At 35.8% G+C, this 72,089-nt stretch overlaps 2 protein-coding genes and 1 non-coding gene across 3 annotated transcripts; 1 reads left to right on the forward strand and 2 right to left on the reverse strand.

The window, feature by feature from the left end:
• Positions 1-11,973: 11,973 nt before the first annotated feature.
• Positions 11,974-12,405, reverse strand: LOC141718521 (putative mitochondrial protein AtMg00860). The gene has a single exon (XM_074520902.1). It carries the CDS (start codon positions 12,403-12,405, stop codon positions 11,974-11,976), a length of 432 nt encoding a protein of 143 aa, XP_074377003.1.
• Positions 12,406-14,847: 2,442 nt separating this feature from the next.
• Positions 14,848-14,954, forward strand: LOC141722055 (small nucleolar RNA R71). Its single transcript, XR_012575089.1, has one exon. It is a non-coding gene; the product is annotated as a small nucleolar RNA R71 (small nucleolar RNA).
• A 7,576-nt stretch (positions 14,955-22,530) lies between these two features.
• LOC141717955 (DExH-box ATP-dependent RNA helicase DExH3-like) lies at positions 22,531-47,505 on the reverse strand. The gene is made up of 19 exons (XM_074520258.1): positions 47,042-47,505; positions 45,939-46,093; positions 45,767-45,854; positions 35,049-35,294; positions 33,541-33,636; positions 31,990-32,178; positions 31,719-31,878; positions 31,513-31,643; positions 30,748-30,915; positions 30,399-30,671; positions 29,760-29,954; positions 29,352-29,555; positions 28,477-28,546; positions 28,192-28,340; positions 24,767-25,072; positions 24,233-24,292; positions 23,958-24,110; positions 23,756-23,866; positions 22,531-23,606 (listed from the first exon to the last, which is right to left on the reverse strand). The coding sequence occupies exons 1-19, from the start codon at positions 47,360-47,362 to the stop codon at positions 23,136-23,138; spliced, it is 3,546 nt and encodes a 1,181-aa protein (XP_074376359.1). The 5' UTR covers positions 47,363-47,505; the 3' UTR covers positions 22,531-23,135.
• Between the last annotated feature and the right edge of the window lie 24,584 nt (positions 47,506-72,089).

The raw sequence follows: 72,089 nt of genomic DNA on the forward strand, positions 1-72,089 counted from the left end.
TGCTAAACCAGCCTGATAAGGACGGGTTAAATAATTAAGAAGATCCCAATTCATTCAAGATTCTAATTATCACTGAGCAACAAATGCTGCAGCAACAATCTGAACTTCGAATTCATTTATAAACACTGTAATTTTCCCGAAACTGAGTGCTAAGAAATTAATTCATAATCATAATTTCTTTTCAAGAAGGAATGCCGTCAATGACGATCAACAATAAATTAGACTGGATACTAGAAACCAACATATGCACTATAATCTGCTGATCAGTCAGAATATAGTGCGGATCTATACCCAACTGCATAGACCCAACCAACATAAGGAGTACTCAGGCAACTATGGCCTAAAGGGTCCGGTTCATCTCCGGCCCATAGGATCCAGCTCATCACTGGTCCTTATATATATATATATATAGTAACCATCCAGTCCGTGGAGTATTTTGATGTCAAATTACTTTGGGTACTTGCTCAAGAGAGCAATCGATGATAAAGGAATAATAGTGAAAGGAACTTGCATAAATAAGAGTAATTGCAGCGAAATATAAAACAGTTTAACTATTCTGAACTTAGAATAGGAACGAATAAATATTTGCAGTATTTAAGGAGAAAGGTTAGGAATACTTGCCTTTGGGTTTTTAGCAGTTAGTCACACTCGCAAAAACACAAATATCTCATGATGCTTTCTCAAGACGTCACCATTTCTTATTCTTAATTCTTTGATATGCCGCTAATGCGGTTACTGCGGTCTGATACGAAATCTTATCAAACTTCAGTTTTGATCCCCAACGTCTGGTTCTATCCGTCTCGAACAATCCGTATCTACCGAAATACTATGCAACTCTCCCTTTCTCTTGCCTTTGTTTGGTCTCACTCCCTTAATGCCCGATCCTTTCATAAGTAAAAAGATACTACTTTAGTATTCTTCTGAAACGATTATCTTATTTCTACCCTTTCGCGATATATATGTATATATATATATATCATATAAAAAGTCGCACATATTATAGTTTAAAACTTTCTACCAACTCAGAATATTATTTAACACGAGAACGCGCAACTTATGATAATATTTCTACGAAAAATTCGGCATGACCTATTTGTAATATGGACAATACCCTGAATAACCACACCACAAATACAACCCACAAGTCATTTCAATGTTCTTACCCAAACATATCATATACGTGTTACGACTAACAATCATAACATGCTTTCAAATCATTGAAATCAAATAAGTCAAATAGATTTAGATACAGGGGAATTTTAGAAAATTTTGGCATGAAGTATTCGTAATTAGGACTATCCGCCTATTTTTCAATTCCACAATTTAATCTTATAAACAAATAAAATAAAGTTGCCTCAACTTGCAGCAACATAAAAGTAAACAAGTAAGAAAAGTACCCGCCCAGACTTGCGGCACCTAAACATTTAAGTATACTGAATAATTTATAATATTTGAACTTACAGTTATATAATTTAGTCATCACCAATTCAACTTGAGTAAACACTTAAATAAATCACCTTACACATATATCACATAGACTAGTAACTATACACATATTCTAATCACACTCTAATAATTAGCAACTAAACTCAATCTCAAATAGGCATATACTAACATGTATTTTCATAAGACACCTCGTTGCTATCACATATACAAATAACAAGTCAATGTACATGTGCACAAGTCAAGTATGTCATCAAGTATGCTAACTTAAATCTATAATTTAATAAACTAGAAAGCACATATCAAATCACTAACCAACACTTCTATATTATAGGTTCATATATTTAATCTATTAAACAATGACTATCAATCACATATATTAGCACGAAACCATATGTCGAGTTATAACATACAAAATAGCTACCGAACCTAAAATTTAAGTTAACCAGCCTCGGAAGAATGACATTTTACAATACCTAGATGAACTTAAACAGAAACGTTTAAAACATAAAAGTTGTAGGATATTTAGCGACCTTTCCAAAATGGTAAGGCTCGCTAAAAATGACCAAGTAACGAATTCAGAAACTTTAAAATACACAGCTGCATAAGCAGATTCAGCCATGTTTTCGCAAGTAACTTAGTATTTGAGACTCTTAAATCATAGAATTGATTAATAAACTATAAGTAACAATTGTAGATCCTGAATTAAGCTTTTAAAATTGGTATAGTTCAAAGTCATAGCTAAAATAATGAATTTACTACGAATTTTTGAAGTCAGGATGTATCAAACTGAAATAACAGGACAGATTTTACAAATGTCAGATTTTATCATAATTCCAGGCCGAATTTGGAAAAACACAAAGAATGAAAATTGTAGATAATTCCATTATCTTTCCAGAGAGTGCAAAATCATTATCATACGATGAACTAGTTAAAAGCTACGAATTTAACAAGAACTCAGCTTATTTCTAAACGGATTTGACAACACAATTCACAACATATCATGCATATAACTCACTAATAATCCTTCAAATAACTATGTATAAATCTGAAAATTTTGTAGAACAACTCAAAATACCAAGACTGAAATTTAAAACCACCATAAACTATTATAACTTAAACATATATTAACCGGGTCAAGCCATAATCACTTAACGAACCAAAACTCAAGTTATACACTACTACACCTTTGTTATAAATCTTAAAAACCCGGAAATCATCCGTACCAACTGAAATTTCAGATTTTATAAAATCAAGAATAGTAGTTGTCATTTAGACATTCAATCCGCCTAAGAATATATAAGCGAAATTCAACCAAGTATTGACTTACACAACTCAAAACTACACAAAATCAATTAGCAAGTTCATAACTATAATTAACAAGCAAAAATCAACCTAAACCAAATAATATTTTATTTCACGCATATTACTCAAAATATTCCTGCAGAGAAACAAATTAAAAAAAATTAAAAACAATTTCAATTCTGGAAAAACAATAACACGCGCGTAACAACAACGCGCCAACCACCGCAGCACAACCGGAATACAGGGGCCGGAAAAATACAGAACTGGAAAACAGGGGCAACAAAACACAGCAGTATACACACACAAACTGATACACACACACGCATAAGAACATATACATACAGCAAGTATATATGTATACATGCAGCGACCGGAAAATAAACAGGAGGGAGAGCGGCGATTTCGCCGGAAAAAGAAAGAGGGGTGACGGCGAACTCACCAGAAACCGAAAGCAGGGCGGAGGAAGGGAAGAAAAGAGGAGAAAAGAAGAAAATCGAGAGAGACAGAGAGGGAATCGACAGAGAGAGACATGAATCGATTGAGAGAGAAGGGTAGGGAGACAACGAACAAAGGAGAAGAGAAACGGGTTATACCCGATTGAATAATCTCCCCCCCCCTTTTTGTTTCTTTTTATTACTTATTGAACCAACAAATAACACGATACTTAAATTTTGGAATATCTGAAAGGTAATTACAAGTATCATAACTCCGAAATTTACCCAGAATAACTTTTAAATTTGTCGAAGTAATTAAAAATTAAATAAATAAAATCTTCAAAATTCTTTAAAGCATTTTTAATGATGCGAAACGTACCCGCATTTATCGATTAAACGAATAAATGTGTGGGTGAATAAAAGCCAGAAAATTGACGAAAAAAAATTTAAAATGCTCGAAATATTTAAAAGTTAATAAAATAAAATTTTCTTGATTTTTGAAGCATTTCTGAATTTAATACTGATTTTATAATTAGATGAAATCAGGCAATCATTTAAAGATAAATAATCAATAAAATATTGATTTCTAAATTTTATAAATTCCTAAAACGAATAAATAAAATTATAAAACAATACAAATAATTTTAGAAATAATTTTAGCATTTATGAGAATAAATAATCAATAAAATCATTTTAAGAACAAAATAATGTCGTTCAATAATTAATTATACAAATAAGGTTCGTATCCACAATTACCCAAAATTAACAATAAAGTAACACACAGCTAACAGACTCATCCCATATTTTATTTTGAGCACATAAAAATTGAAATACTCAAATAATATCACATATAAACACCCAAACATCAATTCCACTTGTCATATAATTCACTAAAATTCACATAAAATCACATAAATAATTCCAAATAATTATAATAATAATATCTAAAAATATGGGATATTACAATCTACCCACCTTATAAGGATTCCGTCCTCGGAATCAGCAGAAGAAAGCACTAAGGGTTTTCTAACCAACTTTCCATTCCCAAATAATCCTAGTTTTCCATAATCTCAAATAAATCTTGTATTCGTTGTATGATAAAACTTTTATAGGAGCTTCATCGTGCACCACTGTTCCATTCACCTCTTTTGACCAATTCTTCAATAGAATCGCTTTTACTGATTGCGAGAAAGAAGAATAGAGAGAAAGATAAAGAGAAAGAAAAAGAAAGAGAGAGGGAGAGATAAGTGGAGAGAGAGAAATAAGAAACAGACTGACTTCGTTGTACGCCACTGACATTTTAATCGCATTGCATTTCACTGTCGTCCTTGGTAATTCCATCACATCGCTTTACTTTGACTTGACCAAGATAACTCAGCTTAACTTGATTGGCATACCTTCGAATGTTTGAGAGGATAAAATCATGGAATTTCAAAAAGAAACGAATTTGATATCATAACAGATGTCTCACCATTGTGGGTACCAAAGTCTGAATTTATGAGAAGGTATTGTTGAAATGAAAGAATAACTGAAAGAATAACTGAGAGGTCAATATGATCAAACGAACTTGGTGTTGCGTGCCCAAATTAAGACACTACTAAAGGTTGTTAACCTTCTTATAGTCACAACACACACAAGTGATGGCGTCCCATCCAACTCCTATCACACAGACAGGTATACCTTGTGTCCCCTATAGTTAGGGTTGTTCATCTCAGTCAGAATAAAAGAATATGAAAGGAATTCAAAATCAAATGAATAAAATTGAAAATATTTCAAAGCTGATATTTCTGAAGGAAATGAAGTCCAGAGAACAAAATTATGTCACCAAATGAGCGAATGGTGTCACATCATCAAGAAACTATTCACCAAATAAGAAAAGTAGAAGTTAAATTATCATAACTTGACAGAGCTATCAAAACCTGAAAAATAGGCTTCATGACAGACTCCGGCACATTTAAAACACAATTATGATTGAAAATGAGTGTTAGGGAATATATCCTCTAACAATTACTTCTTTTTTTTAGAGATGTCAAAAGGAATTATAAAAGAGAAGGTATTACCAAGGTCTTAATATTTATCTTCTATTTGAATTCTTCTGTTGACTCGTCACCCATTTCTAGACACTTCTTCACGTTCCAAAGATATCGATAATCTTCATCGTCGTCGAATCGTAGTAGTCTCGAAAGATTCCACCATAGAAATTTGCAACTGCCAAGAGTTCTATCCAGCTCAACACAACCATTTCAAACGAATACGCCTATCTTAACTTACTCGTTGGTACTATATCCAATAGTCCAACAGGAACTCGATATGAGCTCAAACGTCCTCACATAGCTATACACACTCCTACACACTCTCGTTTCTAGTTTACTATAATCTCAGCTCTGATACCAACCTGTAACGCCCCCAAATCCGGGGTCAGAGGATTTGGTCGTCACTATAAAACCTCAATCCAAATTAACCTGTTAAATCAATAATTAAATACCAGCGGAAGATATTTATCATAAATGACCCCAAACTAATCCAAGATCTTTTAAGGTTACAGTTCTAGAAACAAGATATCCAAATTCCATAAATAAATTTTTCTCACTTTCTTTTACATTTCTTTTCAATAAATTCCAACTCAAAACTAAACCCACTAGTATAACTTCGAAATGAAGTGTACTAGGCCCAAATAGAATATACAACTATAATACAATATAATATAAACAACTTTATACAATAAAACTTACACTAGTCCGCAAACCCTGGACCAACCACCTTCGAAAAGCTTCTTCTTTGCTTCCTCGAACTATGCAGCTAAACAGCGCAAGCTAATACTCACTGGAGGTTAAATTTAAAAACAGGCAAGTATGAGCGGAAGAAATGCTCAGCAAGATCATTATAGTAAATATAGGGTTGTTTTGATATAAACTCACATCTGCAATAACGCAGAACATTTTAAAATCAAATCATAATTGCTGAATAATAAAACTTTAGTTGAGGAATCCCATAATTGATTCCTTACTTCTATTCAGACCATTTTGATATTTTTAAGCGAAAGGCTTCAGCAATTCTTTGAATCTTGACGAGCTTAAAAGCTCGTAAAACAGTGTTTACGGAAATATCGTAAACGACAATAACATGAAACAATGAATATATATTGAATCATAAACTTTATTCAAAACCGAACTCTGGAAATTAATACTTATCAATGTTCAAGAAATTCCTAACTATTCAGTATCCATCATTATCGACTAAGTTTCCATAGACTTAGCCTGCTAAACCAGCCTGATAAGGACGGGTTAAATAATTAAGAAGATCCCAATTCATTCAAGATTCTAATTATCACTGAGCAACAAATGCTGCAGCAACAATCTGAACTTCGAATTCATTTATAAACACTGTAATTTTCCCGAAACTGAGTGCTAAGAAATTAATTCATAATCATAATTTCTTTTCAAGAAGGAATGCCGTCAATGACGATCAACAATAAATTAGACTGGATACTAGAAACCAACATATGCACTATAATCTGCTGATCAGTCAGAATATAGTGCGGATCTATACCCAACTGCATAGACCCAACCAACATAAGGAGTACTCAGGCAACTATGGCCTAAAGGGTCCGGTTCATCTCCGGCCCATAGGATCCAGCTCATCACTGGTCCTTATATATATATATATAGTAACCATCCAGTCCGTGGAGTATTTTGATGTCAAATTACTTTGGGTACTTGCTCAAGAGAGCAATCGATGATAAAGGAATAATAGTGAAAGGAACTTGCATAAATAAGAGTAATTGCAGCGAAATATAAAACAGTTTAACTATTCTGAACTTAGAATAGGAACGAATAAATATTTGCAGTATTTAAAGAGAAAGGTTAGGAATACTTGCCTTTGGGTTTTTAGCAGTTAGTCACACTCGCAAAAACACAAATATCTCATGATGCTTTCTCAAGACGTCACCATTTCTTATTCTTAATTCTTTGATATGCCGCTAATGCGGTTACTGCGGTCTGATACGAAATCTTATCAAACTTCAGTTTTGATCCCCAACGTCTGGTTCTATCCGTCTCGAACAATCCGTATCTACCGAAATACTATGCAACTCTCCCTTTCTCTTGCCTTTGTTTGGTCTCACGCCCTTAATGCCCGATCCTTTCATAAGTAAAAAGATACTACTTTAGTATTCTTCTGAAACGATTATCTTATTTCTACCCTTTCGCGATATATATGTATATATATATATATCATATAAAAAGTCGCACATATTATAGTTTAAAACTTTCTACCAACTCAGAATATTATTTAACACGAGAACGCGCAACTTATGATAATATTTCTACGAATAATTCGGCATGACCTATTTGTAATATGGACAATACCCTGAATAACCACACCACAAATACAACCCACAAGTCATTTCAATGTTCTTACCCAAACATATCATATACGTGTTACGACTAACAATCATAACATGCTTTCAAATCATTGAAATCAAATAAGTCAAATAGATTTAGATACAGGGGAATTTTAGAAAATTTTGGCATGAAGTATTCGTAATTAGGACTATCCGCCTGTTTTTCAATTCCACAATTTAATCTTATAAACAAACAAAATAAAGTTGCCTCAACTTGCAGCAACATAAAAGTAAACAAGTAAGAAAAGTACCCGCCCAGACTTGCGGCACCTAAACATTTAAGTATACTGAATAATTTATAATATTTGAACTTACAGTTATATAATTTAGTCATCACCAATTCAACTTGAGTAAACACTTAAATAAATCACCTTACACATATATCACATAGACTAGTAACTATACACATATTCAAATCACACTCTAATAATTAGCAACTAAACTCAATCTCAAATAGGCATATACTAACATGTATTTTCATAAGACACCTCGTTGCTATCACATATACAAATAACAAGTCAATGTACATGTGCACAAGTCAAGTATGTCATCAAGTATGCTAACTTAAATCTATAATTTAATAAACTAGAAAGCACATATCAAATCACTAACCAACACTTCTATATTATAGGTTCATATATTTAATCTATTAAACAATGACTATCAATCACATATATTAGCACGAAACCATATGTCGAGTTATAACATACAAAATAGCTACCGAACCTAAAATTTAAGTTAACCAGCCTCGGAAGAATGACATTTTACAACACCTAGATGAACTTAAACAGAAAAGTTTAAAACATAAAAGTTGTAGGATATTTAGCGACCTTTCCAAAATGGTAAGGCTCGCTAAAAATGACCAAGTAACGAATTCAGAAACTTTAAAATACACAGCTGCATAAGCAGATTCAGCCCTGTTTTCGCAAGTAACTTAGTATTTGAGACTCTTAAATCATAGAATTGATTAATAAACTATAAGTAACAATTGTAGATCCTGAATTAAGCTTTTAAAATTGGTATAGTTCAAAGTCATAGCTAAAATAATGAATTTACTATGAATTTTTGAAGTCAGGATGTATCAAACTGAAATAACAGGACAGATTTTACAAATGGCAGATTTTATCATAATTGCAGGCCGAATTTGGAAAAACACAAAGAATGAAAATTGTAGATAATTCCATTATCTTTCCAGAGAGTGCAAAATCATTATCATACGATGAACTAGTTAAAAGCTACGAATTTAACAAGAACTCAGCTTATTTCTAAACGGATTTGACAACACAATTCACAACATATCATGCATATAACTCACTAATAATCCTTCAAATAACTATGTATAAATCTGAAAATTTTGTAGAACAACTCAAAATACCAAGACTGAAATTTAAAACCACCATAAACTATTATAACTTAAACATATATTAACCGGGTCAAGCCATAATCACTTAACGAACCAAAACTCAAGTTATACACTACTACACCTTTGTTATAAATCTTAAAAACCCGGAAATCATCCGTACCAACTGAAATTTCAGATTTTATAAAATCAAGAATAGTAGTTGTCATTTAGACATTCAATCCGCCTAAGAATATATAAACGAAATTCAACCAAGTATTGACTTACACAACTCGAAACTACACAAAATCAATTAGCAAGTTCATAACTATAGTTAACAAGCAAAAATCAACCTAAACCAAATAATATTTTATTTCACGCATATTACTCAAAATATTCCTGCAGAGAAACAAATTAAAAACAATTTCAATGCGGGAAAAACAATAACACGCGCGTAACAACAACGCGCCAACCACCGCAGCACAACCGGAATACAGGGGCCGGAAAAATACAGAACTGGAAAATAGGGGCAACAAAACACAGCAGTATACACACACACAAACTGATACACACACACGCACAAGAACATATACATACAGCAAGTATATATGTATACATGCAGCGACCGGAAAATAAACAGGAGGGAGAGCGGCGATTTCGCCGGAAAAAGAAAGAGGGGTGACGGCGAACTCACCAGAAACCGAAAGCAGGGCGGAGGAAGGGAAGAAAAGAGGAGAAAAGAAGATAATCGAGAGAGACAGAGAGGGAATCGACAAAGAGAGACATGAATCGATTGAGAGAGAAGGGTAGGGAGACAACGAACAAAGGAGAAGAGAAACGGGTTATACCCGATTGAATAATCTCCCCCCCCCCTTTTTGTTTCTTTTTATTACTTATTGAACCAACAAATAACACCATACTTAAATTTTGGAATATCTGAAAGGTAATTACAAGTATCATAACTCCGAAATTTACCCAAAATAACTTTTAAATTTGTCGAAGTAATTAAAAATTAAATAAATAAAATCTTCAAAATTCTTTAAAGCATTTTTAATGATGCGAAACGTACCCGCATTTATCGATTAAACGAATAAATGTGTGGGTGAATAAAAGCCAGAAAATTGACGAAAAAAAAATTTAAAATGCTCGAAATATTTAAAAGTTAATAAAATAAAATTTTCTTGATTTTTGAAGCATTTCTGAATTTAATACTGATTTTATAATTAGATGAAATCAGGCAATTATTTAAAGATAAATAATCAATAAAATATTGATTTCTAAATTTTATAAATTCCTAAAACGAATAAATAAAATTATAAAACAATACAAATAATTTTAGAAATAATTTTAGCATTTATGAGAATAAATAATCAATAAAATCATTTTAAGAACAAAATAATGTCGTTCAATAATTAATTATACAAATAAGGTTCGTATCCACAATTACCCAAAATTAACAATAAAGTAACACACAGCTAACAGACTCATCCCATATTTTATTTTGAGCACATAAAAATTGAAATACTCAAATAATATCACATATAAACACCCAAACATCAATTCCATTTGTCATATAATTCACTAAAATTCACATAAAATCACATAAATAATTCCAAATAATTATAATAATAATATCTAAAAATATGGGATATTACAATAGTCATACCGAAAGTCATGCCAGTACATTTAATTATCTTACTGGAAGTTCTACCAGCTGTTGGGATTGTCTTGCTAGTTCATTCGTTTGTCATACCGATAGTTCTATCAGCTGTTGGGATTGTCTTGCTAGCTCAACGGATTGTCTTGCCAATTCAGTGAATTTCTGTTGAATGAATATAAAAGAAAAAGTCAGACAGAAGCTCATTTATAACAGAACTACAACCTGAAGAAAAAAAAACAACAGAAGCATTTCATCTATCTCAACTACATTTCGAGCCTATTAATTTCTAGTCATTAATGTTAAATTCAAACCACTAGGAATCATTATCTTGTTGTTGTGTAACTATCTAGCGGATCAAAATCCCTAGAACTTAATCTCAAATTGCTTTTAGCATTTGATCTTTTTATTTCAAAAATAGAAAAAGTTCATATCGAATTTATTTTAGATTTGGAATAATTTATTTGAGATTAATCCCTTGTAAACGATACCGTTGTTGTAACACCTTTCAAGTTTAATAATAGTTTTATTTAACTTGAATTTTGTTTCACTTTTTTATTCCGTATTTTATTCGATTAAACGGTATAATTTGTATTCAACCCCCCCCCCTCTACAAACATATTGGGACCTAACACGAACTGATGAGCATCTTTAAATAAAATAGGCCAGAAAAATCCCGCTTGAAGGATACGGGCAGTTGTCTTCTCTCCGTCATAATGACCACCATACACAGTAGAATGACAGTCTTGCAAGATACCCTCTGTCTCACTATACGGAATGCACCTCCTCGTAATCTGATATACCCCATGTCTAAACAAGAACAGCTCATCCTATCGATACCACTTCACCTCATGTAGAAACTTTTTTCTTTGAGCATAAGAGAGTTCTGTGGGAATAACATTACTTACAAGATAGTTCACAATATCTGCAAACCATGGTTTTTCTTCTTGCACCCCAAAAAGTTGCTCATTTGGAAAAGATTCATTGACCAACGTCTTATGCTGTGAAGCTTTGCCTTGACTTCCAAACGTGAGAGATGATCCGCTACCTGATTTTCTGTACATTTCCTCTCTTTGATTTCCAGCTCGAATTCCTATAACAAGAGAATCCATCAAATCAATCGAGGTTTTGTATCTTTCTTCGAGACCAGATATCGAATAGCAGCATGATCAGTGTAAACCGTCACTTTTGTCCCAAGCAAATAAGATCGAATTTTTTTGAAACAGTTGACAATTGCCAAAAGCTCCTTCTCTGTAGTAGTGTAATTCAGCTGAGCACCATTAATGGTATTACTAGCATAGTAAACCATATGAAAAATATTCTTCTTTCTCTGGCCAAGAAAAGCTCCAACTGCAAAATCACTAGCATCACACATCATCTCGAAGGGCTCATTCTAATTAGGTGTAGTAATAACAGGTGTTGTAGTCAAACTCCTTTTCAAACTCTCAAAAGCGGTCAAACATTCTTCATCAAATTTGAAGAGAACATCCTTCTCTAACAGATTGCACAAGGGTTTAGAGATTTTGGAGAAGTCTTTGATGGATCGTCGATAAAAACCCTCATGACCAAGAAAACTGCGGATTTCTTTAATTGGGATTGGTGGAGGAAGATTTTCAATAACCCCCACCTTGGCCTTATCCTCTTCTAGCCCCTTGCTAGATACCTTATGCCCAAGAATGATACCCTGTTTCACCGTGAAGTAACATTTTTCCCAGTTAAGCACTAGATTGGTCTCAACACACATTTTCAGCACCAAGCTCAGATTATGCAAACACTCATCATAAGAAGACCCAAAAATAGAAAAGTCGTCCATGAACACCTCCATATTAATACCAATCATGTTAGAGAATATGGCCATCATGCATCTCTAAAAAGTAGCAGGTACTCCACAGAGCCCGAAAGAAACTCGACAGAAAGCGAAAGTGCCAAAAGAACAAGTAGAAGTGGTCTTCTCTTCATCTTTTAGGGTAATGAAAATCTAATTATAGCCCAAATACCCATCCAGAAGACAATAATACTCATGGCCAGCAAACCTGTCAAGCAATTGATCGATGAATGGAAGAGGAAAGTGATCCTTCCTGGTGGCTTTATTCAGCTTCCAATAATCCATACATACTCTCCATCATGTGACTGTCCGAGTAGGAATGAGCTCATTCTTTTCATTAGCAACAACTGTAATGCCTCCTTTCTTAGGCACACACTGCATTGGGCTCACCTATGAACTATAAGAAATAGGATAGATGATCCCTGCATCCAGCCATTTAAGAATTTCTTTCTTCACCACTTCCTTCATGATAGGATTGAGTCTCATCTGTTGTTCAACGGTTGGTTTACTTCCTTCCTAGAGTAGAATTTTATGCATGCAATAAGAAGGGTTGATTCTCTTGATATCTGTTATAGTCCATATGATTGTAGATTTAAACTCTCTCAGAATTCTCAAGAGCTTGTCTTCATCGCTACCTGAAAGTTCAGATGCGATAATAACAGGAAAACTAGATGCATCACCTAAAAATGCATACCTCTAGTCATCAGGCATCGGTTTTAGTTCACTACAGAGTCAACCAACTCTACTTTAAAGCACGCATCTTCATTAGTAGGGAATTTCATTGCATTAAAGACATTAAAGGTAACGTCCTGATCCTGAACCCTCATAGTAAGCTCACCCGTTTGCACATCGATCAGAGTTCAGCCAGTAGCTAAGAATGGTCTCCCCAAGATAATGGGAATCTTTTTATCTTCCTCAAAGTCCAGAATGACAAAATCAGCAGGGAAGATGAGTTTGTCCACCTTAACCAATACATCCTCCACTACACCTCGCGGATAAGTGATGGATCGATCAGCCAGTTGTAAGGACATGTTTACAGGTTTTGGATCAGGCAGACCAAGTTTCTTGAAGACAGACAATGGAATCAGATTGATGCTAGCTCCCAAGTCACACAAGCACTTGTCAAAAGATAAGTTTCCAATAGTGCATAGTATCGTGAAGATTCCTGGATCTTTAAGTTTAGGAGGTAGTTTCTATTGCAACACGGCACTACACTCTTCTGTTAGAGCAATGGTTTCCAACTCCTCGAGTTTAAGCTTCAAAGAAAGAATACCCTTCATGAACTTAGCATAGCTCGGCATTTATTTTAGAGCTTCCGCAAAAGGTATGTTAATATGCAATTTCTTGAAAACCTCCAGAAACTTGGCAAATTATTTATTGAACTTCTGCTTCTGAAGTATTTTAGGATATGGAAGAGGCGAGGGATAGACTTGTTTATCTCCTTTATTTTTCTCAGGAGTAGTGTTTTCAGTAGAAGTCTTTTTCATTTCCACTTCGACCCACTTCTGATCAGCTGTTTCCTCAAGAATTGCATTTTTTGAAGCTGGCAAGGGCGCGGGCGTTCTTGATATAGGCGCGGGTGCGCCCACCTTCTGGAGAAATTTTTCAGATTCTTCATTTTAATGATTTTTAGGGCTAGCGACCTTTCCAGACCTCAAGGTGATTGCCTTCAACTATTTCTTGACTTCCCTCTTGCCTGGATTAGCTTCTATATCACTAGGAATAGTTCCTTGTGGTCCGTTCAATAAAGCATTGGAAATTTGTCATATTTGATTCTCCAGAGTTTTGATTGAAACCGCTTGGCTTTTGTACATCAACCTCAACTCCTCCAATTCATATTTTTCATTCGAAGATGGACCTGCGCCTTCATGAGATTGTTGTTGCATTCCCTGTGGCTGGAATTATTTCCTTGGTGCAAACTATTCCTGAAAACCAGGAGGATTGAAAGGCTTGTTTCCAAACTGCTGGTAAGGTTGTTGTATACCACCCTGATTATTGCTCCAGCTGAAGTTAGGATGGTTGCGGTTTTTAGGATGATAAGTGGAAGGAACTGGTTGCTGCGACATCTGAAAGTTGCTCACAAAATGAGCTGATTCACTAGATATAGCACATTGCTCTGTTGCATGCGAACCTGCACAAATCTCACAAACACTAGTTATCTGATGAACACCATAGTTAGCCAGAGAATCCATTTTCATAGTTAACCCCTTTAGCTGAGCAGCTAGAGCCGTAGTTGTATCCACCTCCAGAATTCCTGCTACAATGCCTTGTGGTAGTCTTTGAGTTGGATTCTGATATTCACTAGCGGCCATCATCTCAATTACCTCATAAGCTTTATCATAGCTCTTAGCCCATAAAACTCCACTTGATGCTGCATCGAGCATAGGTCTTGACTATGTTCCCAAACCATTATAAAAGCAATTTATCACCATCCATTCAGGAATTCCATGATGAGGACACTTCCTAAGCATCTCCTTGTAGCGCTCACAGGCTTCACATGGAGATTCACCTTATTGTTGCACAAATTGAGTAAGAGCATTCCTGGTTGCAGCTATCTTTGCCATAGGTACGAATTTAGTAAGAAATTTTTTAGCAAGATCCTCCAATGTCACAATAGAACCTGGTGGTAGAGAGTGCAACCAGCTCTTAGCTTTATCCCTCAGAGAAAATGGGAAAAGTCTCAGTTTCACAGCATCTTCAGAAACAATGTTGAATTTGAAGGTGTCGCAGATCTTGATGAAATCCCTAATGTGCATATTGGGATCTTCCGTTGGATAACTCCCAAACTGGACTGAATTCTGTACCATTTGAATCATGTCAGGCTTGATTTCAAAGGTATTAGCTGCAATGGTTGGTCTGACAATGCTAAACTAAATGTCCTTGATTTTCGGTTGAGAATAATCCTTTAACACATTCGTTTCTGCTATTGGTTCTCTCATTGCAATAAAAACTTCTTCTTCAACTTTTTCAACTTCTTCAAAAATTTATTTTTCCTCTTCTTCAACTTCGTCTAGTGTTTCCTTACGAGATTGAGAACGTGTTCGCATACACGCTCTCTAGAGTACCCGAAACACATGAACAAAGTAAACACTGTAAGAAAATAATTCGAGTTAGTGAACTTTAACGACCACTGATGACAAGCACATAAACTAAATTTAATATTGATCCCCGACAGCGGCGCCAAAAACTTGTTCGCACAAAACCACGCAAGCGTACACGATCACAAGTAGTATAAGATTAAGTTACGTTCATTCCCACAAAGACTGGTTTAAACAGAATATGCACTTGTGCAACAATGTATGGTTATTGTTCACTGCTAAGAAAAGTATCAATTTTGAGTTGATTAACTAACTAAAGTGATTATACTAGCATGCATTAACTAAGAGAATAAAACTGATTTACTTATATGAGATAAAACATGGGATTCTAACTATATTAAATACTTCATTCAGAGTTTATGCCTTTAATCTTAGCATGTGATGGTGATGACAACTAATCAGATAACACGAAATTAGTATACGCTATCTTTCGATATACGTATACCCTACTACTAAACATTCACAAATAAGATAGAAGTTGAGCAGACACCAATTATGCTTAGACCCTATATGTCTATAAGATTTGAAAACATAACGGTTTAATGAGCAAGTTATCTATTGAGATTACATAGGGCAGCGTAAGATGGTTAAAATTACACTAAGAATCATGCATGACAACATACATAAACCTATGCTAGCATGGCAAGTTCTAAACCTTTATATCCATTTTCACTTCAATAATGATTAAAAACGACTTAGATGGTAGCTACGCATCTAAGAAAGATAAGTACAACCATACTAGGAAATCATAAATCACCACACACTAACGATTTAGAAAAATCAACTATTGAAATCCATAAATAAATCCGCTAGAACCCCATGACAACGATTAGTTCATGATCGAACACATCGTCATCAAGGATTCCAATGAAAACATGATAATAAATAAGTTCAGAATACTACGAGATAATATAAAAGTACTAGGGTTTAGAACAAATCAAAGAATACAAAAGTGAAAACTAAATCTTCTTCACCTTAGTCGTCTTGTGAGCTTTAGGTCTTCTCTATGTTCTCTCTGGCTTCCTTGTTCTTAAAAACGTCTTCTTTTCTTTATATATATAGCCCTGGTTGACCTGGACTCTCGCAATAACCTAATTATAATCAAATCAGGATTCTGTAGGATTTGGCTGGTGTGGGCATGCTCTATGTCTAAAAAATGGGGCGCGGGCACGCTCTTTTGGGCGCGGGCGCGCCGGCTTTTTGTAGAATTTTTGCAGCTTTCTTATTTTTTTCTCCGTCCTTCTTACAAACTTCCACGACTCCTTCCCTGATCTCTTATCAACATATAATCATTTAAAAGCTCATTTCCACCTCTGACTAGTGCCCTGCAATGACTCAACACAAAACACATCAAAAACACCAAATACTTGAGTCCAAAACACCAATTTAAGCCGATATGAAGCGTTCCAAGTAGATATAAAATCCACTTATCAACCACTAATTACTAACCAAACATCATCATACCAATATTTAACTACTTAATCCTCTAAAGAACAACAAGTTTTTGAGGTCACAACATCAACCTTAGCATCTAACTAACTAGTATTCAAGAAATCATAAAACAACCATCAAAACTAGGTTTACATCCAGGATCCTTACTTTTCTTGAAACTTAAAGCTTAAAAAAATTTGGATGAAGCTTTATACCTTTCTTGGTAGCGTAGGAAGTTCTCTTCTTGATGGATGATGCTTGGTGAGGCTTTGGTGTGCTTAAAAAACCTAGATTTTTCCATGAAAGTCAAGAAATCAAGAAAAGTCACTATTTGACACTATTCATCATCACTTTCATCATTTTATTTAACCATCAAAACCTTAAGAAAATGCTATGAAAGATTTATCTTACCTTAGTTTGATGATGATGAAGCTTTGGAATTAATTTTATCATTTATTCAAGGCTAGATCTTGAAATTTGAATTTGTGTTTTTCCTTTTTATGAAAAGGCCGAATGAAGCTTGGTGGAGGGAGAAGAGAGAAAATTTTTGTTGCTTGCTTGGGTGATCAAGTGTGTTTGATTTGTTTTGTGTACTTAGATATGCATATATCTTGTAGTACTCAAGAAGCATGGCCAATTTTCAAAGCCTATACATTAGCTAAGTACTACTATTACTATTCTTGCTACTATTCATCTCACTAGGTCACTATGTTCCTTGGTTGGTTACTATTTGATTACCAATACTTGGTTGCATTCATACTAATTATTTTGAATGGCTTGCATGGGAAGTTGCATGGGCTTTATACGTCTATTTATTCGCCTACATATTCGTTTGGTCACTTATTCATTTTTGTAATAAATCTTCGTAAGCGATTCGCGGGGTAAATCCTTTTCTTATAAGTCATTTATGCTTTGTAATATTGTACTTGGGTTTTAATTTGTAAAATTCTACATTCATGATTGTAAAGTGATTCTCGTATTTCTTGATGGTTCGTAAGATAAGGTCGTTTTACGAAGTTGGTTTTCTTCGAAAACTAATGGCTTTTACATACACTCATTTGGTACATATAATCACAATATTGACTCGGAAACTAAACTTTCCATGCATAACATAGTGTGGGCTAAAACGTTTTCCCCGATCGTCAGGGTTACTATTCATCAAATGTTTTAAAAAGTCCCAAAATTTGGGTTATTACATTCATAATGATCTTGGTAGCTTCAGTGAAGAAGACATCAACAAAAGTCCGTATGAAGTTCATTAATATGTTCAAGCAACGGAGGAATGAAGTCGAAGTCATTCGAAGCAGTTATTAGGATTAGAGTGAAGACGTGAAGGATTCTAAGTGAATCTGAATGCATATTATATAAGACTTAAGATGGATTGTATAGTTATGATAGGAAGGCCTGAGAGCAGAACTAGTCGTCTGGGAATCAGACCAATTGCACTAGGCGTCAGTGATCGATGAAAGAAAACTAAGTAATATTCTCAGAAATACTGTTAAGTGGTATTAATAATCAATATTAAGTATTAAATGATTAATTATGAAGACCGGAAGAGTGAAGATTTGAAGATACGGAATATTGCAGCTCAAGCATACAGGAATGGCTTAAAGGATTAAAAGTAAACTAAGTACAAAGCATAGCTTTGCATTATCGACTTGTAGAATGAAATACAAGCTCATATGGTCGATTTGCATTTTAAATGGAGTATCATGTCGATTTGTAGCTTCCCATAAGGCCACTTGGTCGATTTGTAGTTCCCTAGGCAAGGATAAGTCACCGTCAAGGTTTTCTCAAGTACTTTAGTCAATTTCTAAGAGTTTGAAAAGTCTATTGTCGATTTTCACACATTCTTGGTCGATTAATAAGCTTATCCTTGCATACATGGTCGATTTGTATCTTCAAACCAAGAAGGAAGTCGATTTGAAGCTCCTTGGTGGTCCCATGTGTTAATTTGTAGAAGAATCAAGTTGCATTATCAATTTTTAGCATGCGTAAGTATTACATTGTCGATTTATAGCTTGTGGGAGAACATATGGTCAATTTGTAGCCTCCATATCATTACTTGGTAGATTTGTAGCTTGTCTTGGTCGATTTTTAGGACTTCAAGCTCAAATGAACGGATTAAAATGAGCCACATGTCGCTATCTTTCAGTTAATCATGTATCTTTATATCCAGCAGATCTAAAATTTGAAGACAACAATTCTCAGCAATTTACAAGGTGAATCTCTACAGAATTAATTTCTCGGAGATAGTCCGATTTTATTTATTAAAATTATAAAGAGAAATGTTGCCCAAATTCTTTCACACCATTAAGTCTTACACAGCTACATTCACAATTTTTAGATCTATGTTTTGATAGCCTATTTTATAAGAACTATTACTTGTTAGAGTGATATAAAGAACCCTAGACTAATAGCCTATTGTATTGGTTTTTTTTATATTTATTGCTCCGAATTTTTAGTATTTGGAGTTGTATGCAAACCCTCCGGGTATTTATACTTTGAATAAAAGAATATTTACCTGAAAACTTTTGTGTGTTTTTCTGATTTACATTACACATCATTTAATCGATTAAAAATGAAAAAACATACATTCACCCCCTATGTATAGGGGTGAGCGCGGTGCGGGCGGTGCGGTTTTTTCCTCAAACCGCAAACCAAACCGTATATGCGGTTTGCTCAAATTTCCAAACCGCAATCGTACCGTGTACCCTCGAAAACTGCATAAACCACACCACGAAAATGCGGTGCGGTGTGGTGTGGTTCACTGCGGTTTGTACTTTACAAGTTCAAAAAAATTAAATAAATACAAAACTTAGATTTAATCAAATTTTCGAAAATAGTTTTAATCAATCAGAATGCAATATCGTAGTTCACTAGTATAAATACTTGGATTTTGGTTTTCCTAGTGAAGAAATACAAACAAGAGATTGTGTAGTCTCTTTTTTATTTGTCAGAAGATCGTGTGGTCAATTTGAATCTCTTAATTAATTTAACATATAACTCTAACTCAATAAGGATGCTATTGCCATCTGGTGAAATTCAGTTTAATTAATAACATAAAATGGTTCTTTATGTTACCCGATAGGAATATAAGAGTGTGTATATATGTATATATTTATAATATATTAAATATTGCAGTGCGGTGCGGTTTGAACCGCATTTCAGAAATTTGAAACCACAACCCGCACCGCACCGCGGGGTTTATTAGAAATTCAAACCGCAACTGCACCACGAAAATTAAACACCGCGTTTTGCGGTGTGGTTCGATGCGGTGCGAGCGGTTTTTGCGGTTTTCTGTTCACCCCTACCTATGTATGTACCTTTTGGACCTAACAAGTCCGAATTAGATCCGAACCGAATCACATCCGATCCAATCCAAATGATCTCAAAATATATCATAATCTGAAAGTGAATTTGATCCAAAATTGACCCGATCCCAAACCGATCCGATTATTCCAATTGTCAGGCCCAGTGTGCACCGGCTGCAGTGAGCCATGTCCACCCTTTATACATTTATTTTTCTTAATTTAATAATGAATAATAACAACTTAGATAAAAGGTCAAGATTTGCCTTTTTACGATTTATAGGTGCGAGTAAAGTAATATCCCGTGGCGGATTCAGGTTTGGACAAACGGGGGTCGAAATTCTTTCTTTTCTTAACTAAATCAATACATATAAACAAAATAACAAATAAGCATATATTTGAATAATTACAAGATCATCACCTTATAGAAGTTCGAGTCCGGCTCGGTTCGTTAAAAATTTAAGCTCGAACACAAAACGTGTTGGTTAAAAAATGAGCTATAATCGAGTTTTTGGCATGTTCGGCTCGAGTTCGGCTTGAAATCGGCTCAGTTTGACTAAGTCTGCTCGAAAAAAAATTAAAAAAATAAGATTTTATATACTTCCTCCGTCCAACCCAATTCTTTACACTGGGTTTGGACACAAAGGTTAATGAAAAATATAATTTAGTGAAGAATAATAAGAAAATTAGATAAAGTGGTGGGATCATCAATAACTTAATGTATAAAATGAGTTTAGGGGTGTAAAGTAGTGAGTATAGTTGAGATTGATACCCTAAGTACGTACTCACCTAAGTGAGGCCAGTACAAATGCTTGTCAATGTTAATACATAAGGGGTGTATTTGTAATTACACAGCTTGTTATGATAATATACAAAGGGGTGTATTTGTAATTACACAGCTTGTTATGATAATATACACTGCATACTCGTGTAACTCCCCCAAGGGGCATTTTTCTCATAGTTAATTATATATTATTAAAGTTTACTACTTTTTGAAAATTTTGGAAGGTAAATAATTGAGAGTAACATCCATAAAAGAAATTTTTATAAAGAAATGGATGGGACGGAGGGAGTATTAGATTATTGTGAATATTTTGATTAACAATTGTCTCTTAATTGTTGTAATTGCAACCGATAGAATTAGTGACATTTTCATCAATATTATAAACACAAGGATATCCGATGTCTTTACAAAAATATATTTCCTTTCTTAGTAAAACTATTTTTTCTATTATTAATTTGTTATATAAATAGCAAATTCAATTATTATTATAATTATGTTTTTCTCAAAATTATGGGTGTTATGGGTAAAAAGAAACAAGTCGATGCTTGCTGTTAAATATTCATTCAATGTACGATATTAAAGGAAACCTCTCAAACAAACTTACCGACATAGCCTTGGTCTCAAGAGTGGCCCCCAAGTGAAAGGGTACATTTGACATTTTACATTACCCCCTGAAAGCTCCCTATATATACTTGTTAGGGTTTTGTTAGTATTCGTTTAATAGCATAGGTAAACCCACTCTGGTGTATATGTGAATATTTTCTTGTTTTTAGTTTGATGCTATATATGAGTTATATGAAACTATCATGTTTTGTTAACATGAAACCTTGATAAATTCTTTTAAATTTGACTAGTGTTATTAATGTGGTATACTGGTATTGAAATATATTGGTGTTGGTGTGACTTAGAATTTGATGTTATGCATATGAATTATTTAACTCTTATTTGTTTGAAAAGGAAAAAACAAATAATGGTGTTTAGTCTCAACCGTAGTTGACAAAGTGAAAGGTTATTAACAAGTTCTCCTGTATCAGCAATAATGGGGTTTTTTTTTCTCGTAATAGAATGAAATCAATTTTATTGAATAAGCAGCTTTCGTATTTGTGTTTTATTTAAAGTTATTCAAGTCATTTAAATTTTAAGAGAATTTGGAATGATAAATCAAATCATACTTGAAATCCATCATTTTAAATGAAAGGGGTGTTTCCAAGCAATACATCATGTTATTTATCAAAAAATAAAAATAAGACCTCTTCTGTTCTGGAGTTGGGTTTGATAAGCTGTCATCTCTGACAACTAGTTATTACAGGGGAAGAAAACAAACAAGGGAGAAGGGAACACATTCCTTCCAAAATTAGAAATAAGAGCACAAGTTTCATTCAGTTCTCCACCCCCCCCCCCCCCCCACCCCATTCCATTCAAGTCAATACAACTACATTTCAAACAATATTTTCCCTTATATGGCCCCCTCATTGTACACCCCCTTTTTAAAGACTGAACATGAGGGTTTCAATCAAATATATTACATTTCTGATCAACACTTTCCTTTTTCTACATGGAATCAATTGCTACAATATCAAATCTAATAATCCCTAGGACTTGTGTCCATGCTGAATCTTTCTGACATGGTGTCACATTCAGCCCAATTAATAAATAGAATTATAGAAAGGCAACCAATATGTTACTCACCCAAAACTACGAACTAAGGTGTGCAATTTGAATTTGCAGCAGGTTGCTTCAAATATGTGCTACCTGCATCCCCTCACGTATTTCAGCAAGGCAGTAAGAAGATTACCTCAAACACTTATCTATAACTTTATAAAAATTGTGGTTTCTTCAACTAATTTGAGTTTCTATCTTGTTGAATCTCTTTTGGAAATACTTGGCATTTAAGAGACATGGTTCCACTTGGTAGAGATACCTTCTGCTCCACACTCATCAACCATGGGCTTCAAAACAATTGTTTGTATATCCTTTAACTAATTTCAGCCTTCATTCCATTCCCAGAATGGGCAACATTCTCAATGTGTGACTGTAACCCCTCTCTGATCAGGCCAAGATTATAATCTGAAAATGGGCAACATTCTCTGCTAGAAGCTGACAAGTCTACCTCCACTTTGCAGGATGAACTTCTTGTTTTCTTTTGCTCTTCTTCAATATAGTTGACATATGGTCGACAGTGTTCTGAGATGGTTGGTTTTCGCCAATCAGCCACTGAAGCGCCTCAGAGGCTGCATCCTTCTCTGCCGATTTTTTACTGTTGCATGGCTGACCAACAAAATCCAATCCATTAAACATCACAATGGAACGAAACTTGTTATTCTTCAACTGCTTAGTCTTGTAAGTAGGTGGCTCATGCCCTGCCCTGCTAAGTACCGTTTGGAGGTCATTTTTTGCATTGTCACCGCCACCCACTGATAGTGCACCTTTTGATTCTTTTTTCAGTTCCTTCTTGGAGGGAGATGGCAAATGGCGCCCATAGACAAATTTACCATCACATCTGTCATCTGCTACCACCAATCTTACGGCTGATAGGAGATCATTATGATCATTAATATCCAACTTTGGATTTAGTAGCTGCCATATATAGAGCACAACAATAAGAAATGATGGCGTTAGCAACAAAGAAGTGCCGGTAATCCTGATCTATTATTAGAAACTTGACTGAAAATACAGTTGAGACTTGATTTCACAGGAAGATATAGTCCAACAAACAGTATGCATACCTTAATTTGAATGAGTTCTTCAAGCTCTTTCCTTAGTCTTAGATATGTTTCAGCTAAACCAGGTTTCATGAAAAATTCCAAGTACCCTCCTAACATTTTCAAGTGTCCATCCTATCAAATAAAGAGAACTTTAAAATTAAGTAACATAAAATTAATAGAAAATATCAAGAAAGATGAAGACTGCAAGCAGCAAGAAACTTACTAGGCCCCCTCTGGAAATGCTTCCACCAAACAGAAGAACCATAGAGTCACATACAGCAGTCGAATCCCGCAGCATAACTGAATTGACTTTCACCTTTTCATTAAAAACTAGCCATGGATAAGGAATTCTAGCCTGCTGGGCATTCACAGAATTCTGGCAGAGAAAGACGGGAAGACTTCAAATAATACAGAATCGAACATACTAACTTGAGTACCACAATTCATGTCTGTTCTACATTGTGATAATCCTATTCAAGTGGATCCATAGTTACATACCGAGTGCAGAAGTACTGGACCATCCTCCATTGTTTTTAATGATATAGACTTGTCTTTATTCTGCAGTAAAAAAATAAAATTATCTCAGTCATATATTCTCATGTCACTGGAACCGAAAGAACTGTTTTTATATTTCCTAGTTCCATACAAAATCAACTATTTAAACTTGTGTTTACTAAAATCAACTCAATATCTCAAAGAATCGGGGAATACGCCTTTGCTTGGATTTGAGAAAAAGGTCACATGGATAATTAATGTTATTAGGGTTGTTCTTGTTCGTTATCTCAAAAATCTTATTCCAATCTGATCTGTAAGACAAATGAGAAAAAAATATGTTTTTTTTATTATATGACAATATTAACAAAATGGCAGAGAGAAGACATAAGGCTGCATATTCTCGTCTAATTTTAAAAAAACAGATAATTTGCAGCTAGCGATAAATCGAACATGAAACTATATATTCTCAAGAACCATTTCGAACCAAAAACACATTTAATAAGATATTAAAATCTTATAAACAAACTTTTGACTCACCACCACTGAGCATATTCCAGGAAATAAACCTGCACAGGTTATAGCTCGGATGAGATGCTCATCATGACTCCATAAATTGCATCTGTCTACATCATCAACCAGACCGGTGTCCTTGAGCAAGTAAAAGAACTGCTTTCGAAGAGAATCAATTGCTCTCAGAGTCTGTAAAGAAAGAAAGTTCTTCCAACAGTAATCATAACCAGCTTGGCGTTTCTCAGCATCCTTCCAACCTTCATATGCCCGAATAAGAGCAAGATGATCACTGAAATCTCGAGATGAGAACTGGGCCTTTGATGCCTCGGCAAGCTGCAAAAACAAACACGATATAACTTTACATCAGCCATGTCAAAGCCACACCTATCAATATATTTGTCAAGTAGAAAAACATTAGATGAATAAAATGTGAAGCGCGAAAGCTTAGGAAAATTGGTGGGGTAGGTTGGGCAGTGCTTCGATATATTTCCTTACCAAAGGCACCCTGAATCATACCCCACTCCTGCCTTTTGTCCCTTTTTCATATTAAAGTACATACATTAAAACATAACCTCTGCAACACAAATACAAACATGTAGGCCACATTTTAATCATCTATTTATTTAATCTATAATGGGATTATAATACCCAGTGAGAGAAAGTACTAAAATCCCAGAGTAATGAACAAAAAAAATTATTGGAATTTAGTTCTACGAGAATATAGTCCTTTTTAATTAGAATTAATAAGGGTGCGGTTGGGATCATGAGATTTGAACTTGGTTAATAAAAATCAAAATGAGATTTAATACAAAAATAAATAATTATTGGAATCACAATCTTGTTTCCATAACAAGGTTCAAATCCAATAAGTGTGTGTGTATATATATATGGTAAGGTTCTAGAGAGAACCCACTTAAAATGGGAACAAGAGAACCTCAGATTTAAAATATTTTTTAGCTTATTTTAACATCGTAATGTTTTAAAATATTCATTAACATTATAATAGTCATTACATAATATTTAAAATCAAAAATTTGAATCAACATGAGATTCAAAAAATATTCTAAACGGTTTTGCATGATTTTGAAATTTTCAAACAAATTAATATTTGTAATTAACTTTATCGAAGCACTATTAAAAATAAAATATATTTTCCTTTTTTCAGTTTTAAAAATCAATTCTTAAAAAAGGGTTCTCTCGTTCACTTTTTAAAAGGGTTCTCTCTTGAGCACTTGCCTCTCTCCCTCTCTCTCTATATATAGGTTCCTACTCTAATGGAAACTTCCTTATAATGAAAATTTATAACTAAAAAAAAAAAAATTCTAAATCACGTCGAAACATAGCACATATGGTATGCAAATTGATCGTTGGGAGATGGAGAAAAATACAGTGAGGTCTGATTATAAAATATAATTACTGTTTGCCAGAAAAATCAAATTAAAAAACGGAGGGGAAAAGCTGAGGTTCTACGTGGGAGGGTGTAGAGTAATTCTGTGGTGCCCATAGGGGGTCAATGGTCATTAGATTAGATTGACCTAATGGCTTAAATTAATTTTTAGTTTTCATTTTAAAAATTGTTTCAATTTGATCATCTTCCTATATATGTATATATATGAATATATATATATAACATGTGACGTGTTTAGGAAGATACACAGAATACAAGGTTACAAAGAATGGATGCAGGTCCACAATTGCACTAATTATTAGAAAAATCACGTAGGCAGTGATAAATTAGCCTTTCATTTACAACGTGCAATGGACATGTTTAAAATCCGCAGAGGGGGTTACAAAGAATGGATGCCGGTCCACAATTGTACTAATTATTAGAAAAATCACGTAGGCAGTGATAAAATTAGCCTTTCATTTACAACGTGGAATGGACATGTTTAAAATCCGCAGAATTGCAGCCATCACATGTATAAACAACAGCAGAATAAAGTTAGACCGTCAAAACTTTGGAAAAAGCTTAGGTGTCTCGAGCTTATGCCTGACACAGAATAAAGTTAGACCGTCAAAACTTTGGAAAAAGCTTAGGTGTCTCGAGCTTATGCCTGACACACGTATGTCAAGATTTAAAGTTCATGCTTCATGGTAATATAGACAGGATAAATGCAGAATCTGCAAATAACATAGACCCTGGCGATAATTTTTACATTTGCTTTTCTTTGAGCAGATATAGTGCTCTTACTTACTCTCATTACTTACTCTCACGTAGAACTGCAAACAAACAGAACTGAGCCGAGTTCTGTTCGAGCCGAGCCGAGCCGAGCATAATTTTTTTTAAAACGAGCCGAGCTGAGCCAAGTTTAAAACCGAGCCGAAAAAAAATGTTCACGATCGGCTCGTTTCTAAACGAGCCAGGCCGAGTTGAACACGAGTTTGCTCACAAACAACCGAACCGAGCCGAACTCGAGCCGAGTCAAGTTGTCCACTAATAGCGTAATTTTGGTCGATTTTATCGTAGACTCCTCTAATAAAAGTGAGGTGAAATTTAGGCTTAAGTTTAATTAGAAATTGTTTGTTAAAGTAATCAAGCTCTAGTGATATGTATGAAATTAATTAAATTATTTATTGTTAAAATATGTATTAAATTTTTATTAATTTAATTATTTTACTTTAAAATTAGTATTAAAATTTAATTAAAAAATTTAAAATCTTTATACAAGTGATTATTAAATATTTTTTATATGTTATATATAAAAATTTTATCCGAGCTGAGTTACCGAGTTCGAGCCGAGTCCAAGCTAAACGAGCAGAGTCCGAGCCGAACATACCAAAAACTCGGCTCGGCTCGTTTAATTATCCTAGCTTGTTTTTTTGTTCGCAATCGGCTCGTTTTCTTCCGAGATCACTTAAACGAGGCAATCTCGAGTTTTGTTCACGAACGGCTCTGTTCATTTGCAGCTCTACTCTCATGTAAGTTTTATAAGTTCTCATATATACTGATGCGATTACTAAAATAAAATAAATTCATCAAGATAGCAATAAAACACTAATGTGGTTGGACCAATATACATCCCTCCACCCTACTAATTAAAAGATTAGTACACAAATTTTAAGGAATAAACAGTGAGCGAAAACCAGAAGAAACTTGGCGGACTAAACAGATCTGTTCATGGCAATGAAAGCTAAACTATGTTGTGGCCCTAACAAAATCTGTAGTTTTAAGCAAACAAGTTCAAGAAAACTAATAGAAAGAGCACGAGACAAAACACTTTACGAAAATGTTTGATGTTTATATATAAATAAATTATTTTTAACACTTGAATACACTCCCTCCATTCCAGATTGTATCTGTTTGACTTTTTGCATGAACGTAAAGGTGGGTAAAAATATGTAGTTCGTGCGAGTCTCTTTTTACACCTTTATGCAAAAAGTCAAAGAGAAACATTGTGGAATGGAGGTAGTATTATGTTCCATCCAAAGCACTTAAAAGGCAGGGTACATACATCCCTCCTGTCGAAAGGCATCAAGAAAGGATCCCTGACGCTCAGCCCAGCAACAACGGTCATTATTGGATTGAGGCAGTTAAAAATAGCCCCTAATATGAGCATTTTGCCAAGTTTGGGCTCGACCGGAAGCACTGACAATTTTTGTCCTGCAGTGTAACAGAGAATATGTATATTTTGTAACTGATCATCAAAACTCGCATGAAGAACTTCATAAATATCAAGAAAAGTAATTTAGCAAGAAAATACTTGTAAGTGATAAAGATTAATGAAACATATGTTCACCTAGTACTGTAAGATTTTCATATTCATCTAAGGCGCCAATTGTTTTCAAATACTCAATCGCATTTTGAACCTGCCATTAAGTATCAAAAAATTGAAATTAGGAGAGGTTAAAAGATAGAAATAATGTACAATTTCAAAATCTGTAGAGAGAGACGCCAGACTACTAGCCTTGCAAGAAAGATTAAGAAAAGTGGAAAGTAGTTTGAAAATTTGAAATTATATGTGGATTAAAAAGATAAAATGGGGGGAGAGGGGAGTTGTACAGCAACTTGAGCTGAAAATGATGCTGCTGCTATGCATAAATATGGTTTATGTCAATCATCTTCTTTAATATTGAGGCCAGATAGCTCATACATGCATGTTGCATATTGTGTTAAGGACAGGCAGAAATGCAAGCCTATCATTAGATGTCTTATAGTCTATCAATCAGTATGCAGAGAAGCGGAAATTTTTGAATAAATTCCTTCATTCTTTGTATCATATGTACCCAACATATGTGTTATAGGGCTTCACCTGATATCATCATACATTCTGAGAATGAAAGAGCACTAAAAAGGAGGATGAAGTGAATAAATATAAAGACATCCTCACAGTCCCTAAGGAGTTGTCTGCTTCAATGCAGCCAAGAGAAATTAAAGTGTTACCCATCTGCCAGAGAGTACCTTCAGAACTGAATACTAGGTCATATCTGAAATGCATCAGCTTATGCTCAACATGAAATAGCCTTGTTAAAGCATGGCAATAAAAAAGCCCAGCAATATAAAAGCCGTGAATGCATAAATACTAGCTACAAAACTAAAAAGAAACACCACCACATTATCTTATTTCTATCTTTGCTACTTCCAAAAACATATCACAGATTTCAGCCAACCTACCGAAAGCGGTTCTGGGGCCTGCAATGCCCTTGATAGGAACTCAGAAATACTGCCTAGTTGCAAACTCTTGATTTGCAAACAAAGAGATTGTAACGGTGTTCTCAAAAGTTCAGGCAGCTGATAATCAGCAAAAGCATCATGTACACATCTGGGATAGAGATTGAAACACTCTCCTGATTGTACACGCCCAGCTCTTCCTCTTCTCTGCAAAACAAAATGGAGTTAGTCTCAGTTCCTCACTAGTACATGCAAGTACCAAAACAAAAAAAAAAAAAATTCATGTATGTATGAATAAATTTTAAATTCTGAACTAGTTATTACTGCTGATCCCTGAACAGGAAACCCCAAAGTCCTAAGTCCTTACAGATAAGAGATTCAGATGTAAAACAATAGTCAGGATAGACTTACCTGACGAGCAGAAGCCTTCGAAATCCATGTAGGCAGCAAACAAGGTGTGTTATTTAATGCATCATAAGATGTTTCTTTAGCCTTTCCGCAGTCCACCACAAAAACCACATCATTAATGGTAATACTTGTCTCAGCCATGTTCGTTGCTAAAACTATCTTCCTGATTCCTTCTTCTGGTTTGTTGAATATCAATCTCTATTTTACAAAAGACGCAAACCCAAAAGCTCAGAAAAAATCAGTTGATAAAACAAGTGAGATGAGCTTGTAACAATACAGTGATATTAGTGAGTATCTATGTTCCAATGACCCATAAACTCTTTATTTAAGGGTCAGTTCTTGTCGAAAAAGATTAACGTTCATGAAGGAACGGGATCAGAGTCATTTTTTTCTCATTGGGTAGCACAGATCCTAAGGATGTATATGAACAGGCGTGATTCTTTAACAAACTATCTTCCTTTCGAATATCCAAATAATTATGACTGAAAAGTATTCAGAATACCCACAATCGTTCGGCATTGTTTTGATAGATGTAACATTATATTATATATATATATATATATATATTACAGTCATTAAACCCGACCTAAAAATTGGTATATTGCTAGTAATTTTGTACAACTATAATATCAGAAAGGTTACCTGTTCTGTGCTGTCCATTGAACCATGACATCCAAGCAACAAAACTTTGCTTGGATCACCCAAGAGTGGATGAGCTTGGAGCTGACCCTTCAAAGAGTTTATGTCGTCCCAACCTGTCATAAACACCAAAACTGCACCCGGCCTCTCTTTTCTACATATATGGCAAAGTACATGTTCAATCAAGTTAAAGCCGATTGAATCAGGATTCCAACAGGAAAGTGAATCCCGGGTGCGAAGACTATACTCCCTCAGATCAACCGCTTCAAGTGTATCCTGTTTCAAAAATCGAAGTTAAACACAAGCCAATATATTAAGCAAGAAGGACCAATATCACTCATTTATTGATTACCTCGACTGCAGAAGCAATCTGGCTTTTCCTCTTTTTTAGAGCTTGTTTCTGCATTTTCCACATCTTGTCATGGCCATAATTGTCAATTTGATTATCAGCGGTTAGCCTATACCCCGTCATCTCCAAAATATTCTCCAAAAAATGACTTCGAACTGGGTATGTAAAACCCTGAGAATCAAACACCCCGTTCCCACCCCCCAGAACACAGATCAGTACAACTTACAAATTTACTTCCGCTTGTAAAATAGAAAAGAGGAAACATGTTCAAGTTTTCTACAGCACTTGTACCTAGGTTATATCCACTATAAAGTTCGAAACACGCAGAGGAAATGATAAAAGAGGGGAATTCGACAATTTGGTTAGTGAAGTAGGCTGGAAATCTTATCCTATCTCGTATTTGGTTTTCATTCTTTAGCTTGTGTATAGCATCCATTTCATCTAAAACATTTGATAAGCTTATATATTTAGCATTACACTTAGATCTCTTAAGTTTCTTATTTGACAACCGAGTAATATGCCAAGCATATGTATTGCAACTAATCCATCTAAAAAATTTGATACATTTCCACCTTTCCACAGGGTTTGACTATTCAGTTCTTTCGGTCAATATTGTTAACACGCGCTCATCATATTTTTGTGTAGTTCATAGACCTTTAAGTTTAAACAGGAATTAGTGAAGCTTTACCACTCAACATATCCATGTATAGTGGGTGCAAACAAGTAATAACCTTTAATGGAATACAACACATGGAGCTCTGTACTTACAGGAATATGGATCATTGGGGCACCACCAAAGTATGATGAAAAAAGATCAGCATCTAAGGTTGCACTCATTAATATCAATCTTAATTCTGGCCGGTGAGGAAGGAGATCCTTGAGGACAATGAGAAGGAAATCTGGCATAAAACGTAGACACTAGTAAGAAATATATTCTTCAGAGAGACAAAAAAGTAGATAGTAAGCTCAGCAACCTTCATTCATTCCACGCTCGTGAATTTCATCAACAATAACATGAGTAACACCTTTCAACATTCTATCAACAAGCAACCTCCTTAATAAAATGCCAGTAGTGCAAAACAAAAGGCGAGTATCCCTCCCTTTCATACCTTCTAGACGAACTTTATACCCAACCTAAAAACAACAAAAGTCAAAGGAAGTACAGGAAAAATAACAAACATGCCAATGTCATCAAGTAAAATACTAGCACACAAGTCTTTGTCAAAAGAGTATAAAGAAACTTACAGACTCTCCCAGATTCTCCCCTCTCTCTGCAGCAACTCTTTCAGCAACTGACATTGCGGAAATTCGTCGAGGCTGGGTACAAATAATACTGCAAGCTGCACCACGAGCAGCTTCAACCTCAGACTCTAAAATATATTGAGGAAGTTGTGTGGTTTTACCACAGCCAGTTTCACCAGAGACAACCACTACCTGCAATCATGGGAATGTTACAGGTCAAATCATAGTAAATTAAATAAACAAAAAGAACTCGCACCAATTCTCAGTAAGGTAAACCTATCATAAACTGAACTAAATAGTTTTAAGTATTCATGGTCTTGCAGGTGCATAAATATGTATTACAAAATATGCTAGGATCTGAAGAAACAACTATTTCTGTCTGGAAAACAGGTTTCATCGACTTCCTGCTATGTTTTCTTCATATTCTTCAAATGGCCCTTTCCTAGGAAAATCAGCAAAACTGATGATCAGGTGACACGGGGCTACTTAAGATACCAATTACTTTGAATACATCATTATTCAATATCCATTACACTCAAATCAACTGTTCTTGGTAAAATTCATTCAGCCTAGCAAACATAAACAGTTGCAACTTTAGATTTGGCGATTTAGAATTAGACATGGAATGAAGTAGTTATTGTTAAAGAGCACAATTATATTATACCAAAATATATATAACTTGGGCTTGATGATTTGGTTTGGGTGTCATAACTGTCCACTTCTGAACAAATACATGTAATTTTAATTATACACACAACATCAATCTGAACAGGAAATAACCCTTTCACATATGCTTATTCAGAAAAACGGTGAAAGGTCATCAACCTTCTAATTTACAAAACAAAGCTTTATTACTGTGGTCTCTGATGCTGTCTTTTCAATTTTGCACTTGAAAATCAAGTATTGCTCCATTTTCTCCAAGGATCACGGTAGATTCTTACTCTCTATAAATCTTACAGGCATCAGTGATCAGGGTGAGGAAACTCTCACCTTTGTTCAAATTTTTGAGTTTGCATAGATGTTTCATCAAAGTACATCCTTGGCTTGAAACTCTGAATCACATTTATATTATAGCGAGTCTTGAACCCGTTTCAAGCAGGACAAAATTCCGCGAAATAGATCTCCTTTTTAATTAAGAGGTCATTGCTTCCTTAATACTCCCTCTGTCCCTCCCATTTGTTTACACTTTCCTTTTTGGGATGTCCCTTCCAATTGTTTACATTTCAAAATTTTCCAAAAATAGTAAAGTTTTTATAATTTTTAAATTAACTACATCCACTACTTTCCTCCACTATACCCACTTTATACATATAATATTAATCGGTCCCACTACTTTACTCATTTTTTCAACTTTTCTCCACAACTTTATCATTTTTCTTAAACTCCGCGCCCCACCCAAATGTAAACATTTGGGAGGGACGGAGGGAGTACATAGCATACATACACTGATAAACATATATATATGTATATTATGTTACAAATGGCCTCAGGTATAGTTATCAATATATAAGAATCAGGCAATTGAACTGATTGACTGGTAAGTTTATCTAATACCTGGTTCTGTGCAACAAGGTTTAGCAATGAGCCTTTTTCTTTATATGCCGGGAGAGTCTTTCGAAATTCTTGCATCTTTTGGCCTTCTAATGAGTTCTATACAAAAAAGATTCCAAATAAAAAGATTATTATGTACAAGAAAAGTAAGAGTATTTGCATTATCAAGTTTCAACATTATTATAAACCTAATAAGATAGACACAAACCAGGAGCTACAGTACATTACATAAACAATACGAAACCTTAATTAATACCCTCACCAGATAAATTCTTAATTCAAGCATCACAAATCAATGATCTCATTTTTTGCTGACCTCGGAATGTAAGGACTTATCACTGATTTACAGTAACTTAGTAAGTACAACTACCCCGCATGTCCAGAAAGCATTTTATTGCCCATACTACAAGAAATTTTCCGGCAGCTAAACCATAATTGTGACAACCAGGGTTTTACAGGGTAGAGAAAAATAATTGATAAAGTAGTATAATATAGGGATATGATGTTAATTTAAATACAATGGCATCTACTATGTTAGCTTAGCAACTATGTTTGTCTAAATACAAAGGTATCTAGCATTTAATATTAGAAAATTTAGGGAATGTTTCCAACTATTAATGGTCCGTCTTTTGTTTCAGTGTATGCCTAAGTCGGCTGCGGGATTCCTAGAGTTAGGCTTCCTGAAGTAAAATAGGGTTTTACTGCTATTTATCAAAATTGAAATAAAAATCAACATATTAATTTGAGGATACTGAAAGGAGAAAGACCGTTTCCACCTTTTAGGCTTCTTCTTTTGTAGCAGAATTTAAGTTTTAACCTCAAATTTGGAATAGAATGGAGACCAGAGCACGAAGAATAAAACTTGGTTGGATCAATATATAAACAGTGAAAAAAGCCCGAGAAGTTACACCCACTAAAAGAAGAACACACAAGTTGGTCACTCGATCAAACAAGCATTTCCTGCTCTAGTTAGTTTCCTAATCTTTTTACAGATCAAAATACTGAGCTATTAATGATTCCATTCAAGTCATGAATTGCTATCAGACAGTAATATTCGTTAGTTTCCATAACAATAATATTGAAGAATTTGTTTATTGTACAAGGTAATCTATTTCAGGTTTTATCTCTACTTCTCTTTCCAGTATCCCATCATATGTTATTCTTAGTAGAATTTTCAATAGAACCTTATATAACGCCTAAGGGAAAGTGGTGTCCACAGATGTATTCAGCTTTGAATTTATGTCGCTAAATTGCATCCCCCTTTGGTGACTTCTCGAAGTTTGATAAAATTGTTATAATAAAACAGCCTAAAAACCCATCCCAATTACTATAGAAAAAACCATGTTATTACTAATAAAAAAGTAATCCTAGTCTGGACTCAGGAATAACCTCTAACTGTTACTAAATGATACAGAAAATACATAATGGCCAAGTATGAACTTTGCTATTAAATGTTTTTCTACATTAAAAGCATGTGTTATCTAAAGGAAGTGCAAGTCATTCAGATAAACCTGCCAACTTTGTTGTTTGTTAAGAATTTCCAAGCTTCTCCGCTGAAGAATTCTCTCGGTCCCAGGGCTGGTTCTCTTAATTGGCTCTTCTTGCTCATAAATTTGTTGATTGATAGCCAAATTGCCACCGGTGCTTGATCTAAGAATAGAATTATCCTGAACAAAATCTTTATTCGTAGACTTTTTAACTAAGTACTTTTTCAGTTGAGCAACCAACTCTTCTTCCAGACCATAAGGTAAGATAACCTACAAAATGCCAAGAATGTTAATTACATTAGATGTATTACATTCATGCACATACACTAAACTTACACATTCTTCTAAGTAATACAACTGCTTTGCTTTCAGAAAACATTTGCTAAGAATGAAGCAAGTCCACCTGTTATGATAACTTATAAGCGAAGGCAGAGAAAAGACAGAGACCCAAGGGTGCAGTTGGAATAATAAAATAACATTGAGGGTATTTTGGGGTTTTCAGTCGTGGGGAGTATTTAAGCTGTAAGAAAGGGGGCATAGGGTTTTCATGAGAAATATTATTGTGGTTGTATTCTGGGAGAAGCTCACCTCTCGAAGAGTGAGGCTCTTTTTGTAACTAACGTTTCATTTCAATCAGTATTTTGCTACCTTGAACTCTTAGTTTCTTGTTAATTATTAGCTGATTCTTAGCAAAGTGGTATCAGAGCTCCATCGATTCACTCACGGGACAGACATGGGCGAACCACCAACGAATCAACATCGCATAGAAATGTTGGAACAAGGGCTTGGGGATCGCGTACCACTATGGCGGAGCAAATTGCTGTCTCACTTCAAGCTGCAGCACAGGAGATGCAGAAATCCCTAATCACCCAACTCACAAACTCACTGGAGCAAACATCTCAAAGATTGGAGGACAGAATTGCGAGGTCGAGAGAGAAACGAGATGTATTTATGAATTTACTGAAGGAGGAGCAGGAAAATTTTCAAGAGGAGATTTGTTCGACTCTCACCTCTTTCAAACCAACGGAGACATTGCAAGGGGAAGTAGTGAAACCTTCTCCGGAGTTTCGATTTGGGCAAGGACGACTGAGGTCGTTTGTGGATGAGGACGGAGGGTCTGGAGTCGGGTCGGGTAGGTTTGTGGATGTTGGAATCGGGTCTGGTCGTGGAGGTGCAAACGGGTCGGACCGAGGGCTGGAAATTGGGGGAAATTCTTCTCAGATTCATACAGGGGGGCCTAATTGGCGATTTAAAAAATTGGATTTACCCACATTTGAAGGAGTTAATCCAGATGGATGTATTTTACAGGCAGAGCGGTACTTCAAGTTCTACCGATTGACAGAGGAAGAACAGGTGGAGGCTGTCAAATGTATTAGCTGTATGTTAGTTGTATTAGTTGTCCCTAATTAGATTGAGATATATTAGGTGTATTAACATATTTGGTTACCTTCCATATTTAGAGTATAGAACTGTTGTAAAGGCTGAAATCTGCAAATTAGCTGCATTTCAGGAGATAATTCAGCTTGTATATTGTTATATAATGAGGACTCTCCAACAATGGGAGAGATACTTTTTCCCTACCAATATTCTTGTCATGGTATCAGAGCTACAATTCTGATTTCCTCTTGTTTCTGATCAATTCTTTCTCTTCGTTCTTGTATCTTGATAAAGTTTCTTGTTCCTGGTTACTCTTCATCATTCTCTCAGAATCATGTCTTTAGACAAGTATGACACTCTCTTGGTTCGCCTTAATGGCAAAAATTATTCAGCATGGGCATTTCACTTTCAGATCTTTGTCAAAGGGAAGGATTTATGGGGTTATGTTAGTGGCACCACTCTTGCTCCTGACAAAGAAAAAGACAAGGCTGGATATGCTAAGTGGGAAACTAAAGATGCACAGATCATGGGTTGGCTGCTAGGATCTGTCGATCCCAACATTATATTGAACTTACGGACTTTTAAAACTTCAGCTGAGATGTGAGCTTATCTCAAGAAGATATATAGTCAGCAGAACACTGCTCGTCGCTTTCAACTAGAACATGACATAGGCAAACTTCAACAAGATGGTCTGTCAATTTCTGATTTTTATTCTTCATTCATGAACCTATGGGTTGAATACACGGATATTGTCTATGCTTCTGTATCGGCTGAAGGTCTTAAGTCGGTTCAAGATGTACATGAAACTACTAAAAGAGATCAGTTTCTTATGAAATTACGGTCTGAGTTTGAAGCTACTAGGTCAAACCTTATGAATCGAGATCCTCTTCCTTCTCTGGATACATGTCTTAATGATCTGCTTCGGGAGGAACAACGTCTTCTCACTCAAGACACCTTGAAAGAACAGAAATCTGAGTTAGTTCATCTGGCATATGCAACACAAGGTAAACTAAGAGGCAGGGATATGCGTAATGTTCAGTGTTTCTCTTGCAAAGGTTTTGGACATTATGCTTCAAACTGTTCCAAAAAATTTTGCAATTATTGTAAGAAAGATGGACATATAATCAAGGAATGTCCTATTCGTCCACCAAAGAAATCTGAGACCGCCTACACAGCTATGGTTGGATCCTCGAGTACTGGAGGTATGTTGAATACTGGACATACGACACGGAATGATATAGCTCCTGTCCAACCCGTGACACCTGAAATGATTCAGCAAATGATCATTTCAGCATTTTCTCCTCTAGGAATTTCTGGTAAATCTACTCTCAAATCACCTACTTGGTACTTTGATTCTGCAGCTTCTAATCATATGACCAATAATGCTGATTTTCTTACAAATATAAGTAAATATTGCGGAAATCTTGAAATCAGTACTGCAGATGGAAATCATTTACCTATTACAGCAACTGGTGATATTTCTTCCTCTCTAACCGATGTCTTTGTCTCTCCTGCCCTTACCACTAACCTTATTTCTGTCGGTCAATTGGTAGAAAATAATTGCAAAGTAACATTTTCAAAATCTGGTTGTATTGTGCAGGATCAGCAGTCAGGGAGGGTGATCACGAGGGGGCCTAAAGTTGAGCGTCTCTTTCCTATACAATTTCCTTCACCATGTCGCTCGTTTCCTATTATTTCTTGTAATTCTGCCCGTATTGATTACCATGCATGGCATAAGCGTCTAGGACACCCCAATAATAACGTTCTTCGTGGTTTGCTGAAATCTGGTGTACTTGGGAATAAAAAAATATCTTCTCTTAGTTCTGTCCAGTTCGATTGCAATTCTTGTAAACTTGGAAAAAGCAAAACTTTACCATTTCCCATTCATACTTCTGATGTAACTCAACGTTTTGATTTAATACATAGTGATGTTTGGGGTATGTCACCGGTTGTTCTTCATGCTAAGTATAAGTACTTTGTCACATTTATTGACGATTATAGTCGTTTTACTTGGATATATTTGCTTCGTTCTAAATCTGAAGTGCTCTCAGCCTTCAAGATCTTTCATGCATATATTCAAACTCAATTCGATACAAAAATCAAAATTCTTCGCTCAGATAATGGGGGTGAATATACGGCTCATTTGTTTCAAGAGTATTTACAAGCCAATGGTATAATCTCTCAAAGGTCTTGTCCTTCAACTCCCCAACAAAATGGGATAGCTGAAAGAAAAAACCGCCATCTTCTCGATGTTGTTCGTACTCTTTTGTTGGAATCATTTGTGCCCTCTAGGTTCTGGTGTGAAGCTCTCTCCACTGCAGTGTACCTCATAAATAGATTACCCTCACCATCCTTAAATCACGTTTCACCTTTCACTCGGTTGTTTGGTCGCACTCCAGATTATTCAGGTCTTCGTAATTTTGGATGTGTATGTTATGTTCACCTTCCTCCACATGAACGCACAAAACTCACAGCCCAGTCAACAAAATGTGCTTTCTTAGGATATGCTCTACACCAGAAAGGATTTCTCTGTTATGATCCTAATTTACGACGAACTCGAGTTTCGAGAAATGTAGTTTTTCTGGAAAACCAACCTTTTTTCTCTACCTACAATGATCATCATTCTGATCATCATTCTCCGTTATCTTCAGTTGTACCTCTATTTACTAACTCTTCTGCAGATTCTTTATCCATTCCAGTGTCATTTGAATCTGAACATCCATCTCCTAAACCACTTTTGGTGTATCAACGGCGCACTAAAGTCATGCCAAACCAGAATACTATACTAGAAACTCCAACTTCAAATCCAATTCAAGCCAATCCACCTCCACACACTGATTCCTTTGCGGCTGATCATGTTCAAGCTTCTCCACCCCCTCAAAATGATTCCCTTACTACTGATCCCGTTCAAGCTGCTGCACCTGCCACTCGTAGACATAGCACTCGAGTGAGCCAGCCTCCAGATAGGTATGGTTTTACTAATCCTGTATCATTAACAGCTACTGTATCAACCATCCCTATTCCCAAATCATATAAACAGGCAATGAAGCATGAATGTTGGAGGGAAGCTATTGAAACTGAGCTTCTTGCACTTGAAGAAAACCAAACATGGGATGTTGTAGCGCGTCCCAAATCCGTGAAACCTCTGGGCAGCAAGTTTGTGTTCTCAGTAAAACTTCATCCAGATGGTTCCGTTGAGAGGTATAAGGCTCGACTAGTAGTGCTTGGAAATAGACAAGAGTACGGCATAGATTACGAAGAGACGTTTGCACCGGTAGCTAAAATGACCACCGTGCGAACCATACTAGCCCTTGCTGCGTCTCAATCATGGAAATTGTCTCAAATGGATGTGAAGAACGCTTTCTTACACGGTGACCTCAAGGAAGAAGTTTATATAACACTTCCCAATGGTATGCCTATCTCACCTAATCATGTTTGCAAACTGAAGCGCTCTTTATATGGTTTAAAGCAGGCACCTAGAATCTGGTTTGAAAAGTTCAAATCCACTCTACTGAGTTTTTCATATACGCAAAGTAAATATGACTCCTCCCTTTTCCTGAAAAAGACAAGTGCGGGGATAGTTATGCTTCTTGTCTACGTGGATGATATCCTTGTCACTGGTTCTGATATACAAGCCATTGATTGTCTTAAAAATCTGCTACGTTCCACTTTCCAAATGAAAGATCTTGGTCAGCTCCATTATTTCTTGGGATTAGAGGTACATTATCGACCACGAGGTATCTTCTTGAATCAACACAAGTATGTTCAAGATTTGGTTGAATTAGCCGGACTCAAGGGCTCTATTTCTGTTGAAACCCCAATGGAAATTAATGTCAAATATAGCAGAGAAGAAGGAGAGCTACTTTCTGATCCTACTTTTTACCGGAAGCTAGTTGGCAGCCTTATATATCTTACCATTACTCGACCGGATATCTCTTACGCTGTACATATAGTAAGTAAGTTCATGCAATGTCCTCGGCACTTCCACCTATCAGCTGTCAAACGAATCATCCGGTATATCCTTGGAACTCCTAGTCGTGGCCTGTTCTTCCCCGTTGGTTCTTCACTCAAACTTCAAGCGTACAATGATGCAGATTGGGCTGGATGCCCTGATACTAGAAAGTCTATTACTGGTTGGTGTATGTTTCTTGGAGATGCTCTTATTTCATGGAAATGCAAAAAGCAGAATCGTGTATCGAAGTCGTCTACAGAAGCAGAATATCGTGCCATGTCTGCCGCTTGTTCTGAAATTATTTGGCTACGTGGGCTCCTTGCAGAACTTGGATTCTCTCAAGCCCAGCCAACTCCATTACATGCTGATAACACTAGCGCCATTCAGATTGCAGCCAACCCTGTTTACCACGAACGTACAAAACACATTGAGGTTGACTGTCATTCTATTCGTGAGGCTTATGACCACCTGGTTATTACTCTCCCACATATCTCCACCACTCTACAGATTGCTGATATTTTTACCAAATCGATGTCACGTCAGCGCCACAACTTTCTTGTTGGCAAATTGATGCTTGAAGATTTACCAGCAGCATCAATTTGAGGGAGGGTGTCAAATGTATTAGCTGTATGTTAGTTGTATTAGTTGTCCCTAATTAGATTGAGATATATTAGGTGTATTAACATATTTGGTTACCTTCCATATTTAGAGTATAGAACTGTTGTAAAGGCTGAAATCTGCAAATTAGCTGCATTTCAGGAGATAATTCAGCTTGTATATTGTTATATAATGAGGACTCTCCAACAATGGGAGAGATACTTTTTCCCTACCAATATTCTTGTCAGAGGCAGCGGTAGTATCTCTCAATGGGGACGCGTTGTTATGGTACCAGTGGGAGCATGGGAGGCGACCTATTCACTGTTTGGAAGAACTTAAGGGCATGCTCCTTCGTCAATTTCGCCCTAATTCAGCAAGAAGTTTACATATACAGTGGCTTGACCACTACCAGACAACGGACGTGGTTGAGTATCGGAGGCGTTTTATTGAATTTATGGCGCCACTGGGGAGCATTCCGGAGGAAATTGCTAAGGGTCAGTACCTTGCTGGGTTAAAAGATGATGTAAAGGCAGAAGTTCGGTTACTTAGACCTCGAAGTCCGGATCATGCCATGGATCTCTCTGTCAAAGTGGAAGAGAAATTACGGGCTGGACTAAATGTGAAACGGGCTGGATCCTTTATGTCATCTCACTCAGGTAAGTCTAATTTTTCGTCGTTTAAAAGCCAAAACATGTCTGTCAACCCTTCTACACGCACATCTTCTATTATATCACACATTTCTTCTTCTCCTTCCATGACACCGACACGTACCAGTAGTACTTTTCCTGTTGCAAAACCAATTGGGGCGGTTAGGAAGTTGTCAGAAAAGGAGTTACAGGCAAAGAGGGCGAAAGGAGAGTGTTTTCGGTGTGATGAGAAGTGGTCAGCAGGTCACCGTTGTAAAAATAGGGAGCTTAGTGTGATTTTGTTACATTGTGATTTTGTTACATTGTGATGAGGGGGATGATGAAATCAGTGATATCTTTGAGGGGGTGCCAGTTACAGATGAGATACCGGAGTGTGAAACTGTGAGACCGGATATCTCTTTAAACTCAGTGGTTGGGATTACTCATCCAAAGACAATGAAAATGTTGGGTGAGGTTATGGGGAAAAAAGTGGTGGTGATGGTGGATCCAGGGGCCACAAATAATTTCATCTCATTGGCAGCGGTAGAGAAATTGGGGCTACCGTTGCTTCCTTCGAAGGATTTTGGTGTGTCGTTGGGAACAGGGGCAGATGTACGCGGTGAAGGTGGGTGTAGGACAGTGGTACTTCAGTTACAAGGCATTACAGTGATCGAAAATTACTTGCCCCTACAACTGGGAAATTCTGATTTGATTTTGGGCGTTCAATGGTTAGAGAAGTTAGGGACGGTCTCGGCTAATTGGAAGACATTAACACTTTTTAAGCTTGGGCAAGATAATGTGGTTCTAAAAGGGGATCCTGCACGGGGCAGAACCATGATTTCACTTAAAGCAATGATAAGGACGATAAAAAAGGGGGATGGATTTATGGAGTGTAATCACTTAGGGGTGAATGTGGGGCAAAAAGTCAACGAAGAAACCCCAAAAGAGGTGCCCCAATATTTGGAAGCAACCCTCAGGCAACATACTAAGGTGTTTCAGATGCCATCAGGTTTACCCCCCTCTCGGGGACATGAACATTGTATCACCTTGAAGGATGGCACAAATCCAATCAGCGTCTGACCATATCGGTATCCTCAGTCCCAAAAGGACGAGATAGAAGGGCTAATTCGTGACATGTTACAAGATAGTATGATTCAGGAGTCCAAAAGCCCATTTTCGAGCCCAATACTCCTTGTCAAAAAGAAAGACTGTTCTTGGCGGTTCTGTGTCGACTATCGGGCACTAAACAAAGCCACTGTTCCTGATAAGTATCCTATCCTGGCGATTGAGGAGTTGCTCGATGAACTGCACTGTGCAAAAGTTCTTTCAAAACTCGACTTAAAATCGGGTTACCATCAGATTCGGATTCGAAGTGAGGATGTGCCTAAAACAGCCTTTCGATCACATAAAGGCCATTAAGAATTTCTCGTAATGCCGTTTGGACTTATGAATGCACCGGCAACATTCCAGGCCTTAATGAACACGGTCTTTAAGCCATATTTAATAAAATTTGTCTTGGTCTTCTTTGATGATATCCTCGTCTATAGCCCCACGGAAGAGTAGCACATGGAGCATTTAAATACGGTGCTGGAGACCCTAGAGACTCATCAGTTGTATGCCAACAGGAAAAAATGCGAGTTCGGACAGCCTCAACTAGCATATTTGGGCCACATAATATCCGCTGATGGGGTTACAGTAGACCCGGATAAAATTAAGGCAATGGAAGTGTGGTCACTGCCCAGAAATTTAAAGGAATTGAAGGGATTTTTAGGGCTGACCGGATACTACCGGAAGTTCATTGCTGGATATGCTACCATTGCAAGGCCTCTTACTGATCAGACCAGGAAAGATCAATTTGGTTAGACGCATGAAGCATCATTGGCGTTCGAAAGGCTGAAACATGCCATGACATAAGCCCCAATATTAGAGAAGCCAAATTTCAAATTGAGTTTTGTGATAGAAATTGATGCTTTAGGGTTCGGTTTAGGGGCAGTGTTGTTACAAGGGCACCCCGTGGCCTATTTTAGTAAAGTATTGGGTTTGAGAGCACGCCATAAATCTATTTACGAGAAGGAGCTTATGGCCATTGTTTTGGCAGTGTTAAAGTGGCGGCATTATCTTCTGGGGGGAGATTTATCATACGCACGGACCAACAAAGTCTTAAATTCCTTTTGGAGCAAAGAGAGGTAGGAGCCGAGTACTAGCAATGGGTTAGTAAATTAAAGGGTTTCAACTTTTAGATCCACTATAAACCGGGGGCCTCAAATAAGGTGGCCGATGCTTTATCCAAGGAGTTTTCGCGCATGGTTGAACTGGCAGCAATGGTCTCATCAGGTGGGCCTAAATGGATTGACATCCAACCTGTTATTCAGCAAGATCCTTTTATCAAACAGATTACCCAAGACTTGACTGCTGGTAATCCAGTTCCCAAGGGTTACCAGCTCGACCATGAAATATTAAAATATAAAGGTCGGGTGGTTATTCCAAAAAATTCATCTCTACTCAGCAACCTTCTTCAAGATTACCGCGACTCTCCCTTGGGTGGTCATTCTGGCGACCTAAAGACCTATCAGTGTCTTGCTTCAAATTGGTATTGGCCAGGGATGCGCAAGCAAGTGGCAGCGCATGTCCTTTCATGCCAGGTTTGCCAAAAATCAGAACTTCTACCTTGAAACCCGCTGGACTGTTGCAACCCCTACCAGTTCAGGACAAAACTTGGGAGGATATCTCGATGGATTTTGCGGAGGGATTACCGAAATCGAAAGGGGCAAATGCAATCTTTGTGGTGGTTGATCGTATAACAATATATGCCCATTTTATCCCATTAAAACATCCTTTCACTGCATCATCGGTAGCAGATATCTTTATTAAGGAGATCGTTCGGCTACATGGATTTCCCTCTACCATTGTATCGGACCGGGACAAGGTCTTTATGTCTTTTTTTTGGAAGGAACTATTAAACTCCAGGGGACCAAGCTATGTCATAGTACTGCATACCACCCCCAGTCCGACGAACAAACGGAAGTGGTCAACAAGTGTGTTGAGACCTACTTAAGGTGTTTTATTTCAGGACAACCCAAGACATGGGTCTCTTGGTTACCGTGGGCCGAGTACTGGTATAAGACCTCTAGTCACGGTTCTACGGGATTCACCCCATTTAAAGCATTATACGGAAGAGACCCCCCTCAACTGGTGAAATTCGTAAAGGGTAGTACCGGGCTGTCATCCCTTGAGGATTAGTTGGTGGAACGGGATGCCATGTTGGATGACTTAAAAGCTAACCTACTTAAAGCCCAACATCGGATGAAATTGCAAGAGGACCTGTCAAGACGAGAATTAGAATTCGAAGTGGGAGAGCACGTGTACTTGAAGCTTCAACCATACCGCCAGCACTCGTTAGCTAAAAAACCTTTTGACAAGCTGAGTGCTAGATTTTATGGACCTTACGAGGTGTTGCAGCGCGTAGGTAAGGTAGCTTACAAACTGAAGTTGCCATCAGTGGCGAAGATTCACCCAGTGTTCCATGTTTCGCAGCTCAAGCAAGTGGTAGGTCAGGCACCATCATCGGCTCAACTGCCACCTGCCCTTACAGATGCACTGGTTTTGGAAAGCTATCCGGAACAAGTTCTGGGCATTCGAAACACACCAGTAGGATCCTCGACGGAATCTGAGGTTTTGATTAAATGGGTGGGAGTGCCGGAGATAGAAGCAACCTGGGAACCTTTCCGGACTATAGCAGAATTGTTTCCTGATTTTCACCTTGAGGACAAGGTGACTCTTCTGGCAGGGAGTAATGCTAAGAATGAAGCAAGTCTACCTGTTATGATAACTTATAAGCGAAGGCAGAGAAAAGACAGAGACCCAAGGGTGCAGTTGGAATAATAACATAACATTGAGGGTATTTTGGGGTTTTCAGTCGTGAGGAGTATTTAAGCTGTAAGAAAGAGGGCATAGGGTTTTCATGAGAAATATTATTGTGGTTGTATTCTGGGAGAAGCTCACCTCTCGAAGAGTGAGGCTCTTTTTGTAACTAACGTTACACTTCAATCAGTATTTTGCTACCTTGAACTCTTAGTTTCTTGTTAATTATTAGCTGATTCTTAGCAACATTCTACATACTTTCATGGAAGTTCAGATTGTTGTTCACATTATAAAAAGAAATCAAAAAAGAACAAGTGAAAAAAATATACCTCCCTCTGTGGTCGTCTATCATCCAGATCCGATCTGTAATTTGGCAGTGGAACTTTACTTATGACTACTACTTTAGTGTATTGTTGGCTGCAAAGAAAATAAAAATAAACAAATCTTAACTTTGAATTAGAAAATACAAAAGAAACGTTATATCGAAAAATCTAGAGAAACCTGCATAACCCCATTCTAGCTGCTAATGCTGAAATTTGCTGAAAATCTCGCCTATCCTTTTTCTCCCTGGAAATAACTTCTTGTTCATCTTTGTTACGTATAAGCATGGACAACTTCCATTTCCACTCTTCAATATTATCAAGAGTTGAAGCACCCTGAATATCAAATATCAGCAATTAAACCATTAGATAAGAGTTCAGACATCTGATGTAGGAATTTAGAAAATTAAAGTTATAACATATAAGATACAATTCAAATAGTGATAAACTGTATCACTGATAAACTAGATGAAGCAACAGTGCCATCAGCTATTTTGACTTAAAAGATACAGTGACACATTAATGACATACTTATAAACAAACTGCGTTGATGTGATAATTCCAGAAATAATTTTGAACAGTCTATGGTATTAACCTCTAATTAATGTGACACAGATTAGAAGTAGCAAATTTGTCCCTAACAGAAAACAAGTAATAGGTTTGACCCTCATAATTTTTATCTGGTACTAGACAAAAGTTAATAAATTTTTACAAGGTGTGACAATATATAAAAATCTCATAAGATACTGAGCAGTCAACTAATTTACCGAAGTTCCACATTATAAAGACATACTAATGCATAGGATGCCTATTCTCAGCTGCTAAAAAACTATCTAATGATTAGTAAAATTTATGATATGTAGGAAGTACGTATATTATTGACTTGATAATCAACCTAAAAATGCATTATTGACTTAAAAAGTGAAGAAATACAACCATGACAGATTTTTGTTTATAACTTTGCGAGCCTTGTGGCAAGCTTCTTTACCCTCGCCGTGGCTAAAGGCCACTGGTGCAAATACTCCCCATCCCCTTATACTCAAAACTTCAATGCATTAGTCATTAGATATATAGTACATAGTACATTTATAAAGAACCCGATAAATATAATACTAAACCAAATCTATCAGTTCCGTGACACTCGTCTAATATAAATGCTAGCAGTTCATCTGAAACAATAACCAACTATATTTCACAATCCTAATTAAAAAATCCAATCTTTACACAAAATGAGCACAACCCAAATGAAGAAACAGTAAATTACGCAATCAATCGAGAGCTCACCAAATGCTTAGAAGACTTGACATCACGATCAGAATCATGTTCAGAATCATACTCATCATAAGCATACCTACCATACCCAAAGCTCTGCTTATACAAATGATTAGAAGATAATATCTTGAATTTAAAAGGGGTTGAAGAGATTTTAGAGAAAGAAACAAGAGGGCGGGCAAATGAGGAAGTGGGGTTTAATTTAGAAACAAGAATAAATGATGGTTTGGGTAGAAAAAAGGATTTAAGTGAGAAATGGGTTGTTGATTGAATGAGAGACATTGAGACAAGTGGGTTTGTATTGAGACGAATTAAAATGGGTGATAATGGCATCTTGTTGAGACGAATTATATGTATGTGTGTGTTTTATCGTGATTTTTAGGGTTTATGGAGGGTTTTGGCGGTGGAGAGACGAGAAAGATAATATAACAAGAGGGTGTTTTTGTGATTGCAGGGATGTGTGCAAACAGGTGCGGTAGATGCTAAGGTGGACTGGAATTAAAATCAACAAATTAATAATAAATGATCAAAATACACAATTATCTAATGAAAAAAAATGCTCACTTTATTCATTTTGTAATCAACTAGGACGATTACTTGGCGGAGGCACTATAATAATATTTAAATAAAATAAAATATGATCGTTTTTGAAAAAATGACCTAAATACTCTTTTCTTACTAAAATTTGCTCAAAGAAATTTATACTTTTAAGTACGTACTCACGTGACTTAGATGAGTATAATATATTTTTTAATGTTAATACACGAGGGTATTATTGTAATCACTACTTCAATTTAAAAAATTACAATTTTGTTATTAAAAATACACTATGATTTAGGTAAATCCCCTAAATACGTATTTAGGGGCATTTTTCTCTTGCCCAAATTAAACTTGTTTTATTCCCGCACAATACACGTGTGCATAAGTATTAGGAATATATTGTGAACTTGATAATAAATTAAACAAATCACCTTAGTAGATTTAACTTAGTAAATTTTGTAACACTCGACGGATAATCTAATATAGTCCCGACGGATAAACTTTACAGTTCCGACGGATGACAGATTAACATCCATCGAGTGAGTAGCTTATGTAATAATAAGAATTGTAGCACATTTATGTAAACAACATGTATAAGTCAAGTAAATTGCTTAGGGATGTGTAAGTCATGTTGACTATTAGATTGATATGCATAATAGGTTGATTAATTGTAAATATGAAATGTCTTGTAATTTTGTATAAGTGAAATAGAGTCAAGTGACAAAAAGACACCCAACGTATAATCTATAAGACTCCCGACGGATGATCAACAAAGCTTCCCGACGGATGACAAGCATAGACCTGACGGATGATCAAATTCAAATAGTTATTGACAGTGACAATACAGTCACATGCATCAGGTGTTTGCAAAAGGATTGTGGCAGCCTGTTAAGCAGGAATTTGAGAACAAAGAAGTATTACCATTTCCATGCAATTGTGAAGATATTCAAAGATGTTGGAATAGAGTAGTGAAGTAGCATGAAATTAGACTAGATACATTTTGTTTTATTATCTTGTCTTATTGTCATGTAAACTTGGTGATATATAAACCAAGTGTAGCGAGTAGAATAATTAACAAAGCAGATATATTTTTCAGAGAAACATATCAAGGTATATCCTGTGAGCATTTCTCTGCAGTTTAGTTGTTCAAACTTGTAAGCAGCTGTGAACTATTCAAGCCTCACAGGGTTCTCATTTGATATATATATATATGGTGGATACTTTCAAATCCACCAGAAAGATTTAAAAGCCTTTATTTTTATTACTTGGTGTTTTGATTTCTATCATCTTTTTATTTTGCACAACTGCTAATCAAACACTGTTATATTTATCAAGTTAGAATTGTTTTTAAATCTGAAAATTAGCCTGAATTACATTCAACCCCCCCCCCTTCTGTAATTCTTGTTGTATTGTTAGGGAATAACAATTGGTATCAGAGCAAGCTCTTGAAGTACAAAGAGTATAAAGATCACAACAAACAACAAGATGAACAAGAAAGATGTTGGAGTCAAAATTCCATATCTGGACAAAGACAATTATCACCACTGGAAGGTGAAGATGCACCTCCATCTTCTTTCTCAAGATGAGACCTATGTGGATTGAGTTTTGGGACACAATCTAGATTATTTGTGATGGTACTGAGCAAGTAAGGGAGAACAAGATGCAGCTACTGATTCAGCAATATGAGCATTTTCACTGTGAAGAAAGTGAGTCTCTTACTGATATTTTTGTAGATTTCAAAAGCTACTAATTGCTCTGAAGTTGCATGGAAGAGTCTATCAAACAAAAGACTCTAATCTCAAGTTCCTTAGATCTCGTCCAAAAGAGTGGAAGTCAATGACAGCCTCATTGAGAAATTCTCAGGATTACAAGGAGTTCACCTTGGAGAGACTGTATGGCATCCTAAAAACTTATGAGCTTGAAATAGAGCAAGATGAGAGGATGGAGAGAGGAAGGAAGAAAGGAGGGTCCATAGCACTGGTTGCTGAGTTAGAGAAGGAGAAAGAAATGAAGGTAGAAGTTGTTGAGTCTACATCAAATGTTTGTGAAAGCAAGGGTAAAGGGCTGGTAGCTGAAAATGAAGATCACTTGAGCCAAGATGACATGGATGATATTGATGATCATCTAGCATTCCTATCCAGAAGATTTGTTAAGCTAAAATTCAAAAAGAATTTTGGAGCAGCCAAGCCAAATAGAAACATGGTGGATAAATTCAAATGTTTCAAATGTGGCTTGGCAGGGCATTTTACCCGTGAGTGTAGAAAGTCTGATTCTAACAAGAAGAAGTTTGAGCCTGTTGACTATAAACAGAAATACTTTGAGTTGCTCAAATAAAAGGAAAGGGCTTTCTGAAAGAGATGTGTCCTAAGTCCAATCATGTATGATGATTTAGGAATAACTTTTATGTAATATGTTTTGATTTCATTGATATTAATAAAAGACTTGTTTTGGTTTTATTGCGGGCTTTATCTATTTAAGTGTTTAAATAAGATATACCATAGTTTAGAGTAAAGCTTTTTATGGATTATGATAAGATCATAATAATGAGACCTAAAAGATGATAACTCTAAACTTAAATATTTCCTGGTCGTAGGATTACTAACTGGTAATTAGTAATCCGCAAAGATCGGTACATACTATGTTTGCTTCATTATGAAGGATGTCTGTTCTCATAGACATTTGTGTGGTGACACTATAGCTAGTATGTAGGTGCTTATTATAGAATAAGTTCACTGAAAATAACTCACACAGCTGAACAACTGATGGAGTTCACTCACGTGTCAGCAGTTGTTCACATAGTGATAGTTGTACAAGTATCCTTAGACTTGAGGTCATCATAGTCATCTTGTGTACACTGAACTATGCTTTGGTTTAGTTCTTAGTCTCCAGGGACAATTATAAAGGCTCTACTGGGTATAGGAATTTGTACACGAAGATAGTGTATGATCAATAAAGGATCTACCCATTCCAGTGAAGGAAGAGAATGTTCAATGCTGATCCACTTATGCTAGTTCAGGAATCTCTGGCTAGAGTGAATGAAATTAGAAAGGAGTTTCTAATTTACATTAAATAGAACTAAGCATAGTGAATGGGAAAGCAAATGATTAAATAAGATAGGCTTGACACAAGTTCCATACCTTGTATTTAATAGTGACATTGCAGGGTAGAAGGAATTGATAATACGGTAACTACTCACTGAATAGGTTCTTGGTATTCTAAGCAGTGAATTCATATCATCCGGATAGTCGCGATATGCCGAGAAGTATCCCTCACGATGTAGAATAAATATGATTAATTTATTAATTAATCATATTTAATGAATTAGATAATTTATATAAATAATGATAAAATAGTTTTATTATTATTTATTTCTACTACCGGCTTAATATTGAACCTACAGGGTCACACCATAAAAGAGAATGATTTAATGATGGAGGAATTAATTAATAATGGTTGGTAATATTTATTTGTGAAATAAATAATTAATTAGCATATTTAATAATTGATTAAATGAGATTTAATTAATTCTTAATATTATTAATTAAGAATTTAATTTTGGAAATTAAATCAAGTGAGAGAATTATTTTTCTAAAGTGTTTAGAAAAAGGATTAATGATTAAAAGGTGTTTTAATTATTAGTTAATTGGTTAATAAGAATAATCAATTCAAGGGTTAATAATAATAATATTTTATGGAAAATTTTCAGGTGAAAATTTTGCCTATAAATATACTATTATAAACCCTATTTTGCCTCAACCCCAAATAATTAACCATAATTCTAAAGTAGAACAAGAGGGAGGCAACTAATTCTCTCAACCTCTTCCTCTTCCATCACATTGTACTCTTGGTGGATACCGGTGGAGTGTTTCACACTTGAGGAGCAGCTGCTAGGGATTTCCGTTCATCACTCTTGGATCGCTATTAAAGACCTCTATATTTCCATTAACGTAAAGCTTCTTAAGGTAAACATACTGAACTACGAATTAAATATTATTTTTCACATGGATCCTGCGAAGGGTTTCGGTTTTTTTAAGATTTAAATTTACGTTTTCGTTGCGTTTATGTGCTAAAAACCCTTCAATGGCATCAGAGCTACTTGCGAAAAGTTTTAATTCGTTTATGTGTTTAACTGTTTTCGATATATGAGCATGTACGTGATTCGCCATGATTTGATGTTGATATAATATGCTTATATATGTATGGTTTTGAATATATGATATTCATGTGACTTGTATAATCATAAGATGATTATGTAATCTGTATATATAATGATATACATGATTTATGTTTGTTCTAATTATGAGAATCATATTAGATACGGATTCTGAATTGGCTGCTGCAGATTTGCTGAAATCTGGGTCTGGTGTCCGATTTACGCAAACGAATAGCTTATTCCTTAGGTAAACGAGCGTCTGAACAAAACCGATAGCAAAAGCTATCAACGAATCGTCTGTAAGGCGTTTGACGTCGTTTACTGCCCGTAAACAGTGATTCTTGTTTTTCTAATTTGATTCTGATTTTTCTGATTTTTGTCATATTTTTTTTATGATTAGATCATGGATAATATGATATGTTAAGATCAGATTATGTGTTTTAACATGCTTTTATGTGTTGTATGAGCATGGTGGATGGTTATGGCCTTTCGACCTTAGTGTAATGGTTTTGGTTTTGGTTTTAAATACGACTTGCATGTCGTCAATCTTTGTAATCATAAATCTCGAATGTAACTCGAGTTATTCTTGTATGTTCATTAGATTAGTTTTACTTTCAGTCTATGTAATGTAATTGAAGACTCAAGAAGGCTATCAAATGGAGGTGATACAAAGAAGAAGACGAGGCATACAAGAAGTCTAAACAAAGAAGAAGACTTATGTAATAAGTAGTTGTATTTATTTTCATCACCTAATTAGATTGACCTTGATCTTTATCATGAGCTTGATAAAGATCACATAGGATGGGGCCACAACCAAACATATTTACTTTATTGCACTTTACATTACTTGTTTATTTAATTTTATATATGAGATATATGCCTATGTTTACCATGCGATGATAGATTTAGGTGAACTTAAATCAATATAAGGCGTGCTTTAGAAAATCTAGAATATGAATCGTTTCTTGCCTTAACATTAATATTATGAATACAATCATGAGATTCTTGTGTTTATGAAACACGTAATTAAATATGAATTTTCAATATTGAGAGAAAGGATGATTATGTCAAAAGCAGATTTCTATCTGTAAGAAAGGGGTATTAAGTGACACCTCTTGACAATGCTCCCCCCGATCTGGGAATCATCAGATTATCGATTATTGATTTGAAATATTTAATTTCAAAGGAAGAATCTCTTTATAAAATGATTATGATTGTAACATAATATAATCCCTCTAAAATTAAATAATATCAAGTAGTAATTGGCCAATGACACAACGGGCTTGTATCGGCCATAGCCTTCCAACATGGTAGAAAGTTGTTCTTATTTTTAAATCATTGTCGTTTCGTGCTATAGCCGAGGGCTTTGATTTTGAAATAAGAAATACTTGTCTATTACATAGAGATGTGTACATTGAATTAGAATCTAAAGGTCGTTATGTGCTACAGTCGTGGGCCGTTGGAGACTGATTCAATTGTACGAAATGTTGGGTTAGACTTGACTTAGAATATTGAGTTTGTCGTGCTACAGCCGTAACTCAATTATTCAAGAGGCTAAAGTTTTATTAGGGAATAACATAAGATGTAATTGACAAGAGTTGTCTGCCTATTGAACATCACATGACGTTTCGTGCTACAGCCGAGGTTGTGTGATGGAATGTAGGATCCCTATTCCCACTAGCATTATGAATGCTTAATTTTCACTTAGGGGTTGTATAAATTAAATAAACTAGTGGGAGCCACTTATTAATAAAGACCCGATTCATATAGTGTCTTGAAATGAAATTGAATATTTGCTAAGTGTTGTTATGTGTTCATCATTTACAGATTAACTATATTCGTTATGTCTTCTGCACTATCACTTCGGAGTATACTAGATGCTCACAAGTTGACTGGTCCTAATTTTGCTGACTGGCTTCGAAACTTGAGAATTGTTCTCAGGGTTGAGAAGCTAGAATATGTGTTTGACTCACCTAAGCCTACTGAACCTGCTAGCAATGCACATAATGACGAACATGTTGTGTATCGTAAGTGGATAGATGATGCAAATGTTGTTAAATGCATCATGCTAGCTTCCATGAACATTGAGCTATAGAAGCAACATGAGCATATGGATGCTCACACTATCCTTATGCATCTACAAGAGTTGTATGATGTGGCAGGGAGGACAGCTCGATATGAGATATCGAAGGAACTGTTCGGTTGTAGGATGTCTGAGGGATCATCTGTAAATGACCATGTACTTAAGATGATCAATTTGATTGAACGTCTTGGACAACTTGGTTTTTCCCTGGATGGGGAGCTGAGCCAAGACTTGGTCTTGCAATCGCTTCCGAGTTCGTTCTCGCAGTTTGTTGTGAACTTTCACATGAATAAGCTGGATGTCAGCCTACCTAAACTCCACAACATGTTGAAGAATGCGGAATCAAATTTCCCCCCTAAGAAGAGTTCTGTTCTTCTAATTGGTGAAGGTTCCAATCCTAAGAAAAGGAAGAAGAACCCTTCCAAGAAGAAGAAAGTAGGTGAGAAAAAGCCGGTTCCACCAAAAGCTGAAGACCCCAAGAGCAAAGCTGTTTGCTTTCACTATAACAAGGTGGGGCACTGGAAGAGGAACTGCAAGGTTTACCTTGCAGAATTGAAGAAGAAGAAGGGTAGTGAGACTACCGCTTCTAATTCAGGTATGTTCATGATCGAAGTTAATATGTCACTAAGTAAAATTTCTACTTGGGTATTAAATACCGCTTGTGGTTCTCATATTTGCAATTCGTTGCAGGGACTAAGGAGTAGTAGGACTCTTAAAGAAGAGGAGGTGATCATACGAATGGGAAATGGAGCAAGAGTTGCTGCTGAAGCTGTATGATCATTTCATTTACATATGCCTACGGGCAAGACTATTGTTCTAAATAATTGTTATTTTGTTCCCTCGATAGTGAGGAATATTATTTCTATTCCATGTTAGACTTGGCTGGATTTTCGTTTGTTATTCAGAATAATAAATGTTCAATTCTTAGAGATAACGTTCTTTATGGAAGTGGTATTTTAAATAATGGTCTGTATGTATGTGACGTAGAGCATAATTTACTACAACTTGAACATACTAATAAAAGAAAAAGGGATGATGAAAATCTCACTTTCTTGTGGCACTGCGGACTTGGTCATATTAGTGAAAATAGACTGCGGACATTGCATAAGGAAGGGTTACTTGACCCCTTTGATTTTGAATCATATCCTACATGCGAGTCTTGTCTATTAGGTAAAATGACCAAATCTCCATTTAGTGGACATGGAGAGAGGGCTGCAGATTTGCTAGGATTGGTACACACAGATGTATGTGGACCAATGTCTACGTAAGCCATGGATGGATTTTCATACTTCATTGCTTTCATAGATGATCGATCTAGATTCAGATATGTGTATTTGATGAAACACAAGTCTGAAGCCTTTGAAAAGTTCAAAGAATATAAGTATGAAGTGGAGAAACAAACCAAACATAGTATTATAACTCTTCGATCAGATCGAGGTGGTGAATACTTGAATGGAGAGTTTCTAGCTTATCTCAAAGAAAATGGAATAGTCTCCCAGTGGACTCCTCCATATACTCCAAGTTGAATGAGGTATCTGAAAGGAGAAATCGAACTTTGTTAGACATGGTTCGGTCCATGATGAGCTATGCGAATCTTCCAGTATTCCTGTGGGGTTATGCATTGGAAACCTCAGCATATTTACTGAATAAGGTGCCTTCCAAATCTGTTCCTCAAACTCCATATAAGATATGAAAGGAAAGGAAACTGAGTCTTAAACACATTAAGATTTGGGGTTGTCCAACTTATGTCAAGAAAGTTGACCCAGATAAGCTGGAATCTCGATCTGTAAAATGTAATTTTGTGGGATATCCTAAAGAGACTTTAGGGTATTACTTTTACACCGATCATCGGGTGTTTGTCTCCAGACATGCTACCTTCTTGGAAAAGCAGTTTATCCTTGAAAGAAACAGTGGGAGCAAAATTGAACTTGATGAAGTTCAAGAAGCACAAACTACTCTGGATCAAGTGGAAACACCTGTTCAGACTGAACAACCTTCTGTGGAACAGCCCATTCGTAGGTCAGGGAGAGTGTCTCGCCAACCTGAGAGGTATTATGGCCTTGTCATTGAGAATGACAATGAGTTGTCAATCATTGATGATAACGACCCTGTGACCTATAATGAGGCTATGAGTAGTGTTGACTAAGAGAAATGGCATAGTGCCATGAAATCCGAAATGGAATCTATGTATACCAACCAAGTATGGACTCTGGTTGAAGCGCCTGAAAGTGTTAAGCCTATTGGGTGCAAGTGGGTATACAAAAGAAAGATTGGAGCAGATGGGCAAGTGGAGACCTATAAGGCCAGCCTCGTGGTAAAATGATTCAGACAAAGGCAAGGGATTGACTTTGATGAAACTTTTTTGCCTGTAGTCCTGTTAAAATCAATTCGGATTTTGCTTGCGATTGCTGCTTACTACGATTATAAGATCTGGCAAATGGACGTGAAAACGACCTTCCTCAATGGGAAACTTGAAGAGGAAGTGTATATAACACAACCAGAGGGTTTTCTTTCCAAGGGAAATGAAACCTAGTGTGTAAGCTGCTGTGAACCATATATGGTTTAAAGCAAGCTTCTCGTAGATGGAACATCCATTTTGATGAGACAATCAAAGAGTTTGGTTTTATCAAAAAACATAGATGAACCATGTGTCTACAAAAAGGTTAGTGGGAGCGCGGTAACATTTCTTGTATTATAATGAAAGAGGAGATGTCAAGAGAGTTGACACACATAACAACGTAGCAGACCCACTCACAAAGCCACTTTCTCAAAGTCACTTTGATCGTCATAAAGACAAGATGGGTATTAGATACCAGAGTGATTGGCTTTAGTACAAGTGGGAGATTGAAAGAGATGTGTCCTAAGTCCAATCATGTATGATGATTTAGGAATAACTTTTATGTAATATGTTTTGATTTCATTGATATTAATAAAAAACTTGTTTTGGTTTTATTGCGGGCTTTATCTAATTAAGTGTTTAAATAAGATATACCATAGTTTAGAGTAAAGCTTTTTATGGATTATGATGAGATCATAATAATGAGACCTAAAAGATGATAACTCTAAACTTAAATATTTCCTGGTCGTAGGATTACTAACTGGTAATTAGTAATCCGCAAAGATCGGTACATACTATGCTTGCTTCATTATGAAGGATGTCTGTTCTCATAGACATTTGTGTGGTGACACTATAGCTAGTATGTAGGTGCTTATTATAGAATAAGTTCACTGAAAATGACTCACGCAGCTGAACAACTGATGGAGTTCACTCACGTGTCAGCAGTTGTTCACATAGTGATAGTTGTACAAGTATCCTTAGACTTGAGGTCATCATAGTCATCTTGTGTACACTGAACTATGCTTTGGTTTAGTTCTTAGTCTCCAGGGACAATTATAAGAGCTCTACTGGGTATAGGAATTTGTACACGAAGATAGTGTATGATCAATAAAGGATCTACCCCTTCCAGTGAAGGAAGAGAATGTTCAATGCTGATCCACTTATGCTAGTTCAGGAATCTCTGGCCAGAGTGAATGAAATTAGAAAGGAGTTTCTAATTTACATTAAATAGAACTAAGCATAGTGAATGGGAAAGCAAATGATTAAATAAGATAGGCTTGACACAAGTTTCATGCCTTGTATTTAATCGTGACATTGCAGGGTAGAAGGAATTGATTGTACGGTAACTACTCACTGAATAGGTTCTTGGTATTTTAAGCAGTGAATTCGTATTATCCGGATAGTCGCGATATGCTGAGAAGTATCCCTCATGATTAATTTATTAATTAATCATATTTAATGAATTAGAGAATTTATATAAATAATGATAAAATATTTTTATTATTATTTATTTCTACTACCGGCTTAATATTGAACCTATAGGGTCACATCATAAAAGAGAATGATTTAATGGTGGAGGAATTAATTAATAATGGATGGTAATTATTTATTTATGAAATAAATAATTAATTAGCAGATTTAATAATTGATTAAATGAGATTTAATTAATTCTTAATATTATTAATTAAGAATTTAATTTTGGAAATTAAATCAAGTGAGAGAATTATTTTTCTAAAGTATTTAGAAAAGGGATTAATGATTAAAAGGTGTTTTAATTATTAGTTAATTGGTTAATAAGAATAATCAATTAAAGGGTAAATAATAATAATATTTTATGAAAAAATTTCAGCTGCAAATTTTTCCTATAAATATACTATTATAAACCCTATTTTGCCTCAACCCCAAATAATTAACCCTAATTCTAAAGTAGAACAAGAGGGAGGCAACTAATTCTCTCAACCTCTTCCTCTTCCATCACATTGTACACTTGGTGGATACCGGTGGAGTGTTTCACACTTGAGGAGCAGCTGCTAGGGATTTCCGTTCATCGTTCTTGGATCGCTATTAAAGACCTCCATCTTTCAATTAACGTAAAGCTTCTTAAGGTAAACATACTGAACTACAAATTAAATATTATTTTTCGCATGGATCCTGCGAAGGGTTTCGGTTTTTTTAAGATTTAAATTTACGTTTTCGTTGCGTTTATGTGCTAAAAACCCTTCACTTTCATCACACAGGAGAATGATTGGGCTGTAGATGGATTGGATGAAGATGAAGAAATAAGCTATGGCCAAACCTGATGAAATAGAAACAAGTTCTTCAAGCAATCAGGTAATGACCACTAACCTAGCACATTTATCTAAAGCTGAGTGTAATGATGCAATAAATGACATGTCCACGGAATTATATCACCTGCGTGTTACACTTAAGTCTCTCACTAAGGAAAATGCTAAAATTAAAGAAAATAACTTGTTTTTAAGTGAGAGGAATAATGTGCTAGAGTCTCAGTTTATTGAATTTGAGAAATTGAGAATTGAGTGTAAGATTGCTAAGGATGATTTAACTGAGTCCTTGAAGAAAGAAGATGTTAGATATATTTGAGATGTCATGTCTAATATGATTCATGTTTAGTTTTCAGATCTTAACAAACAGGACATATCAGGACTTACTGAAATCAGGACTTACTGGAAGTCAGAACTTAAGGTCATATCAGAACTTAAGTGCGGGAAGACTTTCATGTAAGGAAGGAAGCTGATTTACAGTAGAAGATCGAGACTAAAACAAATGAAGATATGCATGGAAAGAGTAGAAGACTGGAAGACTTGTAGAAGATATATGATTGATATATTTTAGGAGACAGAATTATATTCCATATCAATTAGAATTTATCTTGTAACTGTGTACTATATAAACACAGACTTTGGGTTTACACTATATGTGTTATCATTATCGAGAAGATTATACATTGTAACCTAGCAGCTCTTAGTGATATTTATTTATCACTGAGAGAGAACAACAGTTCTTATTATAACAGAGTTTATTCAATATACTTGATCTTTGTTACATACTTGTGTTAAATCGATTTGATTGTATTAACATTGTATTCAACCGCCTTCTACAGTGTTGTGTGACCTAACAATTGGTATCAGAGCTTATCTGTTAACACACATACAGTAAAGATCCAAACAATCATGTCTGAAGAAGTACAAACTCCAACCAAGCCCACCAAAACTGAAGAAACTCAAAAGACTCAAACCCACAGTCGATATGAGACTATTAGGGTTCCCATACTACGACCTTCTGAGTATCCCATATGGAAAGTGAAGATGGCTATGTTTCTGGAAGCTACAGACCCAGAATACCTTGATAGAATTAATAAAGGACCACATAAGCCTACCAAGCTCTCTGTTGTAGTTGTTGATCAACCAGCAAAGACCATACCAAAGGAGAAAGGTGAGTATACAGTTGAAGACATCTCATATATTGCCAAGGATGCAAGGGTAAGGCATTTGTTGTATAGTGTCATTGATAATATCATGTCAAACAGGGTAATTAATTGCAAAACTGCAAAGAAAATATGAGATGCTTTGGAGACAAGATGCCAGGGAACTGATGCAATCAAGAAGAACATGAGGACTATACTCACTCAAGAGTATGAGCACTTTGACTCAAAAACTGATGAGTCTTTAACTGACTTATATGACAGGTTTGTCAAACTCTTGAATGATCTGTCACTGGTGGATAAGGAATATTATCTTGAAGATTCAAATCTAAAATTCCTTTTAACTCTTCCTGAAAGATGGGATTTGAAGTCTACTACTATAAGAGACAACTATGATCTTACTGAAACTACTCTTGATGAAATTTATGGTATGCTCAAGACTCATGAACTTGAGATGGATCAAAGATGCAAGAGGCATGGAAGAAAGTCAAGGACAGTTGCTCTTAAGGCTGAGGAGGAATCTCCTAAAATGGCTGCCTCAAAAAGGGGCAAAGGAAAGGCTCTCATCATAAAGTCTGATTCAGAGTCATCATATTCTGATGATGATGATTCAGAAACTGAAAGTTTATCTGAAATAGATGCTGATGAAGAGATGATGAAATTGTGTACTCTTATGGTAAAGGGTATCACAAAGATAGCCTATAGGAAATTCAGAAAAGGCAAGAAGTTTTCCAGGAAAAGTGGAAGTTCTGATAAGAAAGGGTTCAGAAAGTCTGAAGGCAAGGGAGGAAAGTCTGACAGAGGAGACAACTCAAATGTCAAATGCTACAACTGTGGTGAAAGAGGCCACATATCTCCTGACTGCAAGAAAGGAAAAAGTGACAAAGGCAAGGCACTTGTCACAAAGAAGAAAAGCTGGACAGACACTTCAGATTCTGAACATGAGGTGAACTATGCCCTAATGGCAAAATCCTGATAGCAGTCCTGAAACTGCTGAATTGAAGGTACCTCAAACAACTTATGCCTTCCATACTGATGATATTACTGAGTTGAGATTATATCTTAAAACCATGTTTATTAGTTATAGAGATCAGACTTTAACATGTGAAAGATTAACATCTGAAAATCTTGCTTATAAAAAGAGAAATGATTATTTAGAAAAGGACTTAGTTTTTCTTCATCAAACTAAGAAAGAAAAAGATGATGCTTTATATGTTAGAGATGAAGTGTTAAAATTGAATGAATCTCTAAAAATTGACTTAGAAAAGGAAAGAGAGATTTTCATAACTTGGACTAACTCTGGCAGAACAACTCAGAATTTATTAAGTAGTGGAAACTGGAAAGAGGGCTTAGGTTATGGAGATGATAAAAGTGAAAAAGGAATTGAACAAATTGAGCCAATTGTTGTTAAACAAACTACTAAGCCAAAGTTAAATCCTGTTAAGTTTGTAGCAAAAACTGTAAAGTCTGATTCTGAAAAGATGAAAGAGTCTGTGACAGAAGTTCAGGAAAAGTCAACTTCTGACAAATTCAAACAGAATAAACCAACTGAGGTTAACACAGGCTTAATGACAAAGAAGCAGCTTAAGCATAAGCTGAAAGAGATTAGAAATGTCAACAAGGTAAAGAAAGCTAGGAAAAATAGGAATGGAAAAGAAGGTGTGAATAAAAGCAATAATTATATGCCTGTTCCTAATGCTCCTAGAAAGAAATGTTATAACTGTGGAAACTCTAACCATCTTGTTTCTTTTTACAGGAAGAATAAGGATATAAACTCTTTACCGCCTAGATCAGGAGTTAAGAGTCAGTTTTTAGGTTTAAGCCATAAAATCCTTGTTTTCATTGTGGTAGTTTATGACATTCTATTTATACTTGTAAGGAATATCATAGTCTGTACTATGATTATTATCAAATAAAACCTTCTTTAAAGAAAGTTAGTATTATTGCTTCTAGTGTAAAGTCTGATATAAATTCTGATAAACAGCATGTTAGCATAAACTTTGAAATTAAATCCGCTGCAAATGCTAACAAACTTAAAAAGGCCAAAAGATCCAAGCAAGTCTGGGTCCTTAAAACTAACCATTAGTGGTCTTTGTGATTGCAGGGCAACAGGAAAAACATCCTAGTTCTGGATAGTGGATGTTCGGGACATATGACTGGAAATAAAGCCCTACTATCAGACTTTGTGGAGAAAGCTGGCCCAGGAGTTTCTTATGGAGATGGCAACATGGGAAAAACTCTGGGATATGGCAATATAAATCTTGGGAATGTCATCATTGAAACAGTAGCTCTTGTCTCAGGACTTAAACACAATCTGCTAAGTGTGAGTCAAATATGTGACAGAGGTTATCATGTGGATTTCTTTGAAGAACACTGTGAAGTTGTAAGTAATTCTACAGGTAAAGTGATCTGAAAGGTTATAGGCATGGTAACATTTATGAAGCCAGACTTTCAATAAGTTCTGATGGTTCTGCAATCTGTCTGTTGAGTAGAGCATCAATTGAAGAAAGCTGGAATTGGCATAAAAGACTCTCTCCTTTAAATTTTAACAACATAAATGAGCTAGTAAAGAAAGATCTTGTGAGAGGACTGCCAAAAATAAGTATTTGCTCCTGATGGCCTTTGTGATTCATGTCAAAAGGTAAAACAAAGAAAATCTTCTTTCAAGAGCAAAATTGAATCTTCCATTCTTGAGCCTTATCACCTACTGCATGTTGATCTATTTGGTCAAGTCAATGTCATGTCTATTGCAAAGAAGAAATATGCTATGGTTATAGTGGATGAGTTCACAAGGTACACTTGGGTGTATTTCTTGTACAAGAAGAATGAAACTGCATCTACTCTAACTGATCATGTCAGATAACTGGATAAGTTGGTCAAAGATTCTGTTAAAATTATAAGAAGTGATAATGGCACTGAGTTTAAGAATTCAATCATGGAAGAGTTCTACAAAAATCATGGAATCAAACAGGAATTTTCTGCACCTGGAACTTCACAGCAAAATGGAGTTGTAGAAAGAAAGAACATGACTCTCATTGAAGCTGCACGAACTATGCTCGATGAAGCAAAGCTACCAACCTGCTTTTGGGCTGAAGCTGTGCAGACTGCTTGTTTTACACAGAATGCTACACTCATAAACAAGTATGGAAAAACACCATATGAGATGGTGAAGAAAAAGAAGCCAAATCTGAAATACTTTCATGTATTTGGATGTAAATGTTTTGTTCTTAAGACTCATCCTGAACAGTTGTCAAAATTTGATCTAAAAGCTGATGAAGGAATTTCTATTGGATATCCACTTTCCACAGAAGCCTTCAGAGTCTACAATTTAAGAACAAGGGTTGTCATGTAATCTATCAATGTATCTTTTGATGATAAGAAGATTACTGGACTTAAAGATTTCAATGATCATGATCAACTGAGATTTGAAAATGAAGATTTAAATTCTGATTCTGTAAATTCTGATCCTATAAGTTCTGACGGGTTAAGTTCTGATGTCATTGAAACTGTGGTAACAACTCCAAAGGAAAATGCACCTGTCCAGGGGGAACAAGCTGAAGATACTACCACAACTCAAGACTCTCAAGAAGCATCAGAACCTGTTACTGGCTCTTCAAGTTCTGATTCATCAAGCTCTGGTGAGCCAAATTCTGATAATTCTGGAAACTTTGATTCTTTAAATCCTGAAGGATCTAACTCAAATTCTGAAGTCTAAGAGAGCATAACTACAGGGGGGCATCAGAAAATGCTGATGGAGATAGCATGGATCATGGGGGAGGATCCAGTTCTAGAAATCAACTTCTATCTGCAAGTAAGTGGACCAAATCACATACACCTGACTTAATAATTGGAGATTCTGAAGCAGGTGTAAGAACTAGAAATGCAACATCAAATGAATGTCTCTATCATTCTTTTATATCTCAGAGTGAACCAAAGAAAGTGGAAGAAGCTCTTCAAGATGCTGATTGGGTGCAAGCAATACAGGAAGAGTTAAATAAATTTGAAAGAAATAAAGTCTGGACCCTAGTGCCAAGACCAAAGAACATATCCATTGTTGGCACAAAATTGGTATTCAGAAACAAAACTGACAGCGATGGCATAATTACAAGGAACAAAGCAAGGCTGGTTGCTAAAGGCTACTCTCAACATGAGGGTATTGATTATGATGAAACTTTTGCACCAGTTGCTAGATTAGAAGCCATAAGAATCTTTTTGGCTTATGATGCTCACAAAGACTTTAAAGTCTTTCAAATGGATGTGTAAAGTGCTTTTCTCAATGGAGAATTGGAAGAAGAGGTTTATGTGGAACAACCTCCAGGCTTTGTAGATTCAAAATTTCCGAATCATGTGTATAGGCTTGACAAAGCACTTTATGGCCTTAAGCAAGCTCCAAGAGCATGGTATGAGACTTTAGCTCAATTCCTTCTGGAAAGTGGATTTCACAGAGGTATAATTGATAAAACTCTGTTCTACCTCAATCATGGAAAGGACTTACTTTTGGTACAGATATATGTTGATGATATCATATTTGGTTCTACAAATGCCAAACTCTGTGAAAGGTTTGCAAAGCTAATGCAGTCAAGATATCAAATGAGTATGATGGGAGAACTTAGGTATTTTCTAGGACTTCAAGTCAAGCAAAATGAAGAAGGTACTTTTATATGTCAATCCAAGTACACCAGAAATTTACTGAAGAAATTTGGAATGCAAGACTGTTCAACTGCATCCACTCCCATGGCCACTGCAAACAAGTTAGATAAAGATATTGGTTCATCAGTAGATATTACTAACTACAGAGGTATGATTGGCTCATTACTCTATTTAACTGCTAGTAGACCTGATATCATGTATGCTACCTGTCTTTGTGCAAGATTTCAGGTTGATCCAAGAGAACCTCATTTAATAGCCGTGAAAAGAATTTTCAAGTACCTCAAGGGTACAGCTGATCTAGGATTGTGGTATCCTAGAGAATCAGATTTTAAGCTAATCGATTACTCAGATGCAGATTTTGCAGGATGTAAAATAGACGGGAAAAACACAAGTGGAAGCTGCCAATTTCTTAGAGGCAAATTAGTTTCTTGGTTTAGCAAGAAACATAAATCAATTTCCACATCAACTGCGAAAGCAGAATATATTGCTGCAGGAAGCTGTTGTGCACAGATTCTTTGGATGAAGAATCAATTTCTGGATTATGGGTTAGAATTTTCTAAAATACCTATTTACTGTGATAATCAAAGTGCTATTGCTATGACAGGTAATCCAGTTCAACACTCAATGACAAAGCACATTAGCATTAGGTACCATTTCATAAGGGAACATGTGATGGAAGGTACAGTGGAATTGTATTTTGTTCCAACAGATCAACAACTAGCAGTTATCTTCACAAAAACACTATGTGAAGCTACTTTTACAAGACTGGTAAATGAACTTGGAATGGTTTCAAGTTCTTTCTCTAAATCTGCTTAGTTTTTGTTCTCATGCATCAGACTTTATGATCAGTGTTTACAGATTGTCTTATCTTCATGTAATCTGTGCTTAAATTGAAATACATTAATTGCTGATTGTTATCTGATGTGGATTGATATACTCTGATAGTGATTTGAATGTTCTGTGACTATTCAATCCAATGAGGATTACTGTGCTAGATACCGACCTAGTAGTCTTTAACATACTAGAAATCCCATGTCTGAATTAGTTGTTTATGTGGAAATTCATTAACACAAGCAAATTCTGATTTTGAGCTTAGTCAAATTTACTTTGTATATCTTATTACTAAGTCACAAACTAGATTCTTGCTTCTTATCTGTCAAATTCTGACGTCAGTAAATCTTAAGGATAAACTAAATGCTGATAAGCCTCACTTATCAAAAGAAAAGAAAAGAAAAGAAAATTAAAGTCAGGTACTCCTTTGAGATCTAGAGTAAATATGTGGAAGGGAAGACCCAAGTGCATTGCTAGTATTAAGTAATATGCATTGGAAAAGCAAATAAATTTTTCTTGGTGACTTTTCACATTCTCTGATTACTGGAGAAATACTCTGATAATAGCATAAATTCTAATAGCAGTTGTAACTCATTTACACTGAGAAGCCACTGTAAAAAAGAATTCTAAAAGATGCATAAAATGAGCACAAACAGTTGAGGTGGACTCATGCATAAATTTATCCTATAGTAGACTTCATTATTAATGACATATTTTAAGCACTTTTCTTAGTTATGCCTTATTTCTAAGATGTACAGAATTTTATCAGACTTTAATCTTTATGTGATATTTTGCTAATGCACACACTATCACTCCATATCAATGATGAAAATTACTGTGGTGATCAAGTTGTTTCAGATAAACAATTAAGTGTCATATGCATAAATTCTGAGGACAAGTTCTAATGGAAGTTCTGATGATTAAACTCAGAAGAAACAAGTCAATATTTGTATGAAGAATCACAGAAAAAGACATTCACTTTTTGAGTACAGAAGCCATGTTCTGATGATTGTTAAAATCTGATAATAGTCAAGTTCTGATATTAAATTCTGATGGAAACTCTGATGCTTACATGGCATTATTTTTTACTTGACTTATTTGTGGTAAATACTGTAACGGTCATATTTAATCAGAATATAATAAGGTGAGATAAAAATAGCCATAATCATTTGGGTTAGTAGTAAACGTGTTTGTCTTGAAAAACTGCATGTGCACGTTAATTATTACTTATTTCCCGTGCCTACTAACTCTGCTTTAACTAGTTACTGGCTGACAGGGTACAAATGTCTGTTTTACTTCTAAAAAGGACTGTTGAGTGGAGAGAGTATATATATGGGAGTTAAAAGATTTTCTAATCTTTTACCTACTTTTCTATTCTTAATCTCTCTTATTCTCTCTCTCTCTCTAATATTCTCTGAAGCTTTTTCATACAGGACTTTTATCAAACACCTTGTGCACAATATATTTTCTCACTTATTTCATATAGAAATGGCACCAAAAGACATAGTTTTCAATGGAGCTAAGTTTGTCCCCAACAATTACTTGGCTATTCTTAGTAAGAGTGAAGCCCCATGAGATCTTCACTTCATTCAGGAGTTCCTTGCTAACTCTGAGATTGGGTATGCTTTGACCCAACCAGAAGCCATCTCTGGAACTCAAGTGCTGGAGATTTGGAGAAGTGGCTTGTATGATGATGGTGGTGCTCATGGGTCCCCAAGTATTATCTTTTCAACAGGGGAGGATGAGCATGTCGTGACTCTGGATACAGTTCGACAGGCTTTACATTTGCTTGAAAATTGTGTCTACAGTTCAATAGTTGAAGAGCCGGTCCTTCAGCAGATGATGGCTAGTTTGGGCTATGAAAAGACATTGGCAAAGCTGGGTCAATTGAAGAGACCTCACATAAGGAGGGAATGGAGTTTCTTCTTTGACTGCATCACAAATGCCTTTGCCAACAAATGTTTGAATTTTGATGCAATCCCAATTCTCAGTCAGCAAATCAGGTATGCTCTCCTGAATCAAACACATTTTGATTATGCAAATGCTGTTTTAGGATTCATAGGTGATAGGATGACAGAAGATAGAAATATAGTCTATTTTGCTAGATTCTGTCAGCTTATTTACAGTTTTTGTTATTCTGATGCACCCCAATTAGCAAGTGAGTTAATTGAACCTTTTAAACTTGCTAAGAGAGCATTTAATGACTTATTATCTACTGATAATAAGAAAACTATTTTGAGACCCCTCCAAATTCCTACATCTGTCAAACAATTTTTGGTAAATTCTGACCCAAACACATACACCAACAACACCAATTCTGGAGATAAATTCTGAAGCTCAGAATTTAGATGAGATTGTTCCAGAATCTCCAGTTGCTTCACACACTCTAGTACTGTTAGAAGATAATGAGTCTTCCCCAAGTTCAGAAGACAGTGTTTCTGTTGATACTCCTGCTCCCATTCTAGGAAAGGAGGCACTAATTGAGAAGTTTGTTGAGCAAGCTGCTCCTATTCCTTGGGAAGATACTCACAAAGGTGTGGAGTGGACCAAGAAGTGGAATGACACTAATTTCATTCCAAGCTCCAAAGTACTGACAGACCATTTTGGTAAAGCTGATGAGTTGCTCACTAATGCTGATTTCAAGACACAACTCAAAGTCACAGCTCTGTCTACCAAAACTCTTCAAGGTCTACACTATGCTACTCAAGAAAAGGTTGACAAACTTCTAGAAAAGGCTGAAAAGCTGGATATGGAGACCAAGCTTGACAAAAAGAGGTTTATCAGACCTATTAGTGAAAAGGTAGAAGCAATTGAGAAAGCTCAAGAGAAGCAACAGGCCCAAATCTCTGAGGTCCTGGCTAATCAAGCTTCTCAACAAGCTCAATTGGATGAAATCCAATCTTCAGTTGAACTTCTTCTCTCACTCCTACTATTAGATGATGCCAAAAAGGGGGAGAAGATAGTTAAGTCCAAATGCTCTAATGATCAAATATTGAAGAAGAAAGATGATGAAGCTGATGACCAGGGAAACCCTAGCAAGGGTAGAGGTCAAGTTCAAAGTAAAGAGCAGAGCAGCAAGGTTTCTTCAAGGAAACTAATTACTGAAGCAAGCAAATCTTCTACTCAAAAGAAGACAAGTTCTGAAGCTGCTCAAACTCAAAATCTGATAGCAAGTGAAACTCAAAATCTGATATCAAGTTCTGATGAGCAAAGTCTGACAAAGCCTGATGTTCTGATACAAGGTGGAAGTCAAGATTCTCAAAAGTTCATGCAAACTCTGAAGCTCAAGGGAAAGCAGACTACTGTCTATTACAAAGATCCCAAGATTCAGACACTTGATGAGGAAATTGCTAGAAGATTATTTTTGAAGCATAATCCAGGAATGGATTTTAAAAATCTCTAGGAGGAAGAAGCTAGATTTAAAGATGAAAAGAAAAATCTAAAGCCAAAAGCTTCTGTTGCAAAGAAACCTCCAAGGCCTAAGGAAAAAGGCATTATGATCAAGGAGAAGTCACATACTGAGGCATCAAAGCCTAAAACAAGATCATAATTTGAGATTGATCCCAAAGACAAAGGGAAAGGAAAAGTTGATGAACCAATCAAGCCACTAGAGTTGAAAATTCCTCAAATCCTGATAAAGCCAGTGTGCAAAATGGTTCAAGTTACTGATGATATTCTTGTTGAAGATAAAGATGTTCAAACTCTAAAAAGAAAGAAGATTTCTGAAGAATCAAAGACAACCTCTGACAAGGCTCAAGTTGTTCAGAGTGAAGAATTGCAAGCTATAACAAAAACAACAAGTTCTGATAAAATCATCAAGACATCAACCTCTGACAGTGTTCAAGTTGATTTAGACAAAATGGAAGTAGCTGATAAAAAGAAACTTCTGTGGAAAAATGTCAAACCATCAGATCCAAAGAAAAGCTAATTGTTATCTGATTTCATGACTGTTGGATTGAAAGCCAGAGAAGCAAGAGACAGAGTTGGACTAGGTTCTGATGAAGCTAAGATTAAAACAAGAGTTGAAGTGCTGACTAGAGATCCATTTCTTTTAACTGATCAACCTCTTGAAGATGTTACACAAGAACGCCTTGATAAGGTTATCTCTGTTCAAGTGGTACTGGATGCTCATGACAAGCACAATGTCAAGGAAAATCTGATTCTATTTCTTGAAGATGGAAGGACATATCAGATGTCAGAATCAGATGTGCTAAATAAATCACTGAAAGAACTTCAATTCTTTCATTACCTTTTAGAGGTAAAGTCTGATATTACAATGAGATGGTCAAATTTCATATTGAAGACCATCAGAGATAAAGCAAGAATTTCTGGTTCAAGAATTACAGAATTTATTCCTAATATTGTTGAAGATGATGGAAGCGAAATTCCAATGAAGAAGAATTTTGCTAAGCTTGAAGTGTTACTAAATGAGAAATGTATGTGCTACAATGAAGATTCTTCTCATCCTAGGGTAATAAGACTGAATGATGGTTTATAAAGAAACCATATCTCTTCTTTAAGGACTGCAATCTACCAGATTAGAATTCAGAATGAAGAGATGAAACAAGTCAAGACTACAATGTCTCAAGTCCTGAGGATTAAAGAAGAAAAGTTGATATCAAGCTTTGTCAAGAATCGTTATGAATTCAGATTGACTCAGTGAGATTGATAAAAGCTACAAGGACTGTAAGTTGTAGTTAGTTATCTAGTTAAACTCTTATTTGCATTTGTACTTAAATGTTTTTGACATCATCAAATCTATTAACTTGTATATTTTGCATAATTTACAAGTTGGGGGAGATTGTTAGATATATTTGAGATGTCATGTCTAATATGATTCATGTTTAGTTTTCAGATCTTAACAAACAGGACATATCAGGACTTACTGGAATTCAGAACATAATATCAGAACTTAAGGTCATATTAGAACTTAAGTGCGGGAAGACTTTCATATAAGGAAGGAAGCTAATTTACAGTAGAAGATCGAGACTAAAACAAATGAAGATATGCATGGAAAGAGTTAGAAGACTGGAAGACTTGTAGAAGATATCTGACTGATATATTTTAGGAGACAGAATTATATTCCATATCAATTAGAAGTTATCTTGTAACTGTGTACTATGTAAACACAGACTTTGGTTTTACACTATGTGTTATCATTATCGAGAAGATTATACATTGTAACCTAGCAGCTCTTAGTGATATTTGTTCATCACTGAGAGAGAACAACAATTCTTATCGTAACAGAGTTTATTCAATATACTTGATCTTTATTATATACTTGTGTTAAATCGATTTGATTGTATTAACACTGTATTCAACCCCCTTCTACAGTGTTGTTTGACCTAACAGAAGAGATTTTAAGGAAGCAGCTTGAACGAGAACATGAAGTGATTAAGGCATGGAAATCATCCAGAGATGTCCACACTCAAATCACTAAAGTTCAAGGTATTGCGTCCTTTTGTGATGCAGCCTTGAAGAAGAGTAAAGAGAAGCTTGAGTCCAATTTGGTTGAAGGATTGCTTACAGATGTGGACTCGACGGATGATGAAAATTATCCATCGGATAATCAAAAAGATTATCTGTCGAGTGACAAGGAGCCACATCCGTCGGCTGTGAGTAAACCAGTTAGCCTAGCTAAGCTAGCCAAGTTAAATGAAAAATATGGCTCAGTTTTAAGAACTTTATTCCAGGAGAATCAAGTCAAGTCAGGAAGGAAAAGAAAGTTAATGTTGGTCATCTGTCCATCAAGCAATTGAATGACAGATTAGAAAAGATTGAGGTTAAAACAGAAGCTAAAAAGAAAAACAATAGAAATGGGAAAGTAGGAATTAAAAAACATAACAACTACAGACCTGATAAATATGATCCCAAAAAAATCTGTGTTAAGTGTGGTAGTGTTAATCATTTGTCTGTTAATTAAAAACTTGCCATGCCTACTCCTATGTCTGCACCCTCTTCTTTTCCCAACATGGCTTCCATGCCTACCATGCCCATGAATGCTATGTCTGCTTAGAATATGAATGCACAATTTGCTAATATGCCATTTGCACCTAATCCTTATAATGTTGCATTTAGTATGCCTCAAATGCCATTTAACATGCCTTACTGAAATAACATGTTTATAAATAGCATGCCTTTTCCTGTTAATCAAAATGTGCATGACAATTTTGTTTTAATGACTGGTTTTAAAGGTCCAACTCAGATGACTAAGGATGAATAAAAAATTCCCAAGTCAAATGAGATCAAACCTAAGAAACCAAAGAAGAAAGCTAAGAAGGCAGGACCCAAGGAAACTTGGGTACCAAAATCAACTTGATTTGATTTTGATGTGTGCAGGGACACAAAAAGAATCTTTGGTATCTGGATAGTGGTTTCTCAAGGCACATGACTGGAGATTCTACCCTGCTCATTGAGTTCAAGGAAAGAGCAGGCCCAAGTATTACTTTTGGAGATGACAGCAAGGGTTATACTGTGGGATATGGCTTAATTTCAAAAGACAATGTCATCATTGAAGAGGTTGCCCTAGTGGATGGTCTCAAGTATAATTTGTTGAGTATCAGCCAGCTTCGTGATAAGGGCAATTCAGTAACCTTCAATTCAGAAGTCTGTGTTGTGACAAACAAAAAAAAAGAGCAACAAAGTGGTTCTCACTGGAGTGAGAAAAGGAAATGTGTACCTAGCTGATTTCAACTCATCCAATGCAGAATCAGTCACTTGCCTTCTCAGTAAAGCAAGTCAAGATGAAAGTTGGCTTTGGCACAAAAAGTTATCCCATCTAAACTTCAAGACCATGAATGAACTTGTCAAGAAAGAACTGGTTAGAGGTATTACTCAAGTGGAGTTTACTAAGGATGGATTGTGTGATGCCTGCCAGAAAGGAAAGCAGATCAAAGCATCATTTAGTAAGAAGCTTGATTCAATAATTGAAGAACCTTTGCAATTACTACACATGGATTTGTTTGTACCAGTCAATGTGTTGTCCATCTCAAGGAAAAGATTTTGCCTAGTAATTGTGGATGA

This window comes from Apium graveolens, chromosome 4, assembly GCF_009905375.1.
Source record: "Apium graveolens cultivar Ventura chromosome 4, ASM990537v1, whole genome shotgun sequence".
Lineage (NCBI taxonomy): Eukaryota > Viridiplantae > Streptophyta > Magnoliopsida > Apiales > Apiaceae > Apium > Apium graveolens.

What these genes read in the sequence shown, in the direction of transcription:
- LOC141718521 (XM_074520902.1), bottom strand. Translation starts at nt 12,405, where the DNA reads ATGGAGGTGTTCATGGACGACTTTTCTATTTTTGGGTCTTCTTATGAT.
- LOC141717955 (XM_074520258.1), bottom strand. Translation starts at nt 47,362, where the DNA reads ATGCCATTATCACCCATTTTAATTCGTCTCAATACAAACCCACTTGTC. An exon ending in AGATTGCTTCTGCAGTCGAG is followed by an intron (nt 30,672 to 30,747) that starts GTAATCAATAAA and finishes TTTTTGAAACAG; the next exon opens with GATACACTTGAAGCGGTTGA. An exon ending in AAGAACTCATTCAAATTAAG is followed by an intron (nt 23,607 to 23,755) that starts GTATGCATACTG and finishes TATATATGGCAG; the next exon opens with CTACTAAATCCAAAGTTGGA.